Source organism: Oryctolagus cuniculus, chromosome 11 (genome assembly GCF_051225735.1).
Source record: "Oryctolagus cuniculus isolate XC-2025 breed Fujian yellow rabbit chromosome 11, ASM5122573v1, whole genome shotgun sequence".
In the NCBI taxonomy this organism is placed as follows: domain Eukaryota; kingdom Metazoa; phylum Chordata; class Mammalia; order Lagomorpha; family Leporidae; genus Oryctolagus; species Oryctolagus cuniculus.
Window position 1 is genome coordinate 70,989,480 of NC_142877.1, and position 60,948 is coordinate 71,050,427.

Sequence of the window (60,948 nt, forward strand, 5' to 3'; positions counted from 1 at the left end):
GCTAGGGTGGATCTGTGGGGGAGACAGGACAGGACTGAACATTAAATATTATGAAACAAGTACAAAAGCTTCAGCAAATAGTGTTGGACTAAGAAAGATTTCTTTCTTAATTATTTCTAGCTATACTTTTTACTGATAATGCAGTCAAATGGAGTGAAACAGAGGACAGAGCAGCTTTAGGGAGGTGCAATTTATATACCATAAAATTCACCTATAACAAGGGTACATTTCAATGATTTTAGTAGATTTACGTAGTTGTGCAGCCATAGATACAACTCAGTTTTTCAATATTTCTTTCTACCCTCAAAATTTCTCTGAAACTCATTCATAACCAATCTTGAGTCCTGTCTCTAGTTCTAGGCAACTACTGTTCTGCTTTCTGTGTTTGCAAATTTGCCTTTCTTAGAAATTTCATATAATCAGCTCAGGCATGACATAGTCTTTTGTGTCTGTCTTATTTTGCATACTGTTCTGGAGTTTCACTTATGTTTTTATATATATATATCAGTAACTTCTTTTTGTTGCTAAATATATATAGATATAGGTATATATATATATGTATATATATATATATATATATATATATCAGTAGCTTCTTTTTGTTGCTAAATCATATTCCACAGTAAAACATCACATTTTGTTTAAACAGTTCTTGGAAATTTGGATTGTATTCATTTCTCAGCTATTATAAACAATGTTCTTATGAACATTTTTTAGTTATTTATGTGAGCATATGTTTGTTTGTTTAGTTCTCTTAGATAATTAGGAAGCAAATTACTGGGTTGTATGTTGAATTTGTGTTTGACGTTTTAAGATACTGCCAAACTATTTGCCAATGTAGCTGCACCATCTGACCTTCTCACCAGTAATGTGTGTACATCCCATTTTCTCCATGTCTCCTATACGTGCTACAGTCAGTCATTCGAATCAGTTATTCTAGTGAGTTTATAGTGAGGGTATCTCATTGTAACTTTTAATTTGTATTTCCCAAAGTAAAAATGTTGAACATCTTTTCATGTGTTTATTAGCCATTAATTCAGTTTCTTTGATGTCTTCAAATCTTCTGTCCATTTTTTTAATTAGGAAGTTTGTCTTCTTATTATTGTTATAAACATTTTTTTCTGGATACAAGTCCTTCATCACATACATGATTTACAAGTATTTTCTCCTGTGTCACTTGTCTTTTCATTATCTTAATTCTACCTTTTGAAGAATGAGAGTTTTTAATTTTGACGAAGATAAATTTTTCATTGTTTTCTTTATGGATTGTGTTTTTGGTGCTATATCTATATTTTCTGCTTTCCCTTGTTTTACTGCTTTTCTTAACAGTTTTGTATTCATTTTTTAACTTTGTATCTTCATTTATGTCTTATTAAACTAAATAAGTACTTAAACTAAATAAGTATTTCACAGCAAAATGTTTATCTTATTGCTCTCCTCTCTCTTTCACAAGATTATAGTTTTTCTTTTAAAAAAGTTCTTGCTTTTTTTTTAAGATTTATTTATTTATTGAAAGTCAGAGTTACATAGAAAGAGAAACAGAGAGAGATCTATCCATTGGTTCACTCCCCAGATGGCCTCAGTGCTAGGGCGGGGCTATACAGAAGCCAGGAGCCTAGAACTCCATCTGGGTCTCCCACATGGGTGACAGGGGTACTTGGGCCACCTTCCACTGTCTTCCCAGTAGCATTAGCAGGAAGCTGTATTGGAAGCAGAGGAGCTGAGACTCAAACCAACACTCCAACATGGGATTCAAGGAGTGGCTTAACCCACTGTGCCACACTGCCTGCCCCGATAGGTACTATTATTATCCTCACTTCAGAGTTGATCAAACAGACACAGAATACTTAAGTAAGAGCTCCTTACTTAATATACTTAAGTTCCTCCCAAGAAGTGACAGAACTGGGTTTTGAGCTCAGGCAAACTAGCTCCAAACCACAGTGCCACACCGTCTCTAAGCAACCTCCCCTACAGAATGACTTCCCGAATAAATCTGTTTTGGAGTGGGCAGGGTCTAATGTAGTGTCACTCCAGCTTCTCGTCTTTGAAACTGATCTACCCAGAGAGCGGGTTCCTGTTTCTGTTGCGTGAACTTCCCCCTGAAGCTCTCTCTTCCCCTGCTCACACATGCAGCCCTTGTTGTGAATAGCAATCAAAGCAGAGCATATCCTCTTCTCGCTCTCAGCTTGCAGCTGGGGAAACACTGGAACTGGGAGGTGAGCACTGGATGTAGTCTGGGGCCTCCATCAGCTGCCACTAGTACCCCAGCACTTTCCTTGGCTCCTTCCTTCCTGAGCCCTAGCTGTGCAATAACTCCAAGGTTCCTTGAGATACCTCTGTGTTCTTCCAACACGTTCCCATTCTGCTTATGGAGTTAGGTTGTTGTCTCTTACTTGCCACCAAAAAGTCATCCCTACAAGGGCAGCCCCTGCAGAGGCTCAGCCATACCTGCCCAGGGCCCACAGCCTTTCCCATCAGCACTCACATTTCAGGGCCTCTCCCCAGTCCCGCTGGTCTCACTGAGTTCTCCTGGAGTGTGGGTGACACTTGCTTGTCAAAGGCGTCTCCCCTGGAATACCTTTCTAGGCCTCACAGGAGACACCTAACTTATCTGATAACTAAGCTGTGCTAATGCGAGAGTGAGAAGAAACTCTCCTGTCCCTCCTTTTCACTCTCAGGGAGCAGGTGCAATCTGTGACAGGATGCTGCTGAGACAATGGCACTGCTGTTTTCCAAACCAAGAATGGCTTGGAGAAGAGAGGAGGAGGCAAATCTGGGGGCAAAGGGAGTCTTATTGTGCCTTCTATGATTCCCTTTCTCTAAGCAGCTGCTGCTACCCTAGGCAGAGCAAAGAGCCACTGCTACTGCCCATCGATGAGAACAGGCGTTCCAAAGGCTGGCTTCAGAGCGTGCACAGCCACGCTAGCTTCAGAGACAAAACCAGTGGCAAGAAGTTCTGGTTTGGGGCGTGCGGGTTGTGAGATGGGGCACAGGACTTGGGGCCAACCCAACCTTTGTTCACATTCCGCCTCGCTGCCCACACAGGCAAGTCCTGAGGCTGCTTCTGAGTTGATTACAGCTGCAAGCTTGACAGATTCGTGGAAAGCCTGGTACACCATGTCCCATCTACTAGTTGGGTTCCCCCTTTTCAAACAGCAGCAACCCCACGGTTCTTTCCATTGTTCCCATGGACTTTGTGAAGACCCTGCATGGACAAAAACAAAGATATCTTAACTACTCCTCTCTGCCTCTGGCCAATTATTCTTTGCCTTGATTTGTTGGTTGGTAGACACCTCCATTTTGAGGCAATGACAAATGTGCAAATAGTTATGGAGGTCCTTGTATCTCAGTCGAACCTGGTGCTGTGGAGAAGAATACGAGGAAGCTGGGTGGCCCAGGGCCGGACTAAATCGTGTACACCCAAGCAGACTGTTGAACCAAATAGGATTTTTCAGGTCAAATATATTTTAAGCATAACTTCCCTTCCTTGGCTAACATACCCTTCACTTTTTTTATTTATTTGAATGACAGAGAGCTCCTATATACTGGTTCACTCCTGCAAATGCCTGCAGCAGCTGAGCCCATGGGAGGCAGGGACCCAACTATTTGAGCCATGACTATTGCCTCCCAGGGTCTGCAGCAGCAGAAAGCTGGAGCCAGGAATCAAACACGTGCACTCTGGTATGGGACATGGGCGTCCCAACTGCCAAGGTTAATGCCCCTCCCCAGTAGAACACTTAGACATCATTTTTAGTCACCAAAGACATTACCAGCATGGAAGAACTTCTAATTTTCTCTATCTGACAATTAGAAGAGGCAAGTGATCCCAATGAAAGGGGGGAAAAATGTGGTGGTTCTGAGCTCTATTGAGAGGCAGGAAGGAAATGTATAAACACACTAGTCTGGAAAAAAGGCCTAGGGACAAAATTTTGTTTATTTGTTTTAATTTTTATTTCTTTCCATTCTATTTGAAAGAGAAACAGAGAGATAGAGATCTTCCATCCACTGATTCATTCCCCAAATGTCAGCAACATCAGGGCCTGGACCAGGCCAAAGCCAGGAGCCTAGAACTCAATTTGGGTCTACCATGTGGGTGGCAGAGGCCCAAGTTTTTAAGCCATCTCCTGCTGCTTTTCCCAGGCCATTAGCAGGGAGCTGGATAGGAAGTGGAGCAGCTGGGACACGAACCTGTGCCCATATGGGATACTGGCATTGCAGGCAGTGGCTTTACCCACCCTGCCACAGCGATGGCCCCTACACTCTTCATTTCTACATCACCATGGCCATGTGGAAAGACTTTTACCCTTGAGCAGATGTTTGGCTTCTGCTGACACTGCAGCCTCATGTTTCCTAATCTGAAAATGGGCATAAAAATACCCAACTCAAAAACATTTTTCAGGGTAGGTGCTGTGGTTCAGCAGGTTAAACCACCTTCTGCAGTGCCGGCATCCCATGTGGGCACTGGTTTCAATTCCAGCTGCTCCACTTCCAATCCAGCTCTCTGCAATGGCCTGGGAAAGCAGTGGAAGATGGCCCAAGTGCTTGGCCCCTGCACCCATATAGGAGACCTGGATGGAGTTCCAGGCTCCTGGCTTTGGCCTGGCCCAGCCCTGGTTGTTGCAGCCATTTGGGGAGTAAACCAGTAGATGGAAGACCTTTCTCTGTCTCTGTCCCCCACCCCTTGCTTTCTGTAGCTCTTTCAAATAAGTAAATAAACATTATATTAAAAATTTTCATAGAATCAAATTGCACTTCTTGTCTGGACTTTGGGATTCATGAATAACTTCCAATCCATCTTCCATATTTTCTTCCCATAAATATCTACAAAGTAGGAGAGAGCCTTACTTTCTCAGTCTTGTGTTTGTATGTGGTAAAGGTGGCTGGATAAACATGTGTAACATAAAAGCCACAGAACGCTTATGCAAGTGTCGACCTGAAGTGGTGTGCTTTCTACAGAAGGTGAAGAAGAAGTAAATGTACATCACCAAAGAAAAAAATACAAGTGGCCATTCAGTCAACAAAGGGAATAGAAACTATCAAAGATTAATATAGATTTAAGAGGCACAACAATCAAATGGTGTGTTTGTATTTGTTTGGATTATGAATTGAACAAACCAACCATAAAAAGACATCTCTGATACAATCTGGAAATTGTATTTTTTTTAAGGTTTCTCTATTTGAAAGGCAGAATGACAGAGAGGCAGAGACACAAACAGAGATACATTCCATTTATTGGTTCATTTTCCAAGTGCCTGCAATAGCCAGGGCTGGGCCAGGCTGAAGCCAGGAGACCAGAACTCCATTGGATCTCCGACATATGTGGTAGGAACCCAGGTACTTAAGCTAACATCTCCTGCCTCTCAGAATGCAGATCAGCAGGCAACTGGATTGGAAGCAGAGGTGAACTCCATCCCAGGCACTCTGATATGGAAGGAGTGTGTACCAAGCACAGCCTAACCTGCTAGACCACAACGCCCACCCCTGGAAATTTTAAATATGGACTAAGAATTAGATTGAGCTAAGGAATAATTTTAATTTTGTTGGATGTGTCTGGTGTTGTGGTGCAGCAGGTTAAGCCACTGCCTGTGACACCGGCATCCCATATGAGAGCAGTAGTTTGAGTCCTGGCTGCTCCACTTTAGATTCAGCTTCCTGCTAATGCACCTGGGAAATCAGTGAAGATGACCTAAGTACTTGGGCCCCTGCCACCCACGTGGGAGACCATGATGGAACTCCTGGCTCCTGGCTTTAGCCTAGCCCAGGCTGGGCAGCTGTAGTCATGTGGGGAATGAACCAGCAGATGGAAGATATCTGTGTGTGTGTTTGTGTGTGTCCCTCTCCTTCTGTCACTGTGCCTTTATTAACTAAATTAGTTAATAAATCTTAAAAATTTTTGTTTGATGAGATAATGGCATTGTCATCATATTTTTGAAATGCTCTTGTCTGTGACAGATACATACTCAATTATTTATGGGTAAAATAAAATATCTTGGATTGTCTTTAAACAACTACAACCAGGGGAAAAAGGAGGGAGTAGATGAAAAATGAGGTTAAGGGCCGGCATTGTGGTGCAGTAGATTGAGCCACCTCCTGTGGCACCGACATCCCATACCAAAGTGGTGGTTCAAGTCCTGGTGGTTGCTCCACTTCCAGTTTGGCTCCCTACTAATGTACTTGGGAAGGCAGCAAAAGATGACCCAAGTGCTTGGGCCCCGGCTACCAATGCAGGAGGCCAGGATAGAGTTCCTTCAACCTGGTCCAGACCTGACTGTTGCAGCTACTTGGGAAATGAATCAGCAGATGGAAGATCTCGCTCTCGCTCTCACTCTGCCTTTCAAATAAATAAATATAAATAAAATAATTTTAAATTTAGTTAAATACTGAAATGGGGGTGAAACTCTTCTATTTATGTACACTTGAAATTTCCACACTAAAACCGTTTTTTCAAACCTAAGAACTATTTAAAGAATGGGTGAGAGGGCAACAAAAGTAAAAGGACATAAACCAACCACACAATGGCAATGGATGAAAGTGGTCAGATTTGAGTGATTTTGAGGGTTGAATCAAAAGGACGTGGAGAGGAATTTGATCTGTGGAATAAGGTGGAGAGAAGTGTCAGATTTCTGTTCTAGGGAGTTGGCGCCATTGATTAACATGAGGATTCCTGGAGGAAGAGCAGGTTTAGGAGGTCAGCCTAGGAAAGCTCTCCAGGAAGCAATCGCCAGCATGCATCTGGTGCTCGGCAGCAAAACCTGAACCACAGATATAGATCCATGAGTCATTGGTCCTTAGCAGGCTGTAAAGTCATGGGAAAGACTATAAAATTGCCCAGAGGGAAGTAGACAAGCAATGCACTGAGCCTCCAGCTCTGGGGGACTCCAACCCTTAAAGGTCAGTTGGAGGGAGGGGATAACCCAAGGAGAGACTGGGAAGGAACAGCCAGAGAAAGGAGGAAAACCAGGAGAACGAGGTGCTGTGAAAACTAAGGGAACAGTGTTATAAATGTTGATGGGTATAACTGAAACAGCTCTTCTAGAACCATGTTTTTGATATGTATGGAATAAAATGGGCCTTTCTTTTCAGTTTCCCTAATAACCAAGTCACATTTTAATGTATCAATGCTACAAACATCATCAAATTTTTCCATTGCATAAATATTTTCAAGTTACAAACTACTGACATCAAGAAACTTTAGAACACAACTGATCCTTATTTGAGGCCTGTCATAAGCAAAGCAAAGTCCAAGTTTAATAGTCATTTGTTGGGGTTGGCACTGTGGCACACTGGGTAAAGCCACTACCTGCAGCTCCGGCATGCTCTATGGGCACTAGTTCAAGACCCCATTGCTCCACTTCCAATCCAGCTCCCTGCTAATGCGCCTGAGAAAGCAGCACAGGATGGCCCAAGTGCTTGGGCCCCTGCACCAACGTGGGAGACCCAGAAGAAGCTCCTATCTCCTGGCTTCCGATTGGTCCAGCTCCAGCTGTCAAAGCCATTTGGGAATGAACCAGCCAATGGAATATCTCATTCTCTCTCTCTGTAACTCTGCCTTTCAAATACATAAATGAATCAAAAAAGAACAGAATTCATAGAAAAAATGTATTGTTTAAACTATAAGCATTTGTTGGATTCTGTGTCCAAAGTAATGTGGACTGTGCCAGGATGTAGCAGGAACCGACATTTATGGAGAATCTTTTGGACGATGATGGCTAGAAGTTCCAGAGTGCTTGCTTTGTGGTGGGTACCACCCCATGTGTATGGAAAGCCATTTCGTCCTCGCAGTACCCCTTGACATTGACTCTATTATTGTACCCATTTTGCAAAGGAGGAAACTGAGGCAGAAGTAAATTCCTCAGGATGAATGGAGACTGTATTTGAACGCTTGCTGTCTGACTCTGCGGCCAGTCCACTCCCGCACTGAGCATTATTTCCATTTTTATACCTGGCCCCCTTTTTCAAAGGCCCACATTATAGATGTTTTTATGTGCATTTTAAAGATTAATAAAAGAAACTCAGAGAAGTGATATAACTGGCAAGAGACACAAATCGACCATGATCAGTTTGGAGAAAAATCAAGATTAGCAAGATCCCCCCCAAGCCACAGTTTCTTTCTTTCTTTCTTTCTTTTTTTTTTTTTTTAAGATTTATTCATTTATTTGAAAGTCAGAGTTACACATAGAGAGGGGGAGTGGGGGAGGGGGTGGAGAGAATCTACCAGCACTAGACCAGGCTGAAGCCAGGAGGCAGGAGCTTCAACTGGGTATCCCATGTGGATGGCAGGGGCCCAGGTACTTGGGCCATCATCTGCTGTTCTTCCCAAGCCATTAGCAGGGAGCTAGATCAGACATGGAGCAGCCGGGATATGAACCGGTGCCCATATGGGATGCCAGAATCGCCAGTGTGCACATTTATCCCTTACAACTTGGCACTGGCCCCCCCACATTTTATTTCAGATATGTGACCCCAGGAAGTATGGTAGATACAATGAGGTATGGATAGCCTTCCAGTTCTCAAGGATCTCAGAAGGCAGCAATGTTTGATAAATGCCAAATGAGTGATACAAGCAGCAATCACTAGGAAATTCAGAGAAAGGAGAGACGACTGGGTCTTAACGCATGTCTAAGATTTAGATAAACACAAAACAGGAGAGACTTTTCTGGCTTGAAGGATAGCATTAATGAAGGACTACACAGGGCAACCTGATGCCAACAGGAAGCAGACAAACTAGGATACAGATTTCAACATTTCTCATACATTTATATGGCTTTGGGCACTTAGTCTTTCTAGGTATTCACTTTCTCATCTGTGTAATGGGTCATTAAAAACCTGTCTGTTTACTGAAGTATGTGATTCATCCACAGCACTTGGGGGTAACTGAGCCTCAAAGCTAAGCACTACCTTTGCGGTAAAAGCCAAGGGGAGCTGACTCTTCAGTATCTCTGGGGTATTATTTTCATCTGGGTACATCCCAGATCTTGAAAGTCCTTATATGTGGTTCTGAAGATTTTCTTAATTTCTTTTGAAAATTCCATGGCAGGAGGTATTTCATGAAGTTGGTTTTTCCGTTGGTTTTCTGCTTTTAACATTCATTTATATGATGGCTCTGGGGATGCCAGTTTCATTTTTATGGCTTTTCTCAGCTAATACTTGAGAAGGAAATTTTTTTTACTTTAAAGAGACAGACACAGAGAGCACCCATCTGCTGGTACTCCCCAAATACTTGCAATAGTCAGGGCTGGGCCAGGACCAGAATCAGATGCCAGGACCTTGATCCAGGTCTCCCACATGGGTGGCAGAACTCAGTTACTTTAGCCATAGTCTGCTGCCTCCTAGGGTCCTTACTGGTAGGAAGCTGGAGTCAGGAGCCAGAGCTGGGAATTGAACCTAGGAACTCCACTGTGGGACACAAGCATCTTAAACACTGAGTTAAATGCCTGCTCCCAGAGAAAAGGGTAAGTTCTAACTATAATCTGTTCCTAACATCACAGACATTAGCAAAGACAAAATTATAGAATCGTTGGATTTATTTAACGTGGTATAGGCAGGTTTGATGGTCAAGCCCACAGTGCTGAAATAGACTACAGTTGGAATTTGAAACGTATCTTGAGACAAATGAGTAGTTATTACTGTTATTACACAGAGCAGAAAACGTGCCAAGCTGCTTCATTTTTCTTATATATAAGTACATGGTTTCCTCCAAACAGAAATCTTAAAGGCACACAAACTACCCTAGGAGAGTTGAGTTCTAAGTTGTATTCCCATAATAGCAATGATCTAATATGTTCTTACCTGATCTCTGTCGCTCCCCCTCTTCGTGGAGGAGCAACACTGAACCCTGCGCTGTTCTTTCGTCTGCTCGGCCCTCCCCGGGTTTGCTGCTGGTTCTTCCCGGGTTGGCTACCGTCCCTTCCACCTCCGTGGAAGGGCAGTTCCCCCTGGCCGCATTCCCCACTTCCGCAGGGGAGCGGCACACCACCGGCCAGTTCTCTCGGGGGCTGCACGGGTGTTCCTTCAGCTAGATGTTCCCCATAGATGTTCCTGGTGCATGCCGTCTCTCTCCTCCTTTATAGTCCTCCTCCGCCAATCCCAACTCGGCTGAGTACGCTGCTCTCCAATCAGGAGCAAGTCCTACAGTTAATTGGTTGAACTGGAGGCAGCTGTGCGGAAGCTGTTTACTTCTCTCCCAGCGCCATATTGTGGGAGAGCAGATGCATAGAATAAGTCCTAATTCGAGTAACTTAGTCTAGTCCGGTTTGCTCCCCACAGATCCCCCTTTCTTTTTATTTTTTAGCGTTGATACGCGCCTGTCTTCGGTGTCCCGCGGAACACACTCTGCTCTACTTGCTAGAGTTGCCACAGGCTCTTACAAGTCCTATCAATCAGGAAAACCGAATCCGGGTCCTCTCTTCGCCATTGTGAGGAGGTTTTTAGGCGCTGATGCATGCCTGTGTTCGGTGCCCTGCAGCGCATACTCTGCTCTGCTAGAACTGCCTGCAGGTGTTTACAAAACCTATCAGGCAAACCGAATCCAAGCCTTCTCATTGCCTTATTGTGGGGGAGACTTATTAGTGTTGGTTCGTGCCTATCTTCGGTGACCTGCAGCTCATACTCTGGTCGAGCTTTGCTGGCGCTTACCGCCTTAAATCAGGCAGACCGAATCCAAGCCTCCTAATTGTTGCATTGTGGGGAAGCTTTACTGATGTTAATTCGTGCCTGTCTTCGGTGACCTGCGGCTAGCCGCCCAGGTGCTCATAGCCTCACTAATCGGGCAGACCGAATTCAAGCCTTCTAATTGGCATGTTGAGGGGAGGCCTTATTTTTCTCTATTTCTCTATCTCCGGGCATTCCTACCTCTCCCATTTCACTTCTATCTTCCAGCATTCCCATTTCTCTTTTACTTCACTTCCAAACTTCTGTTTCTCTTATCCCCGCAGCTTTCCGGCACCTCGCCCCGCCGGCGGGTTCCCGGCTCTGCGCCGCTTCAGCCCGCGCGCCTCTCTCATCTGCGCAGCTTCCCGGCCTTGCGCGGCTCGGCTTTGCGCGCTCCGCGGTCTCCACGCTTAACCCTTTCGCGTCTGAACCACGGCCTACGCCAGCGTTCCCTATCTATTCACGCCCCGTGCTCTCTCTGCACGCGGCGGCTTCCGCGAGTAACACAGCGTAGCTTGCGTCTCCGCCACTAGGATTCAATCTAAGTTCCCCGGGCTAGCCTGGCGAATTCAACCCAGCGTACGTCTCCGCCCCACGGTTTGGCTTCCCGTCCTTTGCTCCCCGGGCTAATCAGACGGATCCCAACCTGGCTTACGTCTCAGCTTCTAGTTTCAACTTTTCGCCCCCTATTCCCGGGCTAACTTGAGAACCCCAAAGTGGCCTTCGTTTCCGCCTCGGCCTGCCCCCCGCGGCTTCAATTTCCCTAACATTTTTCTCTACCCGGTATGTTTCCCCAAGCTTTCCTCCAACGATATTCCTCCCTCATTTCTCCTGGCCTCTCCCCACAGTCCGCATCCGAGTCTGTTTGTTCTAGCTTTCACTTTCGCTTTCGACCTTAGAGATTTCTCCCAGCTTCCCCCCGTAGTCCGTATCCGAGTCTATGCCTAGGCTTTCAATAGCTTCTTCCGGCACCCTTTTCGTCCGGCTTTTCCCTAGGCTGTTTGCTAGTCTCTCTCTCCGGTATTTTCCCTAGGCTATTTGCTAGTCTCTCTCTCCGATATTTTCCTGCTTCTTCCCGTTTCTTCCCTCCTAAGTTTGCTATCCGTTCTAAGTTTCCTATCCGAGCTAGGTTTCCTATCCGAGTCACGGCACCATTATGTCGCTCCCCCTCTTCGTGGAGGAGCAACACTGAACCCTGCGCTGTTCTTTCGTCTGCTCGGCCCTCCCCGGGTTTGCTGCTGGTTCTTCCCGGGTTGGCTACCGTCCCTTCCACCTCCGTGGAAGGGCAGTTCCCCCTGGCCGCATTCCCCACTTCCGCAGGGGAGCGGCACACCACCGGCCAGTTCTCTCGGGGGCTGCACGGGTGTTCCTTCAGCTAGATGTTCCCCATAGATGTTCCTGGTGCATGCCGTCTCTCTCCTCCTTTATAGTCCTCCTCCGCCAATCCCAACTCGGCTGAGTACGCTGCTCTCCAATCAGGAGCAAGTCCTACAGTTAATTGGTTGAACTGGAGGCAGCTGTGCGGAAGCTGTTTACTTCTCTCCCAGCGCCATATTGTGGGAGAGCAGATGCATAGAATAAGTCCTAATTCGAGTAACTTAGTCTAGTCCGGTTTGCTCCCCACAATCTCCTGTGTGATTAAGTGGTAAAATTTTTTAAGTAACCGAATAGGGTTTGGAACACAATCTCTGATCAAGAAAACAGAATGAAACTCCCTGGGCATTTAAGCTACGGTTTTTTCTCTTTTGTATCTAACAAGCAGCTTTCTCAATCTCCTATCCTGTCCATGCAGGATGTTGCAAAAGTCCAGAACTATATTTGTATTCCATACACTATACACATGTACAAATATTCATGCACACACATGCATACTCACACACACACATAAACACACATACAGATAACAGAGGGAACAGCCGATATGAGTCTTGCAAGGATCAAATTTCAATATTGTTCATTTGTGAGTGACAATAATATTTGAAGTTGATAAGCATTGATGCCCCTGGTAACCATGCTTAGTTGGAAGTTAAATATTATGACTCATTTATGCTGGTGATCATTGATTATTAATTGAAAATTATAAATTTAGGATTTTTAAAAATTCAATTTTGGATTTGCAGTAAGACCACTACTTCTGTGTACTTTTGAAATGCAACTAATGAAGTATAGATGTCATTTAAAGTAAAACTTTTTAAAAAGCAAATAAAATGAAAAATTGGTGATGGGTATATGGAAACTCTGTATTACTACCTCACAATTTGGTTTTATAGACTTAAAGCTATTCTGAAATAAAATGCTTTAAAAAAAGGATTGGATATTACACATTAGATTAAGCATGGCAATAGTTACAGGCGCGAACACTATTAACTTCCTTTTTCTAAAAGGAGAAAAAAAAAAACTTTGAACATCTTTTTGTACAAGGATTTGGAACATGGCTATTATCCACACACCATATTACAACAGTTGTGTAAGGCAGATGTTACTACCCACACAGCATAGATGAGAAAACCAAGACTCCACACGGCTATGGAATTTCCCAAGACCACTCTGCTAACACGTGATGGAGCTGAACTCAGGCTCTCACGTTCTCCACAAGCCCATGCCACTTTAAGGAACAGAAAGTTCAACCATTACATTATTAATTCCTACTGTGTGAAAGGCACTCTGCCAAGTACTAAAGGAGACAAGAAATATACATCCTACAAGAAAAAAAAGAAAAGAAATTTACATCAATCTTAAAAGGTCTGGATTTTAGCTTTCAGTACAGGCATAATCCGTGGGACTCAGTACAAAATGAAAATGCAGGTTTCTCATATAAATGATTAAGAAAGTCAAGGCCGGTGCCGCGGCTCAACAGGCTAATCCTCCGCCTTGTGGCGCCAGCACACTGGGTTCTAGTCCCGGTCGGGGCGCCAGATTCTGTCCCGGTGGGCCCTCTTCCAGGCCAGCTCTCTGCTGTGGCCAGGGAGTGCAGTGGAGGATGGCCCAGGTGCTTGGGCCCTGCACCCCATGGGAGACCAGGAGAAGCACCTGGCTCCTGCCTTTGGATCAGCACGGTGCGCCGGCCGCAGCGTGCCAGCTGCTGCGGCCATTGGAGGGTGAACCAACGGCAAAGGAAGACCTTTCTCTCTGTCTCTCTCTCTCTCACTATCCACTCTGCCTGTCAAAAAAAAAAAAAAATTAAAAAAAAAAAAAAAAAAAGAAAGTCAAGACAGTGACATTAAAACATCAAACCACAGAGCCTGTCTACATACAGGGCCCTGTGAGACTTAATGGGTCACAGGCCCACGAAGCTGACCCTGACTATGGGCCAGCTGTTCAACCCAATCTGCTGCCAAGAGCTAAGAATGATTCTCATACTTCTTAATGGTCAAAAAAATGATTTCTATTGGGGTCACCATCTTGTTACAGTGGGTTAAGCTGCCGCCTGTGACACTGGCATCCCACAGTAAGCTTCCATTCAACTCCACTTTCCATCTAGCTCCCTGATAATATGCTTGGGAAAGCAGCAAAAGATGGCCCAAGTATTGGGTCACTGCCAACCATGTGGGAGACAGGCTCCTGGCTCTGGTCTGGCCTAGCCCCAGCCATTGCACTCTTTTGGATAGTGAACCAGCAGATTGAAGATCTATCTACCTCTCCCTCTCTCTCTTGATCTCTCTCTAATTTTGCCTTTCAAATAAATAGAATAATTTTTATTTAAAAAAGAGTTTTATTTTATGACACATGAAAATTACATGAAATCCAAATTTTAGGGTCTGTAAATAAAGTTTCATAAGAATACTGAGCCATGTCCCTTTTTTTTTAAGGCTTATTTATTTGGAAGGCAGAGTTACAGAAAAATGCTCCATCTGATGGTTAACTCTTGCTCCCCCAAGGTTTGTATTGTCAGGGCTGGGCCATACCTGAGCCAGTTACCAGGAGCCAGAAACTCCATCAGGACCTCCCACAAGGGTGTTATGGACCCAAGCACTTGGGCCATCATCTGCTGCCTTCCCAGGGGCACTAGCAGGATGCTGGATCGGAAGCAGAGTAACCAGGCTCAAACCAGCTCTGATAGTAGGATGTAGGTATCCCAAGGATCACCTTAACCGCTGTGCCTCAGCCACATCCATTTTTAATGTACTGCCTATGGCTGCTTTTCTGCTACAAATGCAGAGTTCAACAGCTGAGTAGCTGCAACAGAGATCATCTGGCCTACAAAGCATAAAGTATTTACTTTCTGACCCTTGACAGAAAGAAATCTGAAAACCCTTGTTTTCATAGGAGGGTCTAACACCAGTGACAAAAGAAAAAAACCAATAAAGTATCAGGGGAATTCAAAACATGAGGCCACATTAGTGGAAAGAAGCTTTTTTTTTTTTTAGAGAAAATAGATGGATGTTGAATAACAAGGAAGGTTTTGGCAGAATGAAATGGGTTAGAGATGGGAGCAGGATAAAAAGTCCACTCTGACAAAGGTAGTTTAAGAAAAAACATTATTTATATGAAAGGCAGAGTTATACAGAGAGGAAGAAACAGATCAATCTTTCAACCACTGGTTCACTCCCCAAATGGCTGCCACAGCCAGGGCTGGGCCAGGCTGAAGCCAGGAGCTTCATCTGGGTCTCCCATGTGGATGACAGAGGTACAAACTTTTTTTTTTTTTGGCCATCTTCAGCTGCTTTTCCAGAACATTAGAATTGAGCTGGATTGAAAGTGGAGCAGGGGCCAGCACTGTGGCATAGTGTGTGGGGCTACAACCTGCAGTGCCGGCATCCCATATGGGTGCTGGTTCAAGTCCTGGCTGCTCCACTTCTGATCCAGCTCTCTGCTATGACCTAGGAAAGCAGTGGGAGATGGCCCAAGTGCTTGGACCCCTGTACCTTCATGGAAGACCCAGAAAAAGGTCCTGGCTCCTGGCTTCAGATCAGCTCAACTCTGGCTGTTGCAGGCTTCTGGGGAGTAAATCAGTGGATGGAAGATCTTTCTCTCTCTCTCTCTCTTAACTACAGAGAGAGAGAGAGAGAGAGAGGGGAAGGAAGGAAGGAAGGAAGGAAGGAAGGAAGGAAGGAAGGGAGGGAGGGAGGGAGGGAGGGAGGGAGGGAGGGAGGGAGTAGGTGGCAAGCAAGCACAGCCTAGACTCAAACTGACACCCATATGTGATACTGGCATTGCAGCTGGTGGCTTTACCCTCTACGCCACAACGCTGGACCCTGTAAAGCAGTTTTAAGTCAAAGGAAAAAGTGAGACACAGGATTTTAACTTTATTTTGGTAGAGCAGGGGGAGTAATCAAAGGCTCTTTGAGGAAGGGAGTGATGTTCTCTGTGTGCTTTATGATAATTCATCTGGCAACAATGTGAAGAATGGATCACACCAGGAACAGACCGGAGGCTACCAGGATGAAAAACTCCAGGAGCTGAGAAATTTGCCAACCTAAGCCAAGTGTTGTCTTAGTAGAAATGGCAAAGGAGAAACACAGTGAAAGAACTTGTTGAATTGCTATCTAATAGTTAAGTCATTGATGGGTTATTTCAGAAAATGCAGAGGGGCTTCAGGCTTGAAGGCTGGGTAACTGTAAAGGTGGTGATACAATTCACAAAGGAAAAGGAGGAGAAACTGGTTTGGTGACAAAGGAACTGGGTTCAGTTTGCACACATGATCTATGCAAGCTGCCAAGTGAACATCCTGGTGAAGATGGCAAGGAAATCCATAGAACAAGGGGCTCAGAAGCAAACGCAGCACTAAGAGGCGCGGATTCTGGTGCTCTCTGCAGACTGAGGATTATTTAATACAAATGCAATGATTTCCCATCTAATAGAGAATAAATGTATTTTTTATTAAATAAGCCATTTCACACATTCTCTCAAACTCTAAAAATCCTAGTTTCAATCTTCTTTCTGGAAAGAAATCAATTGCCCATAGGTCACAGTTACTGGGGGAAAAAAAAAAAGAAGGAAAAAAAACCCTATACAGTATGAGGGTACTTCAAAAAGTTCATGGAAAATGGATTAAAAGGTAAGCTTATTTTGGTGTAAAAAATCCTGTAATCCATGCATATGAGTACTCAGGTAACAGTGCTTTTTGTGAGCCCAAAGTTTCAGGCTTTCAGACTTTCAAATTTTCATGTAATAATTGATAAGGTAGAAAACTGAAATTTATTTTTAATTCATTCATTCAGAATTTATAGTAGTTCCAATAGATTGTTATGAAATGTGATCTGGAAACTGTCATTAAAAAGTTTCTAGGGAAACAGAAATTATCAAAATACATAACATACCCAATTAACCTCGATTGTAAAATAACCAAGAAAACACACATACAAAGGTTTTAGATAATTATAGTTCATTCTTCTCTATTCCTTTAACCATTAAGGTCAGCTTAGTTTTCACTTACTATATAGGATTAAAAGGAGTGAAAACAATCACACTTTTACTTTCCAAATTTTGTACCAAAGGTACTTGCGTTTCATCTTTTCTCTAACGACGGCAAATTCCCTTGTTAAGTTCCCGCCCTTTTTGAGATCAAAGCATTTTGGAATAGAAAATGTTTTCTGATGCCCTGAAGTTACATGAAAAAAACCTACCTTACAGGCAATCCTATAAAGTCACTGGGGTCACGCATTTGAATATGCAATTTATTGCATTCGCTTAATATCGCTGTGGGTGCAAGGTGCAAACCTATGTGGGGATGGTTGATCTGCCAGCTGCGCTTGGCATAAGCAATTTGGAAAGAGTTCATCCAGTGAACGAGACACTTCACAATTCCAGAGAAAGGCAAATTCCAGCAATGAAGAGGCTGTGCCCCGGACTAGGCTCCTCCGCCGGGGCTCAGTGACTTCCCAGCTATTTTGTCCAGCACAAAGGACCACGCCAACACCAAACGTTTGGAGGCCTGGGCGACTGATTTCTGGGTTACAATAAAAGACATCTTTGGGGTTCCGGAGGGTTCCTGATCCCCTGATCTGCACCGCAGCCCACTCAGAGGCCCACCCGTGATTCCACCCACCAGCCAGCCTGCGGAGGTCAGCGAGCAACACCGCGCAGCGCAGGCCGCGAGGGAGCCACGTGTGCCGGGCCGGAGCTCGCGCGGCGCCGGAGGCCGGCGCGAGGCCGACGGCGAGAACCCGGCGCGCGGCGGCCCCGCCCCCTGCGCCCTGGCCCCGCCCCGCGGCCCCGCCCCTTCCCGGGCCGCGCACCCGCGCGCCCCGCCCGCGGGCGGAAGCGAGAGCGAGGCTGAACGCCTGACGTCAAGGCGACACCGCCAAACCTCGCCCAGAGTCAGGCGTGTAAACCAGCCGGAGCGGCGGCGGCGGCGGCGGCAGCGGCAGTACCGCCGTGGCGCCGGGAGCAGTGACCCGGAGGGAGCGCAGGGCGACGCCGGCTGCGAGGACCCGGTGACAGCGTGAGAGGTTCGCAGAGTGCATGCGTGGCCGCCGAAGGCAGCGACGGCGGCGGCGCGGGGCGGGGGCCGGGCGCCGGCTGAGGGGAGCTGCTGGGGTGGGGTGCGGCGCGGGCCGGGCGGGGCGGTCAGGGGCCCCGGCGGTGGCGGCGGTGGCGCCGGCGGCCCCTCGGCGCGCGGCAGGTGGCGCGGGGGCCGCGAGCCCGGCCGGTGAGCGCGCTGCCTCCCAGGCCGGCGAGGACCAGCCGCAGCCACCGCCGCCGCGGGGGAACAGCGCGCTTTGCGGAAGGGGTCAAATGTCTGAAATATGGCGGAGGAAGTGAGAGCCCGAGGACCCCCCCCCCCGCCCGCTCCCTCCTGCCGGCGGCCGCCGCAGCCTCTCCCGCCGCCCGCCTTCCCCCGCCGGTTTCCCCGAAGGCTCGCTCCCCGCCCCGGAGCCCCCCTCGCTGGCCGCCTGGGCTCCCTCCCGGGTGTGGGTGGAAGTTAGAACGGAAACCAGAAAGTTGTCGTTTGCGAACACCCAGCTTCCCCCAGCCCCGAGCCGGGGCTGAGGAGCTTTCGGGGGAAACCACTCCCCGGCGCCCCGCGGGCTCGAGCCTGACAGGGAAAAAGTTTGCCTGAAACGGGGCTGGCTCGCTCCATTTGTTGCGGGAAGTGGCAGGAGGAAGGCTGCGGAGGGAGCCCCACCTAGTCTGGCAGCAGCCACGGTGCAGAGAAAAACTGTTAAAGGGGCCTTTCCCTTCGTCAGCAAGAGGAAATCTCTCTCGTAGCGAGGGGGAGGAAATCCAGGAAGTTTGTCGTCTGCTCTTTTTCGCCATCTCGGTGTGTCTGATCCTGAAACTGACCATCAGCGCCAGGGATTTTTATTGGAAATCTCCCCACCCAACCCCGCCCCGCCCCCGGTGAGCTGGGCCCCCCGGATTTTTTCTTCTGCGCGGAGTTGGGGGGGTGGGGGGGGATGCCTTTTGGAGAAAAGATCATCCTTGCGAGTTTGAGCAGATGGTTTGCTTCCCCTTCGCTGGTGTCCCTCCCACCCTCTTCAAGAGTTTAGACAAATATTTTGGCCCTGGAACTCCTGATTGGTATGAATAGAAGCAGTTCTGTACTACAGTAACGGGAAGTCACATTTTTATGGGTAGAAAGTTGACACCAAGTGAAGATGGAGATTTTAATGTTTTTAAATTCATTCAGTGAAATTGGATTTTTGTTTTGCTGGAAACATCGAATATATATGGAGTCATTATAATAAAAATTTCTAATTCGTAAGTTCATCTTTTAAGCCCTTTTTTTTTTGGTAGAGTGCCATTTGGACTTGCTCACAGGACCTTATTTTAGCAAGAAGTAACTTATAGAAGAAGATGTTCATTTAACTTAAAGCCTTTATCATTCTTAAAAACTGACTCTTAAAATTCTTAAAATAGTATTAATTGAGTCATAATGGAGTCATGGGATTTTTTTTTAAGGGCCGGAAGGGATTATTTAGATCATTCAGTCCCACCCTGTCATGAGGAGGAAACTGAGGCCTACAGTAGATAAAATAATCAGTGGGTCTCCTAACTTTTAGGACAATAGGCTATCCATAATAGACAGCCTGAAGGAAGAAATGTAGCACATCATTATTATTATTATTATTATTATTACTATTCCCATCATACCCCCAGAAGAGGGGTGCCTTAATCACACAGTGTGAGAGACCCACTTTGGTTTTTCATCACAAAATGTTAGAGAAGTAATACTAGAGAGATGCAGCAATTTTATTTAGAGTCCTGAAGCGTTCATATCTGTACTACATTAAGAGTTCATTTGCATTTTCTTGTTTGACATTCGTAGTAAATTGTAAAGCTGCCTTATCTAAGGAAGCCCCAAAGAAGATCGTTGGCACAGTTGTAGCCAGTTTGGTTTTAATGTGCTGGGTGTCAAAATACAGCCAAAGAGCCCAATACCAACCTGGTTTAATTTTAAAATGTGTGGGACACGAATGTGATTTCTGTCATTCTTCTCCCGCCTACTTCCAACCCCATGAAAGTCATCTCTCTGCCTTTCTGTGACACATATCACTTCCTATCTTCAGTTACCATTGTCTGTTTTTGTTATCCTACTAAATGGGAAACTCCGTGGAGATTGCATGTTCTTTTGTATGCCTCGAGCACTGGTGTGGTGCTGTGCACATAGACACTCAATGCCCTTAAACGTAAGCATCCTGAGGGTAGGGAAATTGCAGAATTAATGGTGATAAACACTCAAGAAGGATACTTGAAGAGAACAGTGTGATTCTGAAAAAGATGTTTCTACATTGTCTTCGAAATCTTTTAGTTGACAAGTTGATTTTCATTTTATACTCAACAACAATCTTCTAAACAGAATTCCAGTGATTTCTCTTAGCTACATAAAAGTAAAGCCCCATGGTAAAGAGCTGCCTTGTCAGGAAGGTATAGCAAGGCATAGTGAAGAATTTTTTTGAAAACTTGACCCATGTGTGTAAGGAATTTTCCTAGCGTATCTTGTAATTTAAGATTGGTGGAAGTGCTATGCAGAGATGGATAATGTGGTAATTTATATATTTCAATTGTAAAGTCTTGAGATTTGGATGCGAAGCTCGTGTTCACATTCCTTGCCTTTTGTTTAAGTATTTGTTAGATAGTGAGAATTGAAATCAGTATATAAAATTGTAGCTCATAAAGAGATTTTGGCTGATTTTACAAAGGTCTCTTTGGCTGAAAGTGTAAATAAGCAACTTTATTATTGAATATCAAGGAGATTTACTGATTAGCGTGTATCAATTCTAATAAAATACTGTGTTCTTATGTATGGCTGTGTTGTCTTAAGATTTTATAGGGTTGTGCCTAAATATATGCCCTTTTTATTTTACTATTATTTGTGAAAGGACTCCATAAGCTTAGAGATTAGCCTGAACTTTTTACTGTTAGCCCTTTCAAATTGAATTTCTTTCAGAACTAGTTTAAAAATAGGCATTTTGGCTGATGGCAATGATTCATCGTAGCATTGTACAGACTTTTTAAAAATTCAGCCATCTATAAATGGGAGACCAGTACCATGGCTTACCCTTGTGTTGAAAGCTAATGGTTTTCAGTGTTCATAGGAAAGGTACTAATTACTATTTGAGGACTTGGGTCTTTTAATTTATTAGTTCTTTGGAAAACTCATAAATGTAGTAGAAGCAGTAGCTACAAAGAATGGAATGAATTTATCCATTTGCAGTAAAAACTGACTTGCTATATATATATAAACTATTGTACTTTATTTGAACCCACTTGAGCACTGGGTTGTAAGACCAAACCCTGTAGTCGTAGAAGACCCTGTAGTCAAAGAAAAATTATCAGGAGTTTTATGCTGCTTTTTAAAATTCACCACAAACAAAAGGTACCACTAATGTTTCGTGCTTCCTAATGGTGATGTGCTGATTCCTGATGTTGCTCAGATGAATGGTGCACAACACTCATTGATTCAGTAGCAGTTAAGAAAGTTTTTTCCCTTTTTGTCAGTAGATCAAAAATTTTTAAAAACTATTTCCAAGGAACTTTAAAATTTAGAGAAAAAGTTTAAAGAACATATACTGGTTTTAAGAAGCATTTAGTTTACTTATCTGAAGTGAAAACATTTGCAAGGTCAACTGCAGAGTTTTCATTTCCTTTTTGTTATACAGTAGGACAATATTTTAAAACATTGCTATGCTTAATATTGTTTGATTATATATGAGGTGCTTGAATACTAGAAATAAATTTATTTCTAGATTAAGAATCTTAGTCTCTCTAACTGAAGAGTAATTACCTAATGTTCGGTGTTTGACTTTTATATTAAACTGATTCCTAAACCTTACATTGGTAGTTATGCTATTTTATACTTTTACTCTTGTCATTATGCTACTTGATATACATTCAATATCAGTGAGACCTTTTAAATTTAAACTGGAACCTGCTGTCCTGAGATCCTTGCTGGGTGATCTTTTCCAGTGATGGGGGATTGAATTTTTTTAGCAATTGAATAAAGCATCACAGAACTTCTGTGAATTTTCAACAGTTATTCTGAGATTTATTTCAGTAAATGTGTTCTTTCAATAGATTTTCTCATTTACTTAAAACTTGTTTAGCATATCATAAAATAACTTTATCTTGAAAAAGACAACTAATGGTTGTCCCAATAGTGAGTTACCATTGCCTCTTGTTTTTCTTTTTTGCCTTGTGGGAAGGTAAAAAGATGAAAGCAAACAATGTTTTGTGTATTTAATAACAGTTTATGACAAAGCTTCTGGAAAGGAAATAGAAAACATTAGGTAAAATAATTCTAATTATGTCTTCTAGAATTTATCCTTCTTGTATTGGATATGTTTTTTCAGTTACTTTATACTAAGTTCTCAGTTCATGGAACTGATAGTATTGATTAATAAAAAGGACTATAAATATAAGCTACTTTATTGAATATTTTTAGGTGTCAAATAATGCTTCATCTGATTTTTTGTTACCTTCAATTTCAAAGTTGCAGTGAGAATGTGGTATCCTAATACTACACTGTGCTACATATCTAAAGCTACTTTTTCTAGGATTTATCAGTGAACTTCTTGGTAACAATAGTAAAACTCTGCAATCTTGAACTCTGTATTAAGCAGATAAAAAAGAGGAGTAGGGATGAATTATGTTACATACTGTATACTGTTTTCTCATGCCCTTGAAATTCTTAAACTGGAAATATTACACTGAATCTGTATTGCTGAGAGGGGCTGTTTTCAGTGTTTGTATGTTTAATTTCTTATTAAAATGTTTTTCAGGCAAAATGTATACTTTTCTGAAGTTTTCCTACTTCCTTGCTTCCTCAATGAAAACGATGACATAGACTTATTGGAATTGTTGAGGATTAAATGAAGTATTCATAAATGTTTTATAAACCATAAAAGAATATGCTGTGCAGTATTAGTTTTTGTTCTATAAAGCTCTTATTCCCTTGTAGCATTGCTTAAGATTCCCATTAAGCTGTAAATATGGACAAAGAGAATAATTGTGGTTTTTTTTTTTAAACTATTAAATGAATTATATTATCTCAGTGATTTTAAATGTATGATCCAAGGAATCCTAGAGATTCCTTAGACATTTTTTCAGGGAGTCTCCAACTGCAAAATTGTTCTTACAATAATTAATTAAGATGTTCTTCACCTTTTCACTGCATTGACATTTGCACCTATGGCACAAAAGCAACGGTAGGTAAAGTTGGCACCCCAGATAGTCCTTGTATTCTTCACTGCCATTTACTCACAATTAAGCTTTACCTAAATGCCCTTGATGAAATGGAAAAAAAATTTTTTTAATTAAATTTTTACACTTGCACATATTTTTTAATATATTGTGACAAGATGGGAAGTATACTTAAAACATTTTGGCTATATATTGAAATATAATGATTGTCCCTAGTAAAAAGCCACTGTTTTTCATGGCACACCATTTGTACTGAAAAGAATGCCTGACAGACTACAGTTACTCATACTTGAGTATTAGACTATATTTGTACAAAAACATGAGCCTGTTCCTTTAAGGTCAGTGATATTCTAGCTGCTAAGTGAAATTAGAAATTTGGAAAGCTGTGTCAACTATTGTGCTGTTGATAGTTTCCTAGTTTAAATATTTTTGTGATTATACTAATTTTTAAGAAGTGATATATAATGAATACCTGTGTTTTTCTGAAAATGCTGTTAAAACATCCCAAACAGTCTTTGTGATATGTTCTTTCTGAGTTACTCATTTTTCTGTACTTTACGCTTAATATTTAGTACCCTTGATTAATTGTTTATATTTTTATTGTGGGGGAGATAGAGAACCACATCCACAGATAAATGTGAGGCAGTGTTTTTTTCTTGAACTCTTTTTTTTTTTTTTTTTTTTTTTTTTTTTTTTTTTTTTTGACAGAGTTATAGACATGAGACAGAAAGGTCTTCCTTCCGTTGGTTCACTCCCCTAATGGCCACTATGGGCAGCGCTGCGCTGATCCAAAGCCAGGAGCTGGGTGCTTCCTCCCGGTCTCCCATGCCGGTGCAAGGACCAAAGCACTTGGGCCATCCTCCACTGCCCTCCCAGGCCACAGCAGAGAGCTGGACTGGAAGAGGAGCAACCGGGACTAGTACCTGGCACCCCAACTGGGACTAGAACCCGGGGTGCCAGCACCACAGGCAGAGGATTAGCCAAGTGAGCCACAGCGCTGGCCCTTGAACTCTTTTATTATCGTTTTTAGATTTAATTCCTGCAGTCTTTAATTTTGGTCACGGTAATAGATGAGGTAATTTCTTAAATTTTTTTTTTTTTTTTTTTTTTTTTTGAGAGAGATCTCCCATCCACTAGATCACTCCCCAGGTGCCTATAACAGCCCAGTTGGGGCTGGGCCAAGCTGAAGCCAGAAGCTTGGAACTAAATCCAGGCCTCCCAACAGGTGCCTCACCCGAACCTGCTGCTTCTCAAGATTTACATTAGCAGGAAGCTAGATTCAGAGGCCCAGCTGGGTCTTGATCCAGACACTCTGATGTGAGATGTGGCTGTCCCGAGTGGCATCTGACCACTGCACCAAGTGCCTTCCCCATGGTAATTATTATTTTACAAGTCTACTTTTCTTTGTTTTAATATCTGACCTGAGTTTGATGTGTTCCCTACCTTAATTAGATACTTGAAAACAACTCTGGAATGATCACGTTCTTACCTTTGGGGAAGAGTACTGTTTCTTTTTTTTGTCCTTATTTAACAATAATGTGGCAATCCTTGTTAAATAATTTTTTTATAAACTTCACATCATGAGGACAGCTCCATATGTTAAAGAATTTTTAGGACAGGGCGATGCCGGCATTTCATATGGGCGTCAGTTTGAGTCCTGGCTCCTCCACTTCTGATCTAGCTCCCTGCTAATGGCCTGAGAAAGCCGCAGAAGATGGCCTGAGTCCTGGGGTCCCTGCACCCACGTGGGAAACCTGGATGAAACTTCTGGCTTCAGCTTGGCCCTGCCCTGGCCATTGTGGCTATTTGGGGAGTAAAGCAGCAAATGGAAGATCTCTTTCCCTGTCTCTGGAATTCTGCTTTTCAAATAAGTTAATATACCTTTAAAAAAATTTTTTTTAGGCTAGCCTGTGTTTGGATCAGGCAGTCAGTCTCAGACTGTGAAAGTAATAAGAAATAAGGGCAAATTACATTTTATACTGAATTTAGTTTCTAGGAAATCTAGGGTCAGTTATTTTCCCAATGGATAATAAAATGGGTATTTCTGTGAGGAAAGAATATTGAGTTTCAGCATCACTGAAAGAACAGGGTTAGCTGGCACCACGGCTCAACAGACTAATCCTCTGCCTTGCGGCGCCGGCACACCAGGTTCTAGTCCCGGTCGGGGCGCCGGATTCTGGATTCTGTCCCAGTTGCCCCTTTTCCAGGCCAGCTCTCTGCTGTGGCCAGGGAGTGCAGTGGAGGATGGCCCAAGTGCTTGGGCCCTGCACCCCATGGGAGACCAGGATAAGTACCTGGCTCCTGCCTTTGGATCAGTGTGGTGCGCCAGCCGCAGCGCGGCGGCCATTGGAGGGTGAACCAACGATAAAGGAAGACCTTTCTCTCTGTCTCTCTCACTGTCCACTCTGCCTGTCAAAAGAAAGAAAGAGAGAGAGAGAGAGAAAGAAAGAACGAACGAAAGAACGAACGAACAGGGTTGATGTTGGAAGAAGAAGGGATGTGGAGGGGTTTAGGGAAGGAATAAATTGAAATTGCTAACTTCAGGGATTAAGCATTACAGAACTTCTGCCTACATGAACTAATCCCACTAAGGGAGGGAATAGAAAGCTTTAGTGCTCCCTATATTAAATAATTAACTGCTCAGCTGTTCTAGCAGTTCTGAATTAGCGAACATACTGAGATAATATTTTATGTCCAGGTCATCCAAATTAGTCACAAGGTTGCCATTGGCTATTGTTCATGCAATTTTAGTTCCTAGTTGGGAAAAAATGCATGAAATCCCTTTTATTTTAGCTTTTTTTATACTTGTGCCTTTTTTCTTCAAAGAGCATTATCACGTTACTTCATCATCCTTCCAACAAAGAAAAATAAGACAGGGTTTGCAAACTTCTATGGATAGAAAAGTATTCATAACACTTGTATTGTTTAGATTAAAGTGGTGATGGTGATGATAGGCAGTGAAGAAGTAAGAGGACAGAGAATAGAGCAGAAAGGAGCAAGGAGTGTGTGGGTGGTGATTAAGAAGTTTTCATTCTAATAAGCAGGGCTGCTTGTTAGAGCTGTGCACCTTACAGGTTTGGTTAAGCATGAATTATATATGTCGCTTTGAAAAGCACTTGTGTTGCTTAAGTGATGAATAGATCTCATCTGCCAGAGGGTAGTGTGTAGGGGATAAATTGTCATCATCTGTTGGTTAGAGGTTATGGTCTTAATGTTTCTTCACTGAGCAGTTTGAATAGACAACACTTTTGCTGCTGTTATTCCCCAGCAGACCCTTACGTACTTTTGTCTAAACCTGCAAGTCCCCAAAATAGACACTTTCATTTATCCTTAAAAGTTTGAGCTGATTCCTTTGGCCATGAGACTAAATCTGTGAGAAATTATGCACCTTTTTAGAGTGCTGGTTAGGCCTTTGATTTCACTCTGCTGTCTTTAAATTGCATGGTTTAGTGGTGATCATTGACCTAGGTGAATTAGTTTTCAGGTCTCTCTGGATGGCACTGTCCGTGAAACCATGAGCTAGTTAACTCTGCTTTACAGAATCTTATCTTCATCTCAGGAAAGTTTGACTAAATGGCTGTTAATAAAACTACTGTTTAGAGCCCTCAAATCCTGTTTGTGTGATGCCACCCTTGTTTAAGCCACAGTCATCTTTGTCTAGACTCCTGTAGGAGCTTCACAACTTGTTTCCGTTTTTGTCTTTCCTCATGTCAGGCTCTACCCAGAAGACAAAGTGATCTCTTAAAAATGTGAGTCAGATCACGCATACTCTCTGGTCCCGATTTTTCCCCCAATGACTTAAAATGAAAGCCAGTTCCTTATTGCATCCTGCAAGATCCAGAATAATCCAGTTCTTGCTTACTTCACAGGTTTACCTCTTTTCCATTGTTGCTAAGCTCAAACCACACTGTACTACTTTCCGATTTTGATCCAGCAAACCCTTTACCAATTTCTGAGTTTTGGTACTTGCTACTTTCTCGACATTAGATCTCTTAATATAATCAGTAATTATATCTGTCTATTTGTTTACATCTTTTTCTCTCTGAAGTATTTCAGGAGGACAGGAATACTTTCACTTTGCCACCACTAACTCAAATGGCTGAGTAATTGGCAAGTGCTTAAAAATGTTTACTTTAATTGAAAAAAATGTTTAAAGTTTGCAATGTTTGTCCTTATCTATTCTCATCATAAGCTATTTCTTACACTAATTATTAAAGTGTTATGTCCAACTGTAATTCTTCAATTTTTTTATGTAGGACATCTGTCTCTTGAGGACTAGTTCATCTGACTACATGTTATTGAGAGCTAATTGGTCTCAGTTACTGTATATTAGGATTAAATTTAGTAATTATGTGCAGAAGATTTTCAGCAAAGGCACAGAAAGTTAATCAATATGAGATGTAAATAGCATTCAAAATATCCAAATAATAGATGAGTGCTTATACAGTCAGAGGAAGAAATGAAAGATCTTAGTGTCTACTAGTTAGAAAACATAGTAAAAATGAGATGGAATCTGTGCATCATAACAAAAGGGTACGTTTTAGATTAGTTTTAGATCAGGCTAACCGTGAATCATGGTGGGCAACAAAACAAACTGAAGTAGGTTCCAGAAAGTGCTTTGCTTTAGTAGATATTTGTGAGATGGATGATAGGGCTGTAATCTCTTACCTATCACCCTTTGTGCTAGGTATTTGGAGTTCAGAATTTGAGAAAAAGATTTGTTTTTGGATATAATAAGAGTAATAAAATACTGTTGACATGAAACGAGTAGTCTCACTAAATAGGATAAATAAATAAAGAATATAAATACTGTTTTATCAGTGTTAGGTGAAGTTTTACTGTTATAGAAATTTGTATCAGGCCAAATGTTGCAGGTATATCAGTTATAAAACTTTCAGTTTGCAGATATTTTTGTGTTTCACAGTATCTAAGAAATGGATCTGAAATGGGTTGCAAAGGTTTTTTTTTGTTTTGTTTTTTTTTTTGCAGGCAGAGTGGACAGTGAGAGAGAGAGAGAGACAGAGAGAAAGGTCTTCCTTTTGCCTTTGGTTCACTCTCCAATGGCCGCCGCGGCTGGCGCACCACGCTGATTTGAAGCCAGGAGCCAGGTGCTTCTCCTGGTCTCCCATGGGGTGCAGGGCCCAAGCACTTGGGCCATCCTCCACTGCACTCCCGGGCCACAGCAGAGAGCTGGCCTGGAAGAGGGGCAACTGGGACAGAATCTGGCGCCCCAACTGGACTAGAACCCGGTGTGCCTCTGGCCGCAGGCGGAGGATTAGCCTATTGAGCTGCGGCGCCGGCCGTGATGTGTCTTTATAGAAGAGCCACCTAATTTCATAGTTTCAGAATCCAGTTAAATATTTTGAAATGGTGAAGATTCATCTGTGTATATTGGTACCTGGCAAATAGTATTTTTAAAAGTGTTTTAATATTGAAAGTTCGTGTCTTTTTTAAAGATTTAAAGTATTTTATAAAATACAGTTTGTTTCCCAGTTGATAAGATTTCTAAGAACTATATAATGTATTTAATAGTAAAATAAGAGTACAGTAGCAGATTAGAAGTGTTAGAGAATAGAACTAATGCAATCTCTATTTAAAAACCCTTAGTTGTGATGTGGAAAGAAGTACTTATATGTGAATTTTGAAATTTTTGCACCTATAAAATTTATCTGTTAATTCCATTTTCTGTGAACTTTCTTCACAAATATCTAAAGAAGTTGCTTTGAAACTCAGAATTGATTACAGGAAATACCTATCCATTTTTCCATATTTTCCTCTCATATATTCTGCTTACTATAGCAGCCTAATTAACACTCAAACTTCAATTTTTATTGCCTTTATCCATTTGTTTGGTATATATATTGATGTTCAAGAATGCATACTGGATACTGACTTCCCTGGTAGAGTTGACAAAACTATTTAGAAGCTACCTTTTAAAAAAAAAGAAAAGAAAAGAAAAAGTACTCACTGATCTAGTAATTATGCAAGTAAGTAATTATATGCTATTTATATGTGAAAGCCATATGTAAACATTATTAATGGCTTCCAGTGAAGTATGACATGCCTTTTATTTTCCCAAGTGGACCTTATTTTACTGGATACTAATCACATCTTTGAATAAACTAAAGAGGGTAGACTATAAAAGGAAGAACTGTTTGTCAAAAATAGTGTTATAACATAGTCAGCTACACAATATAGTATGGCTAGTTAAGTTGCTAATTTAAACTACTGTTTAGATTGAGGTTTAAAATTATTAAATGTTATAAGGACTAGAATTGTATTTTTAAAGAAAGTATTCGACTATGACAATATATTGTGTTTTCACTATTCAAAGTGCTGTTTAGTAGTTGAAATTTAAAAGTATTTAATATCATTTAATAATAAAGTGATCAAAATATAAATAAAAATTAAAAGATTATTAAAGGGGCAAGTATTTGAACTATTGCTTAAGATACTGGTTGAGATGCTTGGAATGAAAGATAATTTACAGTTAAATTCATTGAATTATCAGGATTTTGATACCTGACTGAGGCTCCTGCCTCCAGGCACCTATGGTGGTGTCTGCCACCCAGATGGGAAACCTGGATTGAGTTCCCTTTTTCTAGTTTTAGCCTTGTACCAGCTGTTGCAGACATTTGGGGAGTAAATCAGCAGACAGAAGCACTTGTCTGCTCAAGTTCTGTGTCTGTGTCCATCCCTATTCCCCCATCCTTCTAGCTCCACACCCCTCCCTTTCAAATAAAATGAAAGTAAAGAAACAAAAATCTTTTTAACATTAAAATCAGCATTCTTGTGGGTTCAAATGCATTTTAGGGAAGTCATATTAAGCTAGGCATTCAATCCTAGTTATGAAGTTAATTGTAAAATCAAAGAAGCGTTTTTGTAGTCATTTGTTCCTCTTGTGGAAGATACTAATTTTGTTTCTGAATTCTACTTTATATTGAAACAGACTGTAAATTATGTTTTTAAAAATGCTTACCCATTCTTGTGGGGTGGTAAACTGTTTAAGAAAAAAAAATAGCTATTTATAATAATGTGGCATTGTTTTCCTTATCCTGGAGTTATTATCTATCTCCTAGTACCAAAGTGCCTCACTTACGACTTCTTGTACCTCTGATCTAACAGCTCATAAGCTGTGCTTAGTATGATATTAGCTAAAATATATGAAAGCAAACCTTTTGTGTTTGATGTAGTTATCTTTTTTTTTTTTAAGGATATATTCATTTATTTGAAACGCAGAGTTACAGAGAGAAGGAAAGAGAGAGAGGGTCTTAATGTGCTTGCTTACTCCCCAGATGGCCACAATGGCTAGAGCAGGCCTGATGCAGAGCCAGGAGCTTCTTCAGGTCTCCAACACGGGAGCAGGGGTCCAAAGACTTGGGCCATCTTCTACTGCTTTCCCAGGCCATAGCAGAGAGCTGGGATCAGATATGGAGCAGCCAGGACAAGAACCAGTGCCATATGTGGGATGCCGGCACCACAGGTGGCGTCTTCACCTGTTACACCACAACATTGGCACTGATGTATTTACCTTGTTCAGCAAACATTTTTGAGCACCCTTGATGGTAGAATTAAATTCTGGATGTAGAAAAGCATCTCCGATAGCTCCTTTTCCCCCTGTAAAGAACGTCCCTTTGGAAATGGTATCTCTTTTCTGTCTATAACTTGTGGAAGGTAAGACATCATGAATAATTTATTGAATTCCTGAAGAATCTTATTTCTAGAGATCGGAGGAATAACACAGGCCCTCCTTTTCTGTATTAAATTAGGTAAAATCAGTTTACAGGCAAAAAGGTACATAAAATGATATCTAAGGCCGGCGCCGCAGCTCACTAGCCTAATCCTCTGCCTGCGGCGCCAGCACACCAGGTTCTAGTCCCGGTCGGGGCGCCGGATTCTGTCCCAGTTGCCCCTCTTCCAGGCCAGCTCTCTGCTGTGGCCAGGGAGTGCAGTGGAGGATGGCCCAAGTGCTTGGGCCCTGCACCCCAGGGGAGACCAGGAGAAGCACCTGGCTCCTGCCTTCGGATCAGCGCGGTGCGCCGGCCGTGGCGGCCATTAGAGGGTGAACCAACGGCAAAGGAAGACCTTTCTCTCTGTCTCTCTCTCTCACTGTCCACTCTGCCTGTCAAAAAAAAAAAAAAAAATGATATCTAGTAGACAGACTTTGGCAGATGGAAGACCTCTCTCTCTTTCTCTGCCTCTCCTCTCTCTCTGTAACTCTGACAATTCAAATAAATTAAAAAAAAAAGTTTAAAAAAAGTTTTTCAGAGATGATTTTTAGAACTTGGACACACAGTTTTCCTACTGTAACGGGAGAGATTGTTGATGTTAATGTTAGAGTTGTGAATGGTTTGGCCAAACAGTGCTGTAAAATCACTTGCCCCTCTTAGGCTTTTGAGCCTTGACATTTAAATTTGATCTGCTCCTGGGACCAGTGGGTGAAAGCCCCAGCCTGCATCGGAAGCATGCATATGGGCACCAGTTCTAGTCTTGGCCACTGCACTTCCAATCTAGCTCCTTGCTAATGTGCTTGGGAAAACAGTGGAAGATGGCCCAAGTTCTTGGGCCCCTGCACCCACACGGATGGCCCGGAAGAAGCTCCTGGCTTCGGATTGGCTCAGTTCCAGACATTCCGGCCATTTGGGGAGTGAACCAATGGATGGAAAACCTCTCTCTGTCTCTGCCTCTCTGTAACTCTGTCTTTCAAATAAATAAATCTTTTTTTAAAAAAGTTTTAACTTGACCTCTTGAGACCTCTTTTCCCACAATTCCCATCAGTGACTTTGTTTTACTGCCTCTTCAAATACCCTAGGCATAGCTCCTTGCTTCTTGTCCCAGGTTGTAGCATGTAACAGCCAGACTACATCTAACATCGTATCTGTCTTAAACACGTCAGATGTGTGGGGTGATTGTCTTTAGAGAGTTTCTTCAGTGTCTTAAAAAAAAAAAAAAAAAAAAAAAACTAATCAGACTTGGTGGATAGCCTTGACAGCAATTTCCTTACCTGACCAATTTTCTAATGTGGTTTGAATGTTTATAGCTATGTACACCCAGAGCTTGATTCTATAGTTCTCACAATAATTTTGATAGTTGCTTGATAGCTTTTAATGACTCCTTTTTCTATATAAATTTTATTTGTTACTTCCAACAGAAAATCTTACCTGTTATGTATCCATTAAAAATTTAGGAGCCAGCGCCACAGCTCAATAGGCTAATCCTCCGCCTCCCGTGCCGGCACACTGGGTTCTAGTCCGGGTCAGGGCACCGGATTCTGTCCCGGTTGCCCCTCTTCCAGGCCAGCTCTCTGCTGTGGCCAGGGAGTGCAGTGGAGGATGGCCCAAGTGCTTGGGCCCTGCACCTCATGGGAGACCAGGAGAAGCACCTGGCTCCGGGCTTTGGATCAGCGTGGTGCGCCGGCCGCAGCAGCCATTGAGGGGTGAACCAACGGCAAAGGAAGACCTTTCTCTCTGTCTCTCTCTCTCACTGTCCACTCTGCCTGTCAAAAAAAAAAAAAAAAATTTTAGGAAAACTTTCTCATCAGAGGCATATTGGAGAGAAAAGAAAGGCAAGTGTTGAAGCTCTGGATGCTTCATCCCATAGTTTCACAGGCAAAAACCTAGTGGTTTAGAGATTCTCAGGTTTGCTAACCATATTTCAATCACTTGATACACTGTACTAGATAGTGTAAATATAGGACATTATCCTGACCACAGACATTCTGTTGAATAACACCAGTCTAGATTCTTGTCCTAATTTTACAGTATTGTAGTTATGCAACCTTGGGTAAATAACCTAATTTCAGATCCTTGGCTGAAGACAATACCTTGTCTTCATAAGGTTGTCCTGAAGATTGAATGAAATCTGATATGTACGAGGACTATGTAAACTTTTTAAAGAATCATACAGATAACTTCCCATAGACACAGAACATTTCTAAAATGTTCTAGATCAGAAATGTTTTTGCTGGCCATCAAAGGATTTTTTCCAAAAAATATTTTGAAGAAAAACTTCAGAGCCTCAGCAACATGGATTTTTTTTTTTTTCCAAGATTTATTTATTTGTCTAAGAGTCAGAGACAGACAGGGAAAGACAGAAAGGTCTTCCATTTGCTAGTTCACTCCTCAAATGGTCACAACGGCTGAAGCAGGCCTGATTCGGAGCCAGGAGCTTCTTTGGGTCTTTCACATGGGTGCAGGGACCCAAGCACTTGGGCCATCTTCTACTGTTTTCTCAGACCATAGCAGAGAGCTGGATTGGAAGAGGAGCAGCCAGGACACGAACTGGCGCCCATATAGGGTGTCAGCACTGCAGGCAGAGCCTTAGCTCACTACACCACAACGCCAGCCCCAACATGAATGCTTTAATATTAGATTAACCACTTCAAGAATCAAAGTTGGCAAATTTAAGAGATTTGATATCCATTTTTAAATGTAAATTATACTTTACCCAACTTGTCCTTTCCAACTTAATCTATAAAGCTCGATGAAGTTTTTAGATATTTTATTCTAGGCTTACCTTCTTAATTTAGTTTCACAATATAATGCTATTTTATCATCCTCATAATGACCTTAAACACTGAATCCATTGATGGATTCAGTTATGTTCCTGGTACCTCAAGTTGGTAAATGAGTGAGGGAGGGGCCGGCACCTGCAGTGCCAGCATCCCGTATGGGCGCCAGTTCGGGTCCAGCTGCTCCACTTCCAATCAGGCTCTCTGCTGTGGCCTGGGAAAGCAGTAGAGGATGACCCAAGTCCTTGGGCCCCTGCACCCACGCGGGAGACCCGGAAGAGGCTCCTGGCTCCTGGCTCCGGATCGGTGCAGCTGCGACCATTGCAGCCAATTGGAGAGTGAGACAGCAGATGGAAGGCACCCCCCCTTTCTCTTTCTCTTTCTCTCTCTCTCTCTCTCTCCTTCCACCCCTCTCTCCCCCTCTCTGCCTCTCCTTCTCTCCCTGGAGAACTCTGACTTTCAAATAAATAAATAAATCTTAAAAAAAAAAAAAAAAAAATGAATGAGATCAACTAGTCCAGAACCAAAATCATTGCTTTTGGAAACCAGTCTTCAACATTCAGGTAGATCATTCTCAGTAATTCTTTACATGTCTTTTGGTCTGGTTTTTTTGGCATCTGTTTTGCAGGTAATTTAATTTGTGTAGCTATCAAAAAATAGTACTAGAAACTAAAAGTAAAGTATTCTGTGACAGAAATAATTCAGATGTTCTTAAAGTTACAACATAGTTTCTCCTTGTTAACACAGTAGATAGATATTGGTAGTTGAGAACTGTACTCTTTCCCTTTGAGTCTTTTTGAGCCTGAGTTGATCTCAAACTCATTCTCAATTATAGATAGCCATTAGTATTTTAAGTTGGTATTTGAGGTGAAACTCATTTACCTCCGAATAGAAAAGACCTATCTTTGTCTCTTCTAGGCGCTCATCTGTAGGGCAGATGTTGACAAACTTTTTCTGGAAAGGGCCAGATTTTTAAAAATTAGGCTTTATTGACCACACAGTCTCTGTCATAACCATTGTAGCCTGAAGGCAACCACAGACAGTACATAATGAGTATGGCTATGAATAAGCATGGTTCCATTGCAGTAAAACTTTATGATAATAGCTGTGTTCCAGAAAAACTATCTACAACAAACAAGCAACAGATGGGATCTGGCCTGAGGCTGTAGTTTGCCAACCCCACTGTAGGGCAAGAAACTGATTTTTTGACTCGCTTAACAAATAAGTGTCCTATATTCAAGGTCTGTGTTAAAAGTGTTGCTCATGTAGCGTTGAACATTATACATAGATCCCAGACTGTGAAGTGTTAAGTCCTAACATTTTTTTTTATGAACTTACAGATACCCAAAGCAGTTTCTTGAGTTAAAAAGATAAAACCTTCTCTATATATCTGCCTTAATCTGTTAATACATTTGAGACCAGTGTTGTGGCACAGTGGGTTAAACTACAGCTTTGTGACACCATCATCCCCATATCAGTGTGCCAGTTTGAGTTCTGATGGCTCCACTTTAGCTCCAGCTCTCTGCTGATACATCTGGAAAGGCAGTGGAGGATGGCCCAAGTACTAGGGCCTCTGCAACCAGCAAGGCACACCCAAATGGACTTCGAAGCTGCTGGATTCAACCTGGACCAGCCCAGGCAATTGCAACCATTTAGGGAGTGAACCAGCACATAGATTTCTTTCTTTCTCCACCCCCTCTCTGTCACTCTTCCCTGCAAGTGCATAAATCTTTAAAAGAAAAAAATGTGAGATCTTAGCCAAATAGGTCCATGTTAGATGGTAGTGGTGAGTTAACATCCTGTTAAAAATAGGGATCCTGAGATGTGTGCATATCATAGCTACACTAGCTATGTATGGTAGGCCCTTAATATCCATACAGTGGTGTTGACTAAAGCTGAAATTACCAGTTGTCTTAACTATCCTTATGTCAGTTTCCTGGAGTTTTTTTTTTTTTCCTTCTATGTGGTATACTGCTTCTAACCTCTTAATTTTGGTTTTCACCATCTTAAATATATAGGTTGTTGCTGCAAGTCAACTCAAGCATTTTAGGAGTAGGCCGCATATTAATATGCTTAAATCAGATCTTAAGACAAATAGCAAATAATAAAGCTAATGTCCATACTCGTTTATCTAATCATGTGTGCAAGACCATTTTTGAGTTTGTATGCATGCTGATAGAGTTGTTGCTAGATGTGATGAGATGGAGGAGCTCCTTTGGAAGGAGCTGCTAAAATCTGGGTGTTCTTCAGCCCACATTATTTATTCTTGCCTGTTTTTGAGATATTGTTGGTCCCTCCACTTTCTGGTTACTTAACTCCCTTGCTCCTTTGTTGACTCAGCTGAGAAATCTGTAAAGAAACTAGTTCTTCTGCATTTGTCAGATTACTGATAAATTGTTAATATAATCTAAGATGTGATCACATACTAAAGTGAAAGGAACCACAGTAATAAAACTGAAAAAGATTTCCTTAAATTGTATGTCAAATTATGTTTGAATATTTCAGTGAAAGGTTGTGATTAATTGGAGTTAAGTTTTATTTGCTACCCATATTAATACATGAGAGAGCAAGGGAAGAATTTTCCTACTTGAAACATTATAAATATGGTCAGAATAGAGAAAATGCTGCCAATAGTTTGATGATCTATAAGTTATACATTGACTAGGTTTGAAATCTGGTTCACAGAGAAGGTCTTTCCTGGCAGAATATAAATAAGAATGGAAATATTTTCCGTTTTTTTTTTTCTCCTTACTAGAGAGGCAAGAAAATCAGAAAGTAAATATGATAAGCAGTATTCATTTGAACAGCTTTGTTTTATTTTCTATTTGTTAGATTTCTTTTTTAAAAGATTTATTTATTTATTTAACGGGCAGAGTGACACACAAGAGATCTTGCATCCACTGGTTCACTCCCTAGTGGCCACAGGAGCCAGGAACTCATCCAGATTTCCCACAGGGTGACAGGAACCCAAGTACTTGGGCCATCCTCCTCTGCCTTTCCAAGCACATCAGCAGGAAGCTGGATTGGAAGTGGAGCAACTGGAACTCAAACTGGTGCTCCAATATGGGATTCTGGTATTGCAAGCGGCATCTTGCGCAAGGCCAGCCCCAGAAATTTTGTTTTGAAAAAAAGTATATAAGAGGTAGTGTTAGGGCCTCTTATTACTTTTTTTCCTCCAACATTTTTAATGTATAGCATTCTACTGTTTATACTGTATTCATTAGGAAAATACATCTGAAGAGAAATAGTTTCCATAATTAACTTGTGGGCCCATCGTCCTTTTAGTAAAATGCAATATCTGCTTCCTATCAGTGTAAATTGATGTAAAATTTTCTAATAAGGGGGCCTTAGAAGGGACCATGAAAGAGCCAGATTATAGTCTAGGCTTTTGTCTCCTGTCTGGCCCAGCCCTAGCTGTTTCAGACATTTAGGGAATGAACCAGCAAATGGGAAATCTCTGTCTCTTTCAAATAAAATGAATAAATGAATGAATGAATAAATAAATATTTTTAAAATCGGATAATGTTTTAGTTGGAAAACCAGTTTCATTTTGAATATATTCTTTTTAAATTTAGCCATCATCCATCTCATAATAGCAGTTACATATATTATATTTTGTTGCCAGTGGGATTTATACAATTGTAATGTCTTGACTTGATTTACCTATACATTGTTATATGTTAAAATTCTTGGCCAGCGCCAGGGCTCACTAGGCTAATCCTCCGCCTGTGGCGCCGGCACCCCAGGTTCTAGTCCCAGTTGGGGTGCCAGATTCTGTCCCAGTTGCCCCTCTTCCAGGCCAGCTCTCTGCTGTGGCCAGGAGGGCAGTGGAGGATGGCCCAAGTGCTTTGGTCCTTGCACCCGCATGGGAGACCAGGAGAAGCATCTGGCTCCAGGCTTTGGATCAGCGTGGTGCGCCGGCCGCAGAGGCCATTGGGGGGTGAACCAATGGAAGGAAGACCTTTCTCTTTGTCTTTCTCTCTCACTGTCTTAACTCTGCCTGTCAAAAAAAAAAAAAAAAAAAAAATCTTTTACATGCCAGACACTTACTAATGGCTGACCTCAACAAGATAAGAGTCCAGAATAATTTTTGTTTGCACAGGAGTTTTGAATTCTGTCATTGATTATGTCCAACATATTAGTACCAGGTTCTGCTGACATTTGAATAAGTGACTTTTATTTGGGAATAAGAAGAGAACACAGTAAACTTTGTTAGCTATTAAAATACTACTTGGAGGTGGAAAGGAGAAATCAAGTATATTCTCTTCCAGAAAGTGTTCAGTGGGAGAAATAGTCATTTGATATAAGAAACCAGTAGTTAAGTGTTTTTACTTAGCTTTCTTTATAATTTAAGATCACAGAATTGTGAAAAAGGGGGATTGGGAGATTGTAACTAAAAAACTTGCATATAGGAGAACTGTTTGTTACCAGCATTTTGGAAAAATTTGACTATAGCCATGTAGAAGCACTTTGACATAATATTTTAATGGAAAAAATTAAGTTTTAAAAATGTTTATCACTTTTTAAGGATTAGACTTTTTTTTTAACATTTATTTGAAAGGCAGAGTTACAGAGAGAGAAGGAGAGACAGAGATCTTCCATCCTCTGGTTCACTCCCTAAATGGCCACAATGACTGGAGCTGGACCAGTCTGAAGTCAGGAGCCAGGAGCTTCTTCAGGGTCTCCCATGTGGGTGCAGAGAGGCCCAATTACTTGGGCCATCTTCCACTGCTCTCCCAGGAACATTAGCAGGGAGCTGGATCAGAGGTAGAGCAGCCAGGACTCAAATTGGTGCCCTAGGATTTGATTCTTAGAGTAGCTTGTGGGGAGCAACTCGGACTAGACTAAGTTACTGGAATTAAGACTTATTCTATGCATCTGCTCTCCCACAATATGGCGCTGGGAGAGGAGAAAACAGCTTCTACGCAGCTGCCTTTTGCCAACCTGAGTGATGACCTCCAGGAGCTGATCCTGCTCCTGATTGGAGGAGAGCAGCGTACTCGGCGTGTGGGCAGCCAAGTTGGGATTGGCGGAAGAGGACTATAAAGGAGGAGAGAGACAACATGCACCAGGAACATCTAAAGGGAACATCTGTGCAGCCCCCGAGAGAGCCGGCCGGCGGTGTGCCGCTCCCCTGCGGAAGTGGGGAAAGTGGCAGGGGGAACCGCCCTTCCACGGAGGTGGAAGGGACAGTAGCCAACCCAGGAAGAACCAGCAGCAAACCCGGGGAGGGCCGAGCAGACAAAAGAACAGCGCAGGGTCCTGTGTCATTCCTCCACGAAGATGGGGAGCGACAGTAGCTATTTTTCTTTAATGAGATTTAAAGAATAAGTCAGATTTTCAAGTGTTTCTGGAGCCACAAAGTTGTTGGTTTTAACATTATTTCTGTCTCAGGGCATTTTCTTTCTACTGGGCTATATAATTTCTAAAGGACAATATAAGAACTATGTATTTTCAGTGCCAAGATTTGGATAATTCATCCTTAGTTGAGATTTATATCAGTCAATAATTGATGTGAACTTCAATGGCAGTTTACCTAAAAAAAGGTAAAGTGTTAATGGTCTTTTAAAAATCTACATAGTTCTGGGGCTGCTACTGTGGCATAGCAGGTTAAGCCTCCCACTGCAGCACTGGCATCCCATATGGGCGCCAGTTAAGTCCCAGCTGCTCTGCTTCCAATCTATCTCCCTGATAATGCGCTTGGGAAAGCAGTAGAAGATGGCCCGAGTGCATGAGCCTCTGAACCCATGTGGGACACCCAGAGGAAGTTCCTGGTTCCTGGCTTCTGATTAGCCCAGCTCCAGCCATTGCAGTCATTTGGGGAATGAACCAGCTGGTGGAACCTCTCTCTCTATTTCCTCCTTTCAAAAAAAAAGTAATAAATATTTTAAAATATAAAAATAATAAATATAAAAATCTACATAGTTCTTTTCCTTTGCTGAACATGAATTTCTGTTCTTTAGCTATTCATTGATTCAAGAAATATTTCTAAACCAAATAATAGATACCAAAGTAAAAAAATAAGAGCCACTATGCATCTGGTTAATGATGGTAATGACATTTAAAACTTTTAACAACCATGTACGTTCTTATTTAATTTGTCCACATCACAGGCTGCTGCTTAACCTGCTACACCATGACGCCAACCCCACATTACAGTTTTATAATACATTTTAGAATTGAAAAGGACTTCAGAGATCTGCTAATCTAGAAACATTACAAAGTGCTGCCCCAGAGTCTAAATCAACATGTCTGTTGATTAGCACAATAGTCATAATTTTTAGAATTGAAAGAGCTTTACCTGTATAAGCATCTGCTCTTTGGCCACAGTCCACACCATTCCCTAAACACTCGATGCTTCAGACCTAGCATGTAAGTCATTTGATTGTTCAGTATTTCTCCATTCCTCATTCCCTCCTTTTACAGGCCAGGAACCTGGAAAGAGAATTAAGTAGTTTACCTCACAACGTATGACTTTTAAAATAGAGCCAAGCCTCTTAAATCCCAAGATAATGTTATGCTTTCTATAGCTTGTTGTCTCATAAAATAATACCAGATGGTACATAATCAAAGGCCTAAAGTGTTGGTGTTCAGCCTGCCAAGGGAGGGACACTGTGGGACAAGTGTGTGACTACTTCCCAGGCATTTCCTTGATACTGCCCTCCCAAGAACTGCATCCTTAGTGTATGCTAGTTAGGAACACCCTTAGTCTATGAGTTTAATGTTGGACCATAGGGGAAAAGAAGGGAATGTCCTCCTAAACGAGTCAATAAAGGAGGGGCTGGTGCTGTGGTGTAGCAGGTAAAGCTGCCGCCTGCAGTGCTAGCATCCCATATGGGTGCCAGTTCAAGTCCAACTGCTCCACTTCCAATCCAACTCTGCTATGACCTGGGAAAGCAGGAGAATGGGAGATCCAGTTGAAGATCCTGGCTCCTGGCTTTGGATTGACATAGCTCTGGCTATTGTAGCCAATTGGGGGGTGAACCAGCAGATAGAAGACCTCTCTCTGTCTCTCCTTCTTTCTCTGTGTAACTCTTGACTTTCAAATAAATAAATAAATTTTTAAAAAGTCAACAAAGGAAATCACTGAAGGGCTTTTTATACATACTGGAAAATAGGACCTCATAAAACCAAATAACCTACATTTAGATTTCTCCAGAAATTTCATTTTTGCTCCTATCAAAAGAAGGGGCCTCCACGGTGCTGTGGCTCACTTGGCTAATCCTCTGCCTGCAGCGCCGGCACCCCAGATTCTAGTCCCAGTTGGGGCACTGGCTGTTGGCCTGGGAGTGCAGTGAAGGATGGCCCAAGTGCTTGGGCCCTGCACCTGTATGGGAGACCAGGAGGAAGCACCTGGCTCCTGGCTTCGGATCAGCGCAGCGCACCAGCAGTGGCAGCCATTAGGGGAGTGAACCAACGGAAGGAAGACCTTTCTCTCTGTCTCTCTCTCTCACTGTCTATAACTCTACCTGTCAAATAAAAAAAAGAAAAAGGAAAAAAAGAAGAAGGGCCTCCAAAGCCATTATTCCAGTGGATTCTGGGTGAATTTCCAACTTCCAAATCCAAATTTAACATCAACCATGAATAAATTGTTACCAAAGATGATTACAAAGCCCACTGGTAAAGCCTTTTGTCAAAAACAGGATTTAATTTAATAGTGTATTGAGGGGCCGGTGTTGGAGCACAGCAGGTTAAGCCTCTGCCTGGGGTTCCTGCATTGCACCCGTTCCAGACCCTGCTGCTCCGCTTCCAATCCAGCTCCCTGCTAATGTGCCCGGGGAAGCGGCAGAAGATGGCCAAAGTGCTTGGGCCCCTGTGCCCACGTGGAAGACTCGGGAGAAGGTCCTGGCCCAGTCCCAGCCATTGCAGCTATTTGGGTAGTGAACCAGCAGATGGAAGATCTCTTTATCCTTCTCTCTGTAGCTCTGCCTTTCAGATAGATCTTTTAAAAAAAAAAAAAAAAAAAGTGCAGTAACAGAACTCTGGATATTCAGCCTATACTCATATAGTACTTCCATATAGAAATCTTTCATTTTTTAAAAATATTTATTTATTTATTTGAAAGAGTTATACAGAGAAGGAAAGGCAGAGAGAGAGAGAGGTCTTCCATCCGCTGGTTCAGTCCCCATTTGGCCACAACGGCCGGAGCTGCGCCAATCAAAAGCAGGAGGCAGGAGCTTCTTCCCAGTCTCCCACACGGGTGTAGGGACCCAAGCACTTGGGCCATCTTCTACCGCTTTCCCAGGCCATGGCAGAGTACTGGATCTGAAGTGCAGCAGCTGGAACTCAATGGTGACTATATGGAGTGCCAACACTACAGGCAGCAGCTTTACCCAGTAGGCCATAGTACCAGCCCCTAGAAGTCTTTTATTAAAACCACCTCACAGGGGCCAGTGCTGTGGCATAGTGGGTAAAGCCGCCTCCTGCAGTGCTGGCATCTCATATGGGCACCAGTTCAAGTCCCAGCTGCTCCACTTCTGATCCAGCTCTCTGCTGTGGCCTGGAAGAAGCTCTAGGCTCCCAGCTTCAGAATGTCCCTCCTCTAGCCATTGAGGCTATTCGGGGAGTGAGCAGCAGATGTAAGACACCCTCCCCCCCCCCCGTAACCTTTCTGTGTAATTCTGCTTTTCAAATAAATAAATCTTAAAAAAAAAAAACACCTTATATAAAGTAATCCACATATTTTCATAATCATCTCGCTGTATTTTTTTCTCTACACTGTTTATCACATCTTTGCATATTTCATATTGACTGTTTTCTCCTTCTAGATTATAAATTCTGAGGACAGGATTTTTTGTTCATTGCTCTATTCTCATTGCCTAGAACAGCCTCTAACATATATAGTTTCTCAATATATATTTATTGATGTTGAAATATTGAATGCTCTATTTAAATAGCTTTGGTGGAAGGTCTCACTTCTTAGATTTTATTTTCTAATCTTCCATTTCTAGTGCAGTTCTTGGAATGGAGTGTATCCTCTAGAAATGTCTATACCAAATAGTTAACCAAGAACTGATTAAAATACCCCCTTAAAGGGTCCAGCACAATGACATAGCAGGTTAAACCACTACCTGCAGTACTGGCATCCCATATGGGCACTGGTTCAAGTGCCAGCTGCTCTACCTCCAATCCAGCTCCCTGCTTGGACACCTGTTAAAGCAGTGGAAAATGGACCAGGTGCTTAGGTCCCTGCACCCACATGGAGGTCTAGGTGAAGCTCCTGGCTTCTGACTTTGGCCTGGCCCAGTACTGGCTGTTGTGGCCATTTGGAGAGTGAACCAGTGGGTTGAAGATCTCTCTGTCTGTCTCTAATTCTGACTTTAAATAAATAAATCTTTTTAAAAAAATAATAAGTAAGTTTAGTGAACTTAAAATAGAATATGATTTTGTTTTCCTCCACTTTGATTTCAAGCAGTTATGAAGCAGCCAGTGAAAGCTGAGTTTGAAAGGAGCCCTAGGAAGTTTTATTTTCTTTCTTTTCATGCCTTTGCAATGGTTTATTCCGAGATTGGAATTAAGTAATCTTTTAAATTGTTTAAAAGAACCAATGCAAGAAAAGCCATGATATGCGAAGTAAATAGAGAAAGTTGTAAAAGTACTAAGTAAGCAACTTTTAAACAAATGAATATAGCACCCAGGTTGTGTGTGTGTGTGTTTAACCTTCATTTATTTGAAAGAGTTACAGAGAAAGAGAAGGAGAGGCATAGAGGGGTCTTCCATCCACTGGTTCACTCCCCAGTTGGCCGCAAGAGCTGGAGCTGCGCCATTCCGAAGCAAGGAGCCAGGGGTTTTTCCGAGTCTCCCATGAGGATGCAGGGGCCCAATGACTCGGGCCATCTTCTGCTGCTTTCCCAGGCCGTAGCAGAGAGCTGGATCGGAAGTAGGGCAGCCGGGACTCGAACCGGTGTCCATATGGGATTCCAGCACTGCAGACGTGGCTTTACCCACTGTGCACTGCGCCAGCCCCAGAAATCTTTAATAGTTCTAAAAATTACCCAAAATGAACTTTGTTTAAAGATAAGTAACAAATATTTATGCATTTGGAAAGTTAGTGTAGAAAATGCTTTGTATTTTTAGTGGGATTTTCAGTGTTTTGATAGTTTTTCAAAGAAATTTAATTTTCTTCAACTGTAAGCATAGATTTTAGAAAGTGTGAATCATGTCATATTTGGAATTATTTAAATGCCTACTTAATGTATGTAGAAGTTGCACTTTTTTGCTTATGAAGATGAACAAGTGTCTTTAGTAGCACTATAGAGACCACTCCGAAATTCGTTTTGGATGTATGCCACATTCTATCTTGTTTAACCAAGGAAGATGAAGGTGTAGGTGTTCTTCATTAGTTAATATGAAGCTTAGTGCAGGTAGCTGTATTTGCAAATTAATCCATATTAATTCAAATTCAAGCACTTGAGCCATCCTATGCTGCCTTCCCAGGCACGTTTGCAAGGAGCTGGATCAGAAGTGGAACAGCCAGGATTCTAACTGGGGCTTATATAGATTACCTGCATCACAGGTAGCAGCTTAACCTGCTCCACCACAATGCTGGTCTCTGTAATTCCTTTATTCATTTATTTAATCAGAAGGGTAAAAAGAGACGCAGAGACAACAAGACCTCCTATCCACCATTTCACTTCCCAAATGCCAGCAACAGTGAGATTTAGGCTAGGCAGAAGCCATGAGTCAGGAATTCAACCCAGGCCTCCTGTATAATTACTTGAGCCATTTCCTGTTGCCTCCAAGGTATATAGTAGCAGAAAGGTGGAATCAGATACAAAGCCAGCACTACAGCCCAGGCACCCTCATATTGGGTGTGGATGTCAAAGTGGCATCTTTACTGCTATACCAAATGCCTGACCTGGTCAAGTCTTTTAAATATGCTGGGTCATTTAAATATGTTGAGGGGTAGCAATTAAGTTGGTAACCATCTAACAGATCCCTGAATTCTGCATCAGATTTGTCAGTCTTCCTGAACTTTAGAAAATTGTTAAGTATAACTTCAACTAAATTCTAGACCAGAATTTAGATTCAATTTCTATGCCTTCTATGATAATTCAAGGAGGCTGTTATGTGATATAATTGTTCCTTTCCTAAGAAACCTTCAAGGACAGCAGTTCATTTCACAGGTTAAAGAAAAAGAGCAAAAAGAACAGGAGATAAAGTGATTCACAAAGAGTTGGATTCCCAAAGTTTGATAGGGAAGAACAAACAAAGGAATATCTTAGTTGTTTTATTTTGAGGCCCTGGAATGCCAGGTGAAAAAGTATTTAATGATATTTTGTCCCATTTTTTTGTCAGTATAATTCCTCATAAAGCATTAATCATGACATTTCACAGGTTGAACCTAGTCCAATTGTTTAGGTCAACAGTTTTCATCATTTACCAATCTAACTGTAAAAGTTAAGTTTGTATTGGCTGTTTCTAAAAGACACAAGAATTGTTTTAAGAGGAAAGTGTGGCTTTGACCACATAAACCTATGATAAATAAGAGTGATTACCTGGGTAGGTGTTGTGGGGTGATTGGTTAAGCCGTCGCTTGGGGGCACCCACATCCATATCAGTGCCCGCTTCAAGTCCTGTCTACACTTTGCATTCAGCTTCCTGCTAATGAACCTGGAAGCCAACAGAAGATGGCCCAAGTGCTTGGTTTCCTGCAGCCCATATGGGTGATCTTAATGGAGTTCCTGACTCCTGGCTTCAGCCTGGCCTAGCCCTGGCTGTTGTGGGCAATGGATGGATATCATCTCTGTCTCTCCCTCCTTTCCTCTGTCACTCTGCCTTTCAAATAAATGCAATCTTTTTTTTTTTTTTTTTTTTTTTTTTTTTTTTTTTTGACAGGCAGAGTGGACAGTGAGAGAGAGAGACAGAGAGAAAGGTCTTCCTTTGCCGTTGGTTCACCCTCCAGTGGCCGCCGCGGCCAGCGCGCTGCGGCCGGCGCACCAAGCTGATCCAATGGCAGGAGCCAGGAGCCAGGTGCTTCTCCTGGTCTCCCCTGGGGTGCAGGGCCCAAGCACCTGGGCCATCCTCCACTGCACTCCCTGGCAACAGCAGAGAGCTGGCCTGGAAGAGGGGCAACCGGGACAGAATCCGGCGCCCCGACCGGGACTAGAACCCGGTGTGCCGGCACCGCTAGGCGGAGGATTAGCCTAGTGAGCCACGGCGCCGGCCCGCAATCTTTATAATTTTTTAAACATTTATTTATTTATTAAGGCAGTAATAGAAGGAGAGAGAGAGGGAGATCTTCCGTCTGCTGGTTCACTCCCCAAATGGCTGCAATGGCCAGGAGCCAGGATCTTCTTCCAGGTCTCCGACATGGGTGCAGGGCCCAAGTACTTGAACCAGCCTCTATTACTTTCCCAGGTGCATTAGCAGGGAGCTGAATAGGAAGTGGAGCAACCAGGATTTGAACCAGCACTGATATGGGATGCCTGCACTGCAGGCAGAGGCTTAACCTATACCACAGCGCCGGCTCTGATAAAATCTTTAATTAAAAAAGATTACTACAGTCAAGAAAAGGGGTCTTGGGATAAATGGTTATTAAGAGATATGTGGGGGCCGGCGCCGTGGCTCAGTAGGCTAATCCTCCTCCTCAGGGCGCCGGATTCTGTCCCGGTTGCCCCTCTTCCAGGCCAGCTCTCTGCTATGGCCCGGGAGGGCAATGGAGGATGGCCCAAGTCCTTGAGCCCTGCACCTGCATGGGAGACCAGGAGAAGCACCTGGCTCCTGGCTTCGGATCGGTGCAGCACGCCGGCCATAGCGGCCACTTGGGGGGTGAACCAACGGAAAAAGGAAGACCTTTCTGTCTATCTCTCTCTCACTGTCTAACTCTGCCTGGTAAAAGTGTTTTAAATTTTAATGAGTGTATGTTGTGTGTTAAGTGGATATTGCCATATCTCAAAACTCAAATAACTGTCATTTTTTCTATATATTATTTGTATAAGAGACAGAAGAGAATTCCCATCTGCAGGTTCACTCCCCAAATAACAACAGCTGGGGCTGGGCTAGGCTGAAGCCAGGAGCCTAGAAACTCAATCCAGGTCTCTAGTGTGGGTAGCAGGGACCCAACTACATTTTCCGCCATCATCTTCTGCCTCCTTAATTGGTTACTAGTTTTACTCCTCTTCAACCTGGCATACTTGGGACCAGCTTGAATTGGAATACAAAGATATATTGGGGGGGCTGGCACTGTAGCGTAGTGGGTAAAGCCACCACCTGCAGTGTTGGCATCCCATATGGGCACTGGTTCAAGTCCCTCCTGCTTCACTTCTGATCCAGCTCTCTGCTATGGCTTAGGAAAGCAGAAGAAGATGGCCCAAGTCCTTGGGCCCCTGCACCCTCATGGGAGACCTGGAAGAAGCTCCTAACTTCAGATTGGTGCAGCTCTGGCCATTGTGGCCAATTGGGGAGTGAACCAGTGGATGGAAGATCTCTCTGCCTCTCCTTCTCTGTGTAACTCTGACTTTCAAATAAATAAATAAATCTTAAAATAAAAAAGACCTATTTGGTTACAGATCTAATGATAAACAGTTAATTCAGTGGTGTGAACTTGAGGAGCCAAATTGGAGCCTCTGTCGATGGTGAGACTGACAAATTGGACACAAGGAGCCATTCAGTACAACTGTTGGGAATGATGCCAATGAGAGTCTTAACATCAGCTGCAGGGATAAGAAATGACATTCAATATCTGAAACAACACTAAGCTGAAGTTAGTGATTATTTAAGAGAAAAGCTATCTGGGTCAGGTATTGCCTCCCCTGAGCAGAGCAGACTGCTTGCTGTCTTGTAGGGTTTTTGGAAACTGTTTCAGAGACTAACAAATTCCCGAAAGCACTAGTGAATTATGTCAGCTGTAGAAGCACTGTCAGTCAAGTGAGACATTTTTGATTTTTGGCATTCAGAAGTGTGTTTACTGAAATGAGTATATTCTTGATTGGCTCACTTTCAGAAGTAAGAGGCCATCAGTAGTTGGTTAATTTTAAGCAAGCTCAGATTGTTAATGGTTGATTAAATTTGAGGCTTCTGGTACTTGTTACCATGATTAAGATTTTATAAAACTTGTTCTGGGGGTGCTGTGGCCTACTGGGTAAAGCCACCACCTGCACTGCTGGCATCCCATGTGGGCACTGGTTCAAGTCCTGGCTGCTGCTCTTCAGACCCAGCTCTCTGCTAATGTCTTGGGAAGGCGGTAGAGGTTGGCCCAAGCCCTTGGGCCCCAGCACCCTTGTGGGAGACCTGGAAGAGACTCCAGGCTCCTGGCTTTGGATCAGCCCAGCTCCAGCTCTTGGCAGCCATTTGGGGAGTGAACTAATGGATGGAAGACCTCTCTCTCTGCCTCTCTGTAACTCTTTCGAGTAAAGTAAATAAATCTTCAAAACAAAACAAAAAACCCTGTTCTGTTAACTACTTTTGTCCCATAACTACTGACCATTTAGTTTCTGGGAATGTGGGAACTTTTTTAAAGATTTATTTATTTCTCTGAAAGGCAGAGTTAGAGAGAGGCAGAAGCAGAGAGAAGTCTTCTATCCTCGCTCCCCAGATGGCCGCAGCAGGAGCTGTGCCGATCCAAAACCAGGAGCCAGGAGTGTCCTCCGGGTTTCCAATGCAGGTGCAGGGCCCAAGGGCTTGGGATATCTTCTGCTTTTCCAGGCCATAGCAAAGAGCTGGATCAGAAGTGGAGCATCCAGGACTCGAACCAGTGCCCATATGGGTTGCTGGCACTACAGGCAGCACCTTTACCTGCTATGCCCTAGCGCTAGCCCTGATGTGGGAACTTTTTATTCTCATTTAATCCCCTGCCATGAAAACTTAGAATCTTCTCTCTGTCCTTACATGTAAATTTCCTAATGATAATAGGAAGTTGTTTGGTTTGGTTTTATTTTCTCTTGGTTTTTATTGTACCATACTGAACACTCAGAATTTTTCACTGTGGGAACTCATCCTCTAGTTTTGCACCTGATTAGACCCATTTACTGTCTCCTTATCTATATCTTCCCCCACTTCAGGACTGGATAACTGGTCTTTATCAACTACTTTACACTGCTTTTACAACATGAAAGAAACCAGGGACAATTCACAAAGGAGTGAATGTGGCTGTGTTTAAATAAAACTTTATATAACAAATGCCTGATGACAAGGCTAGATTTGTTTGCAGACTCTGCCGGATCCCATTCATCTTTCTAGAACATTAGTTCAATGAGGGCAGGGATTTTTGTCTGTTTTGTTCATTAGACAAATTTTGATCATATATCTCTGCACTCAGACACTCTGCTTTTGCTTGTGGCTCAGTTACAGGTGGTTTATCGCATGCTTGTAATTATTTTCCTGGTCTTTGGAGTAGATGGCTTCTGAGAAAGGAGAGGTAAACATAACCCGTCATAGTCATATAACCAGTAGAATAGCCTTTTTGCTGTTTTTCAGTGCTCCTATTTTTCCTTAAAACTTTATTCTTTTAAAAAATATTTATTTATTTTTTGAAATATAGAGTTACAGGAGGGAGAGGCAGAGACACAGAGAGAACTCTTCTGCTGGTTCACTCTCCAAAAGGCCGCAAGAGCCAGGGCTGAAGCCAGGAGCTTCATCCAGGTCTCCACAGAGGTGCAAGGGCCCAAGCACCCAGGCCATTCTCCACTGCCTTCCCAGGCACATTATCAGGGAGCTGGATCAGAAGCGGAGCAGCCAAGATTTGAACCAGCACCCATGTGGGATGCTGCAGCGGCTTTACCTGCTATGCCACAGCACCAGTCCCTAATACTTTATTCTAATTGAAGTTGGGATGTGGCTGAAAGTTAGTATCTGTCAGTGTGTAGTTTGCTTCTACCTCTGTACAAGTCTTTTAAGTCTGTTTTTAGAGTGCTTCATTTTCATGGTAATCATTTTAAATAATTATACTTGCTTGAATGCCTTATAAGAAGTACATGAATACAAAGACTTTACTTAAATACTGTTTTTTTTTTTCTTTATCAGGGTACTAAATTTTAGAAAGGTTGCATCATGCGTGAATATAAACTAGTCGTTCTTGGTTCAGGAGGTGTTGGAAAGTCTGCTCTGGTAAGTCAAGCTCACTGTACCTGAACTTTTTATTCCAGCATATTCTTTTTAAGTTTTAGGTTTTGATTATTTGTCTTTATTGTTAAGTTGAAATCCCATAATGACATTAGAAACAATGTAGTGTTTTTTTCTTGTAATTTTAGTCAACTTTCAGTTATATCTAGGTCGATCATTTTTTCCCTGGAATACTGGTTCAGACTAGCATGAAGTCTACTAGAATATAGTTTGAGCTAAGCAGAGAAGATGAGAGCATATAAATGTCTGTGCATTTAAATGTGTGCATTTCAGAGTCAAGTAGTAATGAATTTTTGTTCTTTTTCCTCGTGAATAGGATTATACTATATTTTTTTAAGAAGATACAAAATGTTTCAAATAGTGCTTTTGACTGTCTAGTTAACAGCCATGTTTTCTGCATCAAGTAATGATATATCAAGAATAAAGATAAAATTTGTAAAGGTTGATGAAGGGAACATAACTTGATGAATAGTTTAGGGTTTAACAAAGCTCCACAAGAAGGGAGACTGACCTTCTCTTTCTCCCTTGTGAGATAACACATTTAGAATAACCACCTAGCATAGCACTTGATTTTTTTGGATCAATCTGAGAAATGTATACAATGTGAGCAATAACTAGCCAATTTCTAGTTACAATTCAAATGTAAGTCTTTATTAAAGACAGGCTTTTTCAGGGTAATTTTTTAACCAAATGCACACATTCACATGCTGTATTGGTTATGCTTCTTTTTTCATCAGTGGTATTACTGTAAAATCAGTACATTCATCTGTTGGTATCCCTGGGAGCTTTATTCAGGATCCTCTGAGAATACTAGAATCCTCAGAAACTGAAGTCCCTTAAGTGAAAGGCTATGGTGTTTGCACCTATCTACTTCCTCCTGTATACTTTAAATCATCTCTAGAATACTTATAATACCTAATACAGTGTAATACCATGTAAATAGTTGTTATACTATATTATTTAGGAATAAGTGATTTTTAAAAATAGCCTTTATATGCTCAGTATAAATGCAGTTATTTTTCCCCAATTATTTGTGATCTGTGATTGTTTGAATCTGGATGCAGAGCCTACTATAGTTTGAAATTTAAATATTTGAATTTGTTCTTTTCTTTGACTTACAATAGTATGTTAATTTTTTTTTCAGACTGTACAGTTTGTTCAAGGAATTTTTGTTGAAAAATATGATCCTACGATAGAAGATTCTTACAGAAAGGTATATATTACTTTAGAAGCCCATTTGCTTTTGAAATTAAACATTACTACTTGTTATAATTATTGAATATTATATACTAAAACAGGATAAAGAGACAATTAATTTGTAAAATTAGTGGTAAAAATTTACACTTTATTATTTCCTAGTGTTGAATGTTTACCAGTTTAGGAGAACCAGACACTCCTACACGCACTCTTACAGAACTTTAAGTTTATCCTGAACCCAAAATTGCAATTTGATGCACTAACTTTATAGCCAAGCCATCCATTTCAAATGGTAGCCCCATTTTCCCCTCCATCCCTCTAGAATGATTACACTCAAACTCCTTTTTATCCTGTAGATAAACATACAAAGTCTTAAGTGCCTCTGCTTACAACACAAAAAAGAATGTACACTAATTTAACATGTGACAATAAGACAGTGTATGTGCATTTGTGACTTAGTAGCAGAAGAAGTTGTCTCTCCACATTTATGTAGCAGCCATCCTAGGCCTTGCTGTTTTGCAAACACTTTTCCATTCCTCCTTCCTATTTATTAACCGTGATACTGCCTCCTAGGCTACCAGATCTTGTTCCAGTGTGGTAAGGGGGATATAGTGATCTAGAAAAATGAAGGTATATCTTAAAGATTTACAAGGCAATTAAGATAGATAGAGTTTCTATTTCAGATATTGTTGGAACTGTTGCTTCTTTTATATTTGTTTAAGCTACTTTAAAATAATTTCTCCCGAATTAACTGCTGAATGATTCATGTTGAGACAGAATAGATATCATAGGTATCCTTGTATTGATTGGAGAACACATGATTTTTATACCAAGTGCAATTTGGAGGTCTCTGAGTCTTGATTACTTAACTTTTTTCTCCTGTTTTGTTAAACTATTGCTTGGTTAAATTAGCTTGTAAAGTTACCATAGTCTGTGTCTCTGTTTTTACTATTTTAGCTTTTGTGTATATTAACATAGTCTTGATGCATAAAAAATGATGATGGTGTATTTTTAAATTTTTCTCTAGCAAGTTGAAGTAGATGCACAGCAATGTATGCTTGAAATCTTGGATACTGCGGGAACGGTATGTAAAATGAAATAGTAAATGCACCGTTTGTATAATACTGACTTTTTAAATGCTAGTACTTTATACATAAATATTAGTTGAACTAATTTAAATGTTCTACTCACATTAAGCTTAAGCTCTTATTCTCTTGAATTCTTTTTTTTTACATTGCAGGTTGTAATTAATTGGGTCAGTTATTGAAGAGTTAATCAGAAAATTGGTTAGAATGAAAATTTTCATAATTCCACTAGTGCTTTTGAAACAACTTGATATATTACCATGTTTCAAATAATGTGGAAAACACTGGGACATACATTCAGTCAACATAGGCCGTATAAAATTTTTGAATTGGTACCTTAAACCCCTCCAGTGTATTTATAGACAAACTACATTTGTAGGTATCAGAAGGCAAGGGAAAGATTTATTCCTGGTGTATGGTATTCATTCAGGTAGTGTTTCAGTACCTGATTTGTCCCAGGCACTATATTCTTACCCTCCAGTGCTAATAGTGTGGGGAAGGGACCAGATACAGGTAGCATACTGATAGATGGACCCCAGAAAAGAGCACTGTGAGTTAGCTATAAATGGGGGATACATTTGGGGCACTCTGCTCTTTTGGATATATTAAAGAGCTAAAGTAGCTCTTGGGGACAGACTGTTATCAGTTCCAAATGGTGTCTGACCATGGACTGTAATCTTAAGGAATGTTATGTAATACTACAACATTCTTCATTAAGCTATAATTTTAGACTTTGAAAATTGTCAAACTGTCAAAACATTATTGTTTTCTAATATTCATTTCTTTATATCACAGGAACAATTTACAGCAATGAGGGATTTGTACATGAAAAATGGACAAGGATTTGCATTAGTTTATTCCATCACAGCACAGTCCACATTTAATGATTTACAAGATCTGAGAGAACAGATTCTTCGAGTTAAAGACACTGATGATGTAAGCTGACTTCCTGTTTATTTTTATCTACCTGAAAGGGAAAGGAGAGATCTCTTGCGTCCTCTGGTTCACTCCTCAAGCGCCCCTAGGGCTGAGCCAAGCTGAAAGCAGGAGCCCAGAACTTAATTCGGGTCTACCATGTAGATGGCAGGGGCCCAAGCACTTGAGCCATCTTTATTATTTTTTTTATTTATTTAATTTGAAAGTCAGAGTCTGGGAGAGTGGGGGAGACTTCATCCACTGGTTCACTCTCCTTATGGCCACAATAGTCAGGGTTGAACCAGGCCAAAGCAAGAAGCTAGAAGCTTCATCCAGGTCTCCCACATAGATGTCAGGGATCCAAACATTTGGATCATCTTCCTGCTGCTTTTCCCAGGCCATTAGCACAGAGTTGTTCAGAAGTAGAGCAGCCAGGACTCAAACCATGGGTGACAGCATCACCAGCAGCAGCTTTACCTGCTATACCACAACACTCCCCTTGAGCCATCTTCTGTCTCCCAGGATACATTGGAAGAAGCTGGATCAGAAGCAGAGTAGCCAGAAGTCAAACCGCACTGCAATATAGGACACAGGTGTCCCAAGCAGTGATATAACTGCTGCACCATTTCACCACTCCTCACGTTTTCAAATATATATTGTGTGAGAAAAATTCCCTCCTTTCCTTTACCTTGTGAAAATTCAAAGTTATCCCCTGGGGCCGGCACTGTGGCGGAGCAGGTTAAAACCCTGACCTGAAGCGTCGGCATCCTATATGGGTGCCAGTTCTAGTCCCAGCTGCTCCTCTTCCGATCTAGCTCTGCTATGGCCCAAGTCCTTGGGCCCCTGTTCGCACATAGGATACCCAGAGGAAGCTCTTGGCTCCTGGTTTTGGATCGGCGCAGCTCCAGCCATTGCAGCCATCTGGGGAGTGAACCAGCGAATGGAAGACCTCTCTCTGTCTACCTCTCTCTGTCTACCTCTCTAGCTCTTTCAAATAAATAAAATAAATCTTAAAAAAAAAGTTATCCCCTTCCTGTTTTTAAATCATTCAGTAGGGAGGAAGGAAGGATGTAGGAGGCAAGTGTTACTAATAGAGCAAATCATCTGGCTGTGTTTCTGGCAGATTTTAGGGCCTTTTTAACAAGAATCAGACTTAGATATGAACATTCTCAAGCAACTGACAGAAGGAACATAATTTAAAAAGAAAGGCAAGGCCAGCGGTGTGGCATAGTGGGTAAAGCTGCTGCCTGCGGTGCAGGCATTTCATATGGGTGCCAGCTCAAGTTCCGGCTGCTCCACTTCCAATCCAGCCAGCTCTCTGCTATCGCCTGAGTGGAAGATGGCCCAAGGCCTTGGACCCCTGCACCCATGTGGGAGACCCAGAAGAAGCTCCTGGCTCCTGCCTTCGGATCAGTGCAGCTCTCCAGCCATTGTGGCCATCTGGGGAGTGAACCAGCAGGTGGAAGACCGAGTGTGCATACGTGCGCACTTGCTCAGTGCTCTCTCTCTCTGCCTCTCCATAACTGCCTTTCAAATAAATAAATAAATCTTTAAAAAAAACAAGGCAACAAATATATTAGATTCTGACATTAGATTAAGGGACCTCTGCAGTGTATACCATAATCAAATTTAATCCTAAGAAAGCTTCAGAAAGATTATTTCAATTCCTTGTCATCCTATACTGTATACAGCAGTGGTTCTCAAACATGATCTTGCATTAGAATCACCTGGTATTGGGCTCAACCCCTGGAGCTTTGGACAGTGGAGCTGGAGTAGGGCCAGAGAAGTTGCATTTCTAACAAGTTTCCAGGTGGTATTGATGTTGCCTGTCTGGATACTACAGCTTAAGAACCACTGTACAGCAGTTGAAATGTTCTGAGTGCTGGGAGACACCATGGTAAATGCCACCATTTTCTGGACTTCTGAAACAAGTGAATTTTGGGAGAACCCTACATATTTATAGCAACCTCTGAGCATTTTTCAAGTAGTACATCAGTTTCTTATGCTTTAAATAAGTATGTGTTAAGTGCCTAATAAAAAGCTCTGTGTCTGTTCTTATTCTGAGGCTAATATTCTTGCTTTTCTTGCTTGATATTTTCCAAAAGTAATGTTAAAACCCAAGGTAGTGCTTTTGTAGAATAAATACTCTTTTTCCCTCTGATGTTCTTTTAAAATTGCCAGAATTATGTATATCTAAATACATGATGCAGGTAATAAATAGTCTTTATTTTTAGTAAATTAAATGTATTTAGTTCTTATTTTTTAAATGCAAGACCATATGAGAAGCTGGGGCCTGCATTGTGACACAGCAGGTTAGGTTGCCCTTGTGACACCGGCATCCCATGTGAGCACCAGTTTGAGTCCTAGCTGCTCCTTTCTGATCCAGTTCCCTGCGAAAGCACCTGGGAAGGCAAAAAATGGCCCAAGTAGAGAGCCAGATGGAATTCTTTGCTCCTGTCTTGGGCCTGTCCCTGTCCTGGACTTTGCAGCCATTTAGGAAATGAGCTAAAGGATGGAAGATCTCCCTCTGTCCCTTTGTGACTCTGCCTTTCAAAGAAATAAATAAAGTCTTTTAGGAAAGAAAAAAAAAAGGCTATGTGAGAAACTGAAAATTCTACTTCAGGGGCCTTCCAAATTTCTTCTTCTAGTGTTTTGCAATTGAGAATACTTATTTGATAACTACATGTCAGGAAACCAGAAAACTTGAAGTTGATTCATACCCTTGAGAGAAACTTTTTAAAAGGTTGACATACATTGGTCTTCACAGTAACACCTTTGACACTTCCTTTTTAAAAGCTTGTATGATTTGCTTACTATAATTAAGTCCACTGTGACATAATTGTAAGGGTTTTTTTTTTCCACCTCTTTTATATATAGCTAAGTTTCTAAAGATTCTTAATGTCTGTATTGACTAGGTTATGTCTATGAGAAGAGAAGGCAGTGAAAATATCTGACAATGTTAAGTCAATACTCATTGTTTAAGTCAGTTTAACATTGTTAAGGCTTTCATATTATAAGTGTAATTTTTATTACACATTGTTAATTTAATAGTTTTCTCTGGTATCATATGAAAAGTAATCCACAGAGTTGATTCTTAGAATTCTTTTGATTTGAATTATATAGCATAATTGCTTAATTATTTTTACCCTCACAAATGTGTTTTTAGGTTCCAATGATTCTGGTTGGTAATAAGTGTGACTTGGAAGATGAAAGAGTTGTAGGAAAGGAACAAGGTCAAAATCTAGCAAGACAATGGAACAACTGTGCATTCTTAGAATCTTCTGCAAAATCAAAAATAAATGTTAATGAGGTATGATTGAATGTGTTTAAGATAGCCCTTTATCTGGAATACGGGATTTAAAATACATGGGGAAAAGGTGTGCGTATTAATAACATAGACCCAAGTTAATATGTACTCAGGGTCTCTCTGCCTCTCCTTCTCTCTTTATGTGTAACTGTGACTTTCAAGTAAAATAAATAAATCTTTTAAAAAATGTAATCAGGGTGATATGTTGATCATGCAGGCAAAAGTCATGTTAAATATATGTATGTAAGTAAGCAATAGTACTACTCATTGTCCTTATTATATGCTAGTATAGTGAAAATTATCATAAAAATGGGCAGAACATGGAAGTGGGGAGTCAGATTAAGTTTTCTGGCATATAAAAGATACTAAAAGATTGACCAAAATCTTTAAAAGCACAGATGATTCTGGAAGGAGTTTAAAGTCATGTTGTAGATTGAACAAAGACACACAGAAAGTATTAAAGAATAAAGGATTTTTTTCTTTGTGTAATGATAGATGTTTTAATTGAACTAAGATATGATCTCTGCAGCTCCTTCAACAACCTACTTATTTTAAGAAGAACAGTTTCAACTCTGCCAAAAGATAAGCAAAAAACAACTTGGCGGTTATACAAACACCTGGTTTTACACTCATTCCTTAACAGAATATTTGCACTGGAGGGGGGTTTATTTAAAACCATGGAAATTCTTTCGTTTGACATTTTCCCTTTTTTGTGTGTATTTTTTTTCTCCTGTAAATTAAAAAAGTAATAATCTATTTGCAGATCTTTTATGACCTAGTGCGGCAAATTAACAGAAAAACCCCAGTGCCTGGGAAGGCCCGCAAAAAGTCATCATGTCAGCTGCTTTAATATACTAAATGTGCTGTAGCTCTGAGCCAGGTAGGTATGTTGACTTACCTTTCCTCTTTTTACCATTCAGCTGCATTAAGGACACTGTCATGAAAGCAAAAAGAGATTCTTGTTCTATAAGACAAATGTTACTCTTAAAAATATCTATGAGTTAGTATGATATCCTGTTATTTCATATACTTGTCATCATAAGTAAGATGTTCCACATAAGTGAATATTCTAAATAACTTCGTTCAATATTTACTAATGCTGTGATGGAACACTGGTTGGTACTGGCAGTACAGTGGTAACACCTGCAACTCTTAATTGCCTTAGGCTAATTAAGGTATAGAAGAGAGAGATCAACAATAACATGATAGGACAAACCCAGCATAGTACTTAGTAATAGTAAAAATCCCAGACACATTTGCCTTAAGCCAGGCACTCTTAAGTACTGTCCATATGTTGATTTATTGGATTCTCATGACAACCCTGTGAGACAAGAACTATTATTACCCATTATTACAGATGAAGGAATTAAGGCACAGATTGTTTCTGGTTCAAGCCCTGCCATTTAATGAGTAGCAGAGTCAGAATTTGAATGAGCAGGCTGGTTCCTGAGTCCATTCTTAGCCACTGTGCTATTATGGTACTGTAGGAGCATATCACTGGGGTGCCAGACCTGTCAGATACAGACTGAGGATTCAGGAAAAATTTGTCAAGAGTAAGAGATTGCTAAGCTTGGATCTGAAGGACACATACAAATTACCTCTGTTGTAAATGAAGGGTTCCCAGGCAGAGAGCCCACAAATACAGCTCAGAGATGTGCAAAGGAAGACAAATATACTACATTTATATAGGTTTTGAAAACAGTCGTCTTAAAAGAGGACAAACCTGTAAAGCAGTTAAGTCAGTCCCCAGCACATAGTAAACACCCAACTATTAGTTGCTGCTGTTTGCCACTAATAATGATTTCCTATTCAGTTATTATTTCACAATACCATTGTCCTTGAGAACTTTGACATTTGTGGCTTTGCTTTCTCATATGTTAAATGACCTCATACTGCTATAGTACTTTGAGTCTGTATCTTTTTTTTAAGAGTTTTATCTCTACCCTCCATTTAGATGCCTGTTTGGTGATACTCTCATTCTGATATGCTCTTATTCCTGACCACATGCCCATTCTTAGCAACACACATGTGCCTGAGCTCACACACTCCCATCTGTCCTTTCCAGTTTGCTATATTCAGTCTGCTAGGATTTAGAAAATTAGATTACAAACCTGATTCAGACTTAGAATGAAGACCTAAAGTTCGAGGCATTTTGCGAAAATTATTTTGGCAGCACACCTATATTAACAACCCTTCTGGAGCTTGCAGTAAGTCTGATCCCCAAGTAAAAAGGAAACTTTTGGTCCATGAATCTATGCACAGATCATCCAAAGTAAGTATTTATGTAACACAGGGAGTTCAGGTGGTACTTCTTTTACATCATTCAAGTATTACCTTACACCCTAATTACATGTGATTTTGGGGTAATACCAACTTTTTCTAACATCTATCTTAAAATCAATAAGGCCTATTTACATACAGAATTAGAAAGTACCTAACTGCCAACTGTAAAAGTGCAAAGAGCCATTATGAAGTAAGTTCTGTCTACTCTTCTGAAGGAACTTTTTAGCAACTTTTATTGGAAGAGTAAGGAAGAAAGGCCTTGGTTTTCTGATTGTAGAAACCCTGGTTAAACATGCATTTTGTATTTGGGTTGTAATTCTAGAATTATAAGCATTTGTAAATTCACCCATTTTGTTAATATTGCTGCCTTTTAATCCTGATTCCAGTAAGGTTGACTTGACCTAAAATTTTAATGAGGCTTTTTATCTTTTTAATCTTTGGAAGGCAATACATGGGAATTTGCACAAAAGTACATTGTATCTAAAATTTTCATTGGATGGTCAAAAGGGCAGGTAGCAGAATAGATAGAATTCATCTGTTTTGAATGAAAATGTTTTTGCTATAAGTTTGGTGCATTGTTACTAACGTGTAATAACTAAAATATGAGCCTATATTATATTCATTTATAAAACTCTATTGTCTTATGGCTTCTTTGGATCTTTAGTGTGCCGTTTTCATTCAGTTGTTTTCCTTTTGACAGGTCTGAAGAACTGTTGCCCAATTCAACAGTGCCAGCATTCCAACTTTGTTAAAACCTACCAACATCTTAAATGGACTTTCCTGTGGTGGTACCCTTTAAAAGGCGGATGAAAGCTACTCTATCAGTTTGCACATTCTAATCACTTTCCAGTATCACAAGAGAGATTTTTACTTATATAATAGCCCTAGAGTATGCAGCTGGTAAAACCAGAGGCTACATCCAGTATTACTTCTAAGAGACATTCTTCATCCACCAATGTTGTACATGTATGAAAATGGTGTACTGTATACTTTAACACGCCCCATACTTTGTATTGGAGAGTACAATAATGTAAATCCTAAAAGCACCACTATTTTAGCATAATAAAAGAAAGTCCAAAGAGCTCCTATATAGACTACTCCAGATAACTTCGCTTCTTTGATACTTGTAGCTTATTGTAATTTTTTTTAAGAAATTCAAGGTCATTATCATTGTATTGTACAAAATAAGCGCTTTGATTAACACAGCTATATAGTTTTTTTAATTTTTAAAAAACCTGTGGAGACAGTGATCTTGTCTTTAAAATATGATAGTCCTTTCAGTATAATGTCTTAGATTAAAGACGTTGCCTTTAATATCTGTTGGGAAGGAAATGTCCAGACTTTTCAAATCTCCTTATTATATGTTTCCTTTTTTGTTTACATAGGGAACAATGTTTATAGTTGTGTGTACAGTGGGGGTCTACAACAAGAAGTGTATATTTTCAAACAGTTTTTTAATGATTTAACAGTTTTTGTAAATCATTTTCAGGCTTCTGCAGCTGTAGATTCTCACTGTGAATCCCTTGCTTGCTCATGCATAAGTGTATTTGCAATACCAAATATACAGGTTTAGTACTTTTGCCTGTTAGTGATTGTTTCACATGTGTAACGTTTTGGTTGAGATGTTAAATGGTGGACGAGTACTGTGGATGTGAATGTGGGAAGTAATTTTAATCATGTGTAATTGGTCACAAGGCCTAATTTGCAGTAATTATTGCTGTTTTATTTAACAATGCCTTGTTGCTTTGTATGCATTAACGTTTGGGTGTAAAGATTGTGTGTCTATCCAACAGGGAGCCACAGTATTTAAATTGACCAACCTAATGTTACAACTACTTTGAGGTGGCCAAATGTAAACTAAAAGCCTTAATTAAAGTGGTGCAATTTTGTATAACTTAGCATCAGTAGTTCAATAAATTTGGATTGCCATGCAAGGGCTTGCATTATAATTACTTGCCACTTGAATGTGTTTTGTGTAATGTTTTAACAGTGCTAGTAAATAAATATGGGTTTACATTCTTTGTAAATGTAATAGGTGCATTTTACACAATGTGGTCTTGTAATTTAATATTTGGGTAAACCAGACTCATTAAGTATAGGAGTTAAGTGAAAGATATCAGGGTTTGTTTTTTTTTTTTTTTTTTTTCTAGCATTATTGGAAATCCAATAACTGCGCTTTGAACTTTTCCTTAAGAAAGAAGTTTGTAAATGAAGCAATATTACTTATGAACAAATGCCTTTGGGTATGTGCAGTAGCTCTTTTGGATAAATGAGGAAGGATTGAAAATACTTTGGCAGATGTTATACTGTGGATTTTTTAAAATACATGTAGGATAAAGGTAGAATATTAATGG

At 41.5% G+C, this 60,948-nt stretch overlaps 1 protein-coding gene across 4 annotated transcripts; it reads left to right on the forward strand.

Moving 5' to 3' along the window:
- The first annotated feature begins 17,906 nt into the window (after window positions 1-17,906).
- RAP1B (RAP1B, member of RAS oncogene family) lies at window positions 17,907-60,543 on the forward strand. 4 transcript variants are annotated; one of them, XM_017341970.4, is made up of 8 exons: window positions 17,907-18,041; window positions 49,709-49,792; window positions 50,952-51,020; window positions 52,032-52,088; window positions 52,885-53,025; window positions 56,171-56,314; window positions 57,075-57,195; window positions 59,295-60,543. In XM_017341970.4, exons 2-7 carry the CDS (start codon window positions 49,736-49,738, stop codon window positions 57,159-57,161), a joined length of 555 nt encoding a protein of 184 aa, XP_017197459.1. In that variant the 5' UTR covers window positions 17,907-18,041; window positions 49,709-49,735; the 3' UTR covers window positions 57,162-57,195; window positions 59,295-60,543. The 4 variants fall into 4 exon arrangements, with proteins under 4 accessions (XP_017197459.1, XP_002711365.1, XP_069908691.1 ...); XM_002711319.6 differs by having other exon boundaries at window positions 57,075-57,191; XM_070052590.2 differs by lacking the exon at window positions 17,907-18,041 and adding an exon at window positions 18,780-18,933.
- The last annotated feature ends 405 nt before the right edge of the window (window positions 60,544-60,948 follow it).

Bases quoted from the DNA above. Each gene is read 5' to 3' on its own strand.
- RAP1B (XM_017341970.4), top strand. From the start codon at position 49,736: ATGCGTGAATATAAACTAGTCGTTCTTGGTTCAGGAGGTGTTGGAAAG. The intron at 52,089-52,884 runs GTATGTAAAATG...TTTATATCACAG, and splicing joins TCTTGGATACTGCGGGAACG to GAACAATTTACAGCAATGAG. The intron at 56,315-57,074 runs GTATGATTGAAT...ATCTATTTGCAG, and splicing joins CAAAAATAAATGTTAATGAG to ATCTTTTATGACCTAGTGCG.